The 72,089-nt window shown below is 41.8% G+C and overlaps 1 protein-coding gene across 1 annotated transcript; it reads right to left on the bottom strand.

Moving 5' to 3' along the window:
* Positions 1 to 36,331: 36,331 nt before the first annotated feature.
* Positions 36,332 to 47,380, bottom strand: CRYBB1 (crystallin beta B1). The gene is made up of 6 exons (XM_073629359.1): positions 47,277 to 47,380; positions 46,781 to 46,937; positions 44,670 to 44,788; positions 40,220 to 40,352; positions 37,755 to 37,897; positions 36,332 to 36,677 (listed from the first exon to the last, which is right to left on the bottom strand). Exons 2-6 carry the CDS (start codon positions 46,919 to 46,921, stop codon positions 36,491 to 36,493), a joined length of 723 nt encoding a protein of 240 aa, XP_073485460.1. The 5' UTR covers positions 46,922 to 46,937; positions 47,277 to 47,380; the 3' UTR covers positions 36,332 to 36,490.
* Positions 47,381 to 72,089: the final 24,709 nt, after the last annotated feature.

The raw sequence follows: 72,089 nt of genomic DNA, 5'->3' as shown, positions 1-72,089 counted from the left end.
GGCCGATCCGTCCATCCGCCATCCTAACTAAGGGAAACAGGCAGTGGAGCCTTGCAAATTCACTGCCAGTTTCCTACTGCACATGCGCGAGTCGCACGGCGCTTTGTGAATAGCCCCATTGTTTTCTGGGACACACACATGTCCCAGAAGGCAAGGGGGCAGCTCGCCGAAGAGGAGGAAGCGCCGCGGAATAAGAAGAGGCACATTAGGAAGACTACCTAGCAACAGGGGTTTCAGGTAAGTTAAAAAGAAAAAAATTCAAATTTAAAGAAAATTTTTTTTAGAATATTGATGCACTTTTTTATTTTAGAGTGGCCCTCCACTTTAAACTTTTTAGCCTAAAAGCAAAACACTATGTGTGGCTGAAAACTAACACTGCACATCACCCTGAACACACCATCCCCACCGTGAAACATGGTGGTTGCAGCATCATGTTGTAGGGATGCTTTTCTTCAGCAGGGACAGGGAAGCTGGTCAGAGTTGATGGGAAGATGGATGGAGCCAAATACAGGGCAATCTTAGAAGAAAACCTGTTAGAGTCTGCAAAAGACTTGAGACTGGGGCAGAGGGTCACCTTCCAGCAGAACAACGACCCTAAACATACAGCCAGAGCTACAATGGAATAGTTTAGATCAAAACATATTCATGTGTTAGAATGGCCCAGTCAAAGTCCAGACCTAAATCCAATTGAGACTCTGTGGCAAAACTTGAAAATTGCTGACGCTCTCCATCCAATCTGACAGAGCTTGAGCTATTTTGCAAAGAAGAATGGGCACAAATGTCACTCTTCATATGTGCAAAGCTGGTAGAGACATCGCCAAAAAACTTGCAGCTGTAATTGCAGTGAAAGGTGGTTCTACAAAGTATTGACTCGGGGGGCGGAATACAAATGTACGCCACACTTTTCACATATTTATTTGTAAAAAAAATTGAAAACCATTTATTATTTTCCTTCGACATCACAATTATGTGCCACTTTGTGTTGGTCTATCACATAAAATCCCAATAAAATACATTTACGTTTTTGGTTGTAACATGACAAAATGTGGAAATTTTCAAGGGGTATGAATACGTTTTCAAGGCACTGTAGATGACCTCAATATATTGATGCTGGTTAGAATGAATAGAGAGCTGAACATAAATGAGCACACAGCAGGTAAACACGAATACAGTCTGCTAAACAAAGTAATAGCTATACCAAAGTAACTTAGGATCAGGTTCTATACCACTAAGTGGAAATCAACACATGACTCAGCAAATTCAGCAATAAACAGTGCATAAAAATGTTAACTGCAATGTGAATAATAACACTACAGCTGAGTTAGAGTGAAGTCTGTTGGAATGACTAATGTATGATGTAGTGTTCACTGAGAGGTACCTCTTAAGTAAGAAGGGGCAAGGGTCTCTAGGTAGCAACTGTAAGGATAGTCATTAGTGCAGGCTCTTCAGCCGGCTAATGTTGAGGCCCAATAACACTTTTGGTGCACTTGAGAACGGTCAATAAGGTCTACAGGCAGCAATAGAGCTATAAAGGGCTCAGTCTCTAATGGTGGCAACAAATCATGGCTGCAAGATGCCCTTACCAAACCTGGTGACACAATAGCAGTGGTCCCTCTGGTTAGGTGTCTGCTCACTCTGGGTTGCCTTGGGCTACACCAGTCTAGTGGTGCCATCCCTCTGCACTCAGATCACAGCTCTAAACTCTTTGGTTTCCCCACGCAGCAATGGCTTTTCAACGACATCTCTGCAGGTCCCCACAACATGGTCTTCTTGCACTGCACTGAATCACCAGTGAAATTTTGCCAGGGCAAATCCTGCTCTCAGCAAGGGATTCTGGGTAATGTGTTCTGCTGCCTCACCATTTGCTTTGTACACCACTTCTCTGGGACTATATATTCCAGTGTCCATGGAGCTGTTGTATTCTCTCCCTTGCTGCTGATTGGTTCAGGTCTATGGCTGCCAAGCAGTGCTGGGACAAGGCCATTTGGTGCCCAGGGCGAAGATGGCAAACTGCGCCCCCCCCCCCCCCCCCCCCCCGTTTTTAATAAAGAATCAATGTCGTTTCAAAACAAGAATATACTTAAAACAATAGAATAGTTCAATTATGTTTAATGCGATAGAAACAGAGTTCACTCACACATTTTAATATGTATTTTTATTGGAGGCACTTTGAAATAATAATGCAACAAATGTGCTTGTAGAAAGGCCTGGTTAACTGTTTTTTCTGTCAAGGCCCATGTGAACATACTAAAGTTTTAAGTTTTGCATTATTTTGTGTGAGGTAGTGCCCCAATACCAAATATTCACATAAATAGAAAAAAGTGCAAAAATCAAAAAATTTCACAAACTTCTCAACCAACATACATGGCCTTCAGCAAAAAAGAAACCTTAATACAAAATACTAATATATAAAAGTGCAAAATCAAGGGATTACACTATTTTTCACTGAAACATATAACATTCAACTGTAATCTTTCCTAAAGGTAGACAGTGCCCGAATACAAAATATTCATATAAATATGAAACGTGCACAAAAACAACAACAAACAGACATATTTTAAACAACATACAGGGCCTTCAGCCAAAAAGAACCCCTTAGTACAAAATATTCATTTTAAAAAGTGCAAAATAGAAATCAAGGCAATAAATAAAAATTTCTGTAAACTTGCTGAAGACAGTTGCAAAAATGTCAAGTACAGTGGGGACGGAAAGTGTTCAGACCCCCTTAAATTTTTCACTCTGTTATATTGCAGCCATTTGCTAAAATCATTTAAGTTCATTTTTTTCTTCATTAATGTACACATAGCACCCCATATTGACAGAAAAACACAGAATTGTTGACATTTTTGCAGATTTATTAAAAAATATCACATGGTCCTAAGTATTCAGACCCTTTGCTGTGACACTCATATATTTAACTCAGGTGCTGTCCATTTTTTTCTAATCATCCTTCAGATGGTTCTACACCTTCATTTGAGTCCAGCTGTGTTGGATTATACTGACTGGACTTGATTAGGAAAGCCACACACCTGTCTATATAAGACCTTACAGCTCACAGTACATGTCAGAGCAAATGAGAATCATGAGGTCAAAGGAACTGCCTGAAGAGCTCAGAGACAGAATTGTGGCAAGGCACAGATCTAGCCAAGGTTACAAAAAAATTTCTGCTGCACTTAAGGTTCCTAAGAGCACAGTGTCCTGCATAATGAAGATGAAGTTACGCCGAGTAAATAGATACCTAACATGTCATGCTTCAAAATTGCACACGCTCGTGGAATGGCGCCAAACTTCGCTACTCAAAAATCCCCATAGGCGACGCTTTAACATTTTTTACTGCTTACATGTTTTGCGTTACAGAGGAGGTCTAGGGCTAAAATTATTGCTCTCGCTCTACCGATCGCAGCGATACCTCACATGTGTGGATTGAAGCCTGAAATAAAAAAAAATTGCGGGGTATTGCAGAGTACTGCGGGGTGTTGCAGAGTATTGCAGGTTATTGCAGAGTATTGCAGGGTATTGCGGGGTATTGCAAAGTATTGCAGGGTATTGCAGAGTATTGCGGGTATTGCAGAGTATTGCGGGGTATTGCAAAGTATTGTGGGGTATTGCAGAGTATTGCGGGTATTGCGGGGTATTGCAGAGTATTGTGGGGTATTGCAGGGTATTGCGGGGTATTGCGGGGTATTGCAGAGTATTGCGGGGTATTGCAGAGTATTGCACAGTATTGTGGGGTATTGCGGGGTATTGCAGAGTATTGCGGGGGTATTGCAGAGTATTGCAGAGTATTGCACAGTGTTGTGGGGTATTGCGGGGTTTTTCAGAGTATTGCGGGGTATTGCAGAGTATTGCACAGTGTTGTGGGGTATTGCGGGGTATTGCAGAGTATTGCGGGGTATTGCAGAGTATTTCAGGGTATTGCGGGTATTCAAGTTCAGTCAGAACACTGGCACACACTGCAATCTTCTACCTTAGCTTCCTTCCAAAATCCAGCAGCAGCTACACTAGAGCCAGCCAGGCAGGCAGCAGCTCCTCAGCTCCTCAGCTCTTCAGCTCTTCAGCTCTTCGGCTCCTTGAGGTAACAGCGGGCCGACACAACTCCCTGCGCTCCTCTGCGTCCTCCCACCTCGCCTCCTGCCATGAGTGACGTCACGGCGCTGGCAGGGACTACGGGACTCCTCCGTAGGTGAGTAAACTGTCACACAGTGAAGTTGTGCTGAGGGAAGGGAGGATGCAGGAGCGCACGAACTCGGCAATTTGTACAGTACCGCTGGGCGCTGCAAATGCACTGTAGTAGTTGTATTGTACACACTGGCGGGCGGCGGCCATGGCAGAACTTCACCTGCAGGCTGCGCCCCCCCCCCCTATAGCAAATGGTACCGCCCAGGGCACATGCCCCTTCCGCCCCTGCCTTGTACCGGCCCTGCTGCCAAGAGGAAGGGGGTAGGAGCAAGCCCTTTACACAGCAGAGAAGGAACTGAATGGTGCCACACTTTTGTCCCTCTTTGCAGTGGGGGGGGGGGGGGGGGGGGTTGGGTGGCAAGCAAGGAATCCTACTCAATTTAGTCTTCTCTGCCCATACCTCCACTCTGCAAAGACAGAGCTTCGTGCTTTCATCACTATATAGGGGGAAGGGGGTTGCAGGGAGTCCACACAGCCGGAGGCACCTTGTTACAACTGCTTGTGGAGAACCACCATGGAACACATGTGTAGGCAGATGCAGAAACCATCACCATTTACACGAGCGCTAAATTATTATTTTTTTTTTTTCAGTTGTGTCAAGTTGCATTGACAGACCTTCTTGTGGGCTGTGAATGCACAGTTCGAGCAGGGAGGAGGAGAAGCAGCAGCACACTGAGCTCGCCAGTGAAAAGCTGTGCATGGGGGGGCATGTCAGAACAAGTCTCATCATTGGAGGAGAGCAGGCTGAGTTCCTAGCATAGCTAGGGAACTGACCACGCTGTGTTCTCCCACTAATGCCCCGTACACACGGTCAGATTTTCCGCCGGAAAATGTGTGATAGGACCTTGTTGTCGGAAATTCCGACTGTGTGTGGGCTCCATCACACATTTTCCATCGGATTTTCCGACACACAAAGTTTGAGAGCAGGCTATAAAATTTTCCGACAACAAAATCCGTTGTCGGAATTTCCGATCGTGTGTACACAAATTCAACGCACGAAGTGCCACGCATGCTCAGAATAAATTAAGGGACGAAAGCTATTGGCTACTGCCCCGTTTATAGTCCCAACGTATGTGTTTTACGTCACCGCGTTCAAAATGATCGGATTTTCTGACAACTTTGTGTGACCGTGTGTATGCAAGACAAGTTTGAGCCAACATCCGTCGGAAAAAATCAATGGATTTTGTGGTCGGAATGTCCTATCAATGTCCGACCGTGTGTAGGGGGCATAAGTGTGGTCAGTTTTTAATAGGAAAGCAGAGCGACTTGCAGGATCACCAGGGATTTCACACAAAGGAAGCAATACAAAGAGAACAGGATACTTTCTCATACAAGTACATGGTACATTAGGCACACATCAGGAATATAAAGTGTTGGGGTAACAAACACTTTAATTTCGTGTTGTGCTTGCAGGGCCACCCATGCCTCAAATTTGTGAACTTGCTAAAAATTGAGCCTTAGGCTGGCAGTAGACTTTTTTTTTTCCTATCAATCAGTGGGTTTAACAAAAAAAAAACAAATATAACAAACTGAACTTCCATCCACACAAATGGGGTGAATGGAAGAGGAGGGACATTGTATTTTGACAGCCGGACATTCCACTGTTCAGCGGCTGTAGCATCTGATTGAAAAACGTTTTTCAGTGATTCTGTCAAATGGAAGCAGCCACACACTGATTGAAATTCGCCCTGTCCCTTCCGAACCGACCACATTTCTATCTGTCTGTGGCCATCTTTAAACAGCATGGGCACTAAGAAAAATAATCCTTCTGTTCTTTCTACTGAGTCTGTTAATTGGGTCTGGTAGAATACAGGGAACTCAGATAAAGGTAAACTTAATGACCTTTCTGATTTCAGGACAAATATACCGCTCACTAATTGCTACTTGGAATTGCTCTTTAATAAATTAAAGAGGGATGTTTACTAGCCTATAAAACAGTCTACATTTGTCTTTCCCTTATGTGACTGCAGTTAATTGATGTTTAGACGCTGGGGGTTGTGTGCACATCATTATATTTTGAAACACCCTTTTATATACAGTGCCTTGAAAAAGTATTCATACCCCTTGAAATTTTCCACATTTTGTCATGTTACAACCAAAAACGTAAATGTATTTTATTGGGATTTTATGTGATAGACCAACACAAAGTGGCACATAATTGTGAAGGAAAATGATAAAAGGTTTTCACATTTTTTTACAAATAAATATGTGAACAGTGTGGCGTGCATTTGTATTCAGCCCCCCTCAAAACTTTGTAGAACCACCTTTCACTGCAATTACAGCTGCAAGTGTTTTTGGGTATGTCTCTACCAGCTTTGCACATCTAGAGAGTGACATTCTTGTCCATTCTTCTTTGCAAAATAGCTCAAGCTCTGTCAGATTGGATGGAGAGCGTCTCCGAACAGAAATGTTCACATTTTGCCACAGATTCTCAATTGGATTTAGGTCTGGACTTTGACTGAGCCATTCTAACACATAAAGATGCTTTGATCTAAACCATTCCATTGTAGCTCTGGCTGTATGTTTAAGGTCGTTGTCCTGCTGGAAGGTGAACCTCCGCCCCAGTCGCAAGTCTTTTGCAGACTCTAATACCGCGTACACACGGCTGGACTTCCCGTCAGAAAAAGTCCGATGGGAGCTTTTGGTCGGACATTCCGACCGTGTGTATGCCCCATCTGACTTTTTCTGTCGGCATTTCCGATGTACTCAGATAAAGAACATGTTCTAAATCTTTCCGCTGGAAATGCCGACAGAGTTTAGCCCATTGGCAAGTCCGCTCGTGTGTACGCGGCATTACAGGTTTTCTTCTAAGTTGCCCTGTATTTGGCTCTATCCATCTTCCCATCATCTCTGACCAGTTTCTCTGTCCCTGCTGAAGAAAAGCATCCCCACAACATGATGCTGCCACCACCATTTTTTACGGTGGGGATGGTGTGTTCAGGGTTATGTGCAGTGTTATTTTTTCATCACATTTCTGCCTCGTACACACGATCAGACATTCCGACAACAAAACCGTGGATTTTTTTCCGACGCATGTTGGCTCAAACTTGTCTTGCATACACACGGTCACACAAATGTTGTCGGAAATTCCGATCGGCAAGAACGCGGTGACATACAACACGTACGACGACCCGAGAAAAATGAAGTTCAATAGCCAGTGCGGCTCTTCTGCTTGATTCCGAGCATGTGTGGACTTTTGTGCGTCGGAATTGTGTACACACGCTCGGAATTTCCGACAACAAAGTTTGATGTCAGAAAATTTGAGAACCTGCTCCCAAACATTTGTTGTCGGTAATTCCGTCAGCAAATGTCCGATGGAGCATTCACATGGTCGGAATTTCCGACAACAAGCTCACATCAAACATTTCCCGTCAGAAAATCCGACCTACAGTGTTTTGCTTTTTAGGCCAAAAAGTTAAATTTTGGTCTCATCTGACCAGAGCACCTTCTTCCACATGTTTGTTGTGTCCCCCACATGGCTTCTTGCAAACTGCAAACAGGACTTCTTATGGCTTTCTTCTTGCTACTCTTCTATAAAGGCCAGATTTATGGAGTGCACTACTAATAGTTGTCCTGTGGACAGATTCTCCCACCTGATCTGTGGATCTCTGCAACGCCTCCAGAGTTACCATGGGCCTCTTGACTGCTTCTCTGATTAATACTCTCCCTGCCTGGCCTGTCAGTTTAGGAGGACGGCCATGTCTTGGTAGGTTTGCAGTTGTGCCATACCCTTTCCATTTTCAGATGGTGGATTGAACAGTGCTATGTGAGATGTTCAAAGCTTGGGATATTTTTTTATAACCTAACCCTGCTTCAAACTTCTCCACAGCTTTATCCCTGACCTGTCTGATGTGTTCCTTGGCCCTCATGATGCTGTTTGTTCACTAAGGTTTTCTAACAAACCTCTGAGGGCTTCACAGAACAGCTGTATTTATACTGAGATTGAATTACACACAGGTGGATTCTATTTACTAATTAGGTGAATTCTGAAGGCAATTGGTTCCACTCGATTTTAGTTAGGGGTATCAGAGTAAAGGGGGCTAAATGCACGCCACACTTTTTAGATATTTATTTGTAAAAATTTTTGAAAACCATTTATCATTTTTTTTCCATTTCACGAATATGGGCCACTTTGTGATGGTCTAGCACATAAAATCCCAATAAAATACATTTACATTTTTGGTTATAACATGACAAAATGTGGAAAATTTCAACGGGTATGAATACTTTTTCAAGGCACTGTAGGCCATGCATTTTGTATAACTTTGTATACAGTCAGGCTGCATAAAAACTAAAGGATATGTGTGTGTTTTTAAAGTACTTTACTACTATATATATCTGCCCTGTGCTGACAGTAGGGATGAGCTTCGTGTTCGAGTCGAACCCATGTTCGACTCGAACATCGGCTGTTCGAACGTTCGCCGAATTGCGAACGATATGGCCGTTCGCGACAAATTCATGTGGCGCGTCACGGCCCATAATTCACTGCGGCATCGCAGTGCATTGCTGGCTGATGATTGGCCAAGCATGCACTATGACCCGCATGCTTGGCCAATCACAGCGGCGTCGGTAGAGAGAGCTGTAATTGGCCAAAGCCAATTACAGGGTGGCTTTGGCCAATTATGGCTCAGGGGGTTTAGAACACGCCCCACACTAGATAAGGCCGCCTGCACGGCAGACCTGTGTAGTGTGTTCCGGCGTGCTTAGATAGAGAGAGAGAGAGACAGTGTCATTTCATTTGAGTTAGCTAGATTAGGCAGGACAGTCAGTGAGTTAGCTGCACTTATAGTGTATTGTGTATATATATGCATCCCAGGTGTTGCATATATATACACTGTATTCAGTTTAGCTAGATCCATTCCTATTATCTTCCTACTCACAGGCAGGCTTGTCTTGTTACAGTATTTACAGCTACCTGAAGAAAATTGATGGTGTTCTTTTGATCCTATTAGTACCACAGTCAGGCAGATAGACCATTTACAGTTAGTGTAGTGCGTCCTCCTCACAGTGTTCAGTTAAAGCTACAAGTTAGTTTAGTGTGACCTCTGCACAGTGTTCAGCTAAAACTACAAGTTAGTGTAGTGCACAGTGTTCAGCTAAAGCTACAAGTTAGTGTAGTGCGTCCTGCTCACAGTATTCAGCTAAAACTACAAGTTAGTGTAGTGAGACCTCTGCACAGTGTTCAGCTAAAACTACAAGTTAGTGTAGTGAGACCTCTGCACAGTGTTCAGCTAAAGCTACAAGTTAGTGTCGTGAGACCTCTGCACAGTGTTCAGCTAAAGCTACAAGTTAGTGTAGTGCGTCCTGCTCACAGTTTTTAGTTAAAACTACAAGTTAGTGTAGTGAGACCTCTGCACAGTGTTCAGCTAAAACTACAAGTTAGTGTAGTGAGACCTCTGCACAGTGTTCAGCAAAAGCTACAAGTTAGTGTAGTGCGTCCTGCTCACAGTGTTCAGCTAAAACTACAAGTTAGTGTAGTGAGACCTCTGCACAGTGTTCAGCTAAAGCTACAAGTTAGTGTAGTGCGTCCTGCTCACAGTGTTCAGCTAAAACTACAAGTTAATGTAGTGCGACCTCTGCACAGTGTTCAGCTAAAGCTACAAGTTAGTGTAATGCGTCCTCCTCACAGTGTTCAGCTAAAGCTACAAGTTAGTGTAATGCGTCCTGCTCACCGTGTTCAGCTAAAACTACAAATTAGTGTAGTGCGACCTCTGCACAGTGTTCAGCTAAAGCTACAAGTTAGTGTAGTGCATCCTCCTCACAGTGTTCAGCTAAAACTACAAGTTAGTGTCTAGTGACCTCTGCACAGTGTTCAGCTAAAGCTACAAGTTAGTGTAGTGCGTCCTCCTCACAGTGTTCAGCTAAAGGTACAAGTTAGTGTAGTGCGTCCTCCTCACAGTGTTCAGCTAAAGCTACAAGTTAGTGTAGTGCGTCCTGCTCACAGTGTTCAGCTAAAACTACAAGTTAGTGTAGTGCGACCTCTGCACAGTGTTCAGCTAAAGCTACAAGTTAGTGTAGTGCGTCCTCTTCACAGTGTTCATATAAAGCTACAAGTTAGTGTAGTGCGTCCTGCTCACAGTGTTCAGCTAAAACTACAAGTTAGTGTAGTGCGACCTCTGCACAGTGTTCAGCTAAAGCTACAAGTTAGTGTAGTGCGTCCTCCTCACAGTGTTCAGCTAAAGCTACAAGTTAGTGTAGTGCGTCCTGCTCACAGTGTTCAGCTAAAACTACAAGTTAGTGTAGTGAGACCTCTGCACAGTGTTCAGCTAAAGCTACAAGTTAGTGTAGTGCGTCCTGCTCACAGTGTTCAACTAAAACTACAAGTTAGTGTCTAGCGACCTCTGCACAGTGTTCAGCTAAAGCTACAAGTTAGTGTAGTGTGTCCTGCTCACAGTGTTCAGCTAAAACTACAAGTTAGTGTAGTGCGACCTCTCCACAGTGTTCAGCTAAAACTACAAGTTAGTGTAGTGCGTCCTTCTCACAGTGTTCAGCTAAAATTACAAGTTAGTGTTGTGAGACCTCTGCACAGTGTTCAGCTAAAGTTACAAGTTAGTGTAGTGCGTCCTGCTCACAGTGTTCAGCTAAAACTACAAGTTAGTGTCTAGCGACCTCTGCACAGTGTTCAGCTAAAGCTACAAGTTAGTGTAGTGTGTCCTCCTCACAGTGTTCAGCTAAAGCTACAAGTTAGTGTAGTGCTTCCTGCTCACAGTGTTCAGCTAAAACTACAAGTTAGTGTAGTGCGACCTCTGCACAGTGTTCAGCTAAAGCTACAAGTTAGTGTAGTGCATCCTCCTCACAGTGTTCAGCTAAAGCTACAAGTTAGTGTAGTGCGTCCTGCTCACAGTGTTCAGCTAAAACTACAAGTTAGTGTAGTGCGACCTCTGCACAGTGTTCAGCTAAAGCTACAAGTTAGTGTAGTGCGTCCTCCTCACAGTGTTCAGCTAAAACTACAAGTTAGTGTAGTGAGACCTCTGCACAGTGTTCAGCTAAAGCTACAAGTTAGTGTAGTGCGTCCTGCTCACAGTGTTTAGCTAAAACTACAAGTTAGTGTCTAGCGACCTCTGCACAGTGTTCAGCTAAAGCCTCAAGTTAGTGTAGTGCGTCCTCCTCACAGTGTTCAGCTAAAGCTACAAGTTAGTGTAGTGCGTCCTGCTCACAGTGTTCAGCTAAAACTACAAGTTAGTGTAGTGCGACCCTGCACAGTGTTCAGCTAAAGCTACAAGTTAGTGTAGTGCGTCCTCTGAACAGTGTTCAGCTAAAGCTACAAGTTAGTGTAGTGCGTCCTCTGAACAGTGTTCAGCTAAACTTACAAGATATTTTTTTGCGAGCTCTGCACAGTGTTCAGCTAAAGCTATCTGTAGAAGGTTGGTGGTGTTTTCCTGATCCTATCACTACCGCAGGCAGATAAATAAGCTACAAGTTAGTGTAGTGCGAGCTCTGCACAGTGTTCACCTAAAGCTACCTGTAGAAGGTTGGTGGTGTTTTCCTGATCCTATCACTACTGCAGGCAGCTAAATAAGCTACAAGTTATTTTTTGCGAGCTCTGCACAGTGTTCAGCTAAAGCTACCTGTAGAAGGTTGGTGGTGTTCTCATACTACAGGCAGGCAGTTGACTTTGCTAGCTGCAGTATCAGTACATATATATATACATATATATCCCAGCTTAGTGCAGCTACAGGCCATTAGTATGTCTGGAAGGCCAACAAGGAGAGGCAGACAGTCACAAGCCAATAAAAGAGGGCAAGCAGGCTCTGTGTCCAGAGGCAACAGTGCTGGTCGTGGAGACGGTGCATCCTCATCAGCACGTGGCCGTGGGACACGCTTGGCCTTTTTTTCGGCAGCTGGCCATGTTGAGCCGCAACATGCGGAAGACTTGGTCGAGTGGATGACCAAGCCGTCCTCATCCTCCTCATCCTCTCTCACCCATGCGCAGGGTACTTTGTCTGGCAAAGCAGCGGCCTCTTCCCTCGGCTCAATGTCATCAGTAACTCCTTCCCTGGCCCCACCGTGTCCTCCTGAGGAGTCCCTCGAACTGTTTGACCACAGTGTTGGGTACATGCTCCAGGAGGATGCCCAGGGTTTGGAAGGCTCTGATGATGATACTGAGCTAGATGAAAGCAGTAACGTGAGCACAGACAGAGGGGGTGCCCAAGAAGGACAGCAATCTGGCAGTCATGCTCCCCCTGCTGCAGCATACTGCCAGGTTTGCTCCAGTGATGAGGAGGGAGGGGATGATGAGGTCACTGACTCAACGTGGGTGCCTGATAGGAGAGAGGAGGAGGAGGCGGCACATCACCAACGAGGCAGGATGCCCTCCAGGGGCCAGTCTAAGGGCAGCACACTGACTGCATCACACCCCACCTCCGCATGTGCAGGGCGCTGCAGTCTCTGCGCGTTATTCAAAAAGTTCTTTGGTGTGGGCCTTTTTCTCAAGCGTATCTTGCGTGGCCAAAACATCTCCCGCTTGGGCATCACATGCTTGACCAGACATATGTTGACCTGCCATGCAGTTCCTTGGCAAGCGTATTTAAAAGACCCCAAAGAACAAAGAGGACCTCTCCTTGCTCCTCATCAGCTGAGATCTCCAACCCCACTATACCTTCAGTCCTCTCTGAGACCTGCACTGAGAGGAATGAAGGTGTAGAATTAGGTGTGTCACAGCCAAGTACTTGTGGGCAATCTGCTTTCGGTACACCGACGTCAGATTGTACCAGGCAAATTTCCCTGCCCCAGCTGCTGCACCGCCGAAAGAAGTTCTCTCCCAGCCATCCACATGCCCATAGGTTGAATGCTAGCTTGGCAAAATTGCTAAAAAACTTCAACTGCTGCCTTTTCAGTTGGTAGACTCTGTCCCCTTCCGTGAGTTTGTGGAATGTGCGGTTCCTCAGTGGCAGGTACCCAAACGCCACTTTTTCACACGGAAGGTGATTCCGGCTCTCTACCGGCATGTGGAAGGCAACGTCTTGGCCTCGCTGGACAGGACGGTCAGCGGTTAGGTGCATATTACCGCTGACTCATGGTCCAGCAGGCATGGACAGGGACGTTACTTAAGTTTCACCGTGCATTGGGTGACTCTGCTGGCAGCTGGGAAGGATGCAGGACAAGGTGCAGTAGTGTTGGAGGTTGTTCCGCCACCACGCCTCCAAAATGCCACTACTAATGATTGTGACACACCTCTCTCCTCCACCCCCTTCTCTTCTTCTTCCTCCATGGCCTCTTCCTGTGCTTTGTCCTCGGAACCAGCGGTGCTTCGTAGCCGTTCAAGGGGCTACGCATGTATGCAGGCCAAAAGATGCCATGCGGTGCTTGAGCTGGTGTGCTTGGGGGACAGGAGCCACACTGGGGCAGAGGTTCTGTCAGCTCTGCAGGGGCAGGTTCAGAGATTGTTGACGCCACGCCAACTTAAGGCAGGAATGGTGGTTTGCGACAATGGCACCAACCTCCTCTCTGCCCTCCGACAGGGACAAATGACCCATGTGCCCTGTTTGGCTCACATCCTTAACTTGGTGGTGCAGCGGTTCTTGGGCAGGTACCCGGGCTTACAGGATGTCCTGAGGCAGGCCAGGAAAGTCTGTGTGCATTTCCGCCGGTCATATAATGCCAGTGCTCGGCTGGCAGACCTCCAAAAGGAGTTTAACCTGCCCAAGAACTGCCTAATCTGTGACATGCCCACCAGGTGGAACTCAACGTTGGCCATGCTGTAGCGGCTGCACACGCAGCAGAGGGCCATCAATGAGTACCTGTGCAACTATGGCACCAGGACAGGGTCAGGGGAGCTTGTTTTTTTTTCCCCACGCCAGTGGGCCATGATCAGGGATGCATGCACTGTCCTGTTACCATTTGAGGAGGCCACGAGGATGGTGAGCAGTGACAGTGCATGCATCAGTGACACTGTCCCCCTTGTCCACCTGTTGGAGCACACGCTGCTTGGAATAATGGACAGGGCACTTGAGGCAGAACAGAGGCAGGAAGAGGAGGACTTCCTTAGCTCTCAAGGCCCCCTTTATCCAGACAGTGTTCCTGCGTGCCCACCGATCACACAGGAAGAGGACGAGGAGGAGGAGGATTGTGTCAGTATGGAGGTGGAGCCTGGCACTCAGCATCAGCAGCAGTCTTTAAGGGATCAGTCCCAAGAAACCCATGGACTTGTACGTGGCTGGGAGGAGGTGGCTGCGGACCATGTCGTCCTTAGTGACCCAGAGGACTCCGGACTGAATGCCTCAGCAAACCTACGCTGCATGGCCTCCCTGATCCTGCAAAACCTGTGTAAGGATCCTCGTATTCGTGGTATCAAGGAGAAGGACCAATACTGGCTGGCAACCCTCCTTGATCCACGTTACAAGGGTAAGGTCGCGGACCTTATCTTGCCATCGCAGAGGGAGCAGAGGATGAAACATCTTCGGGAGGCCTTGCAGAAAGGTCTGTGCAACGCGTTCCCAGAGACTGGGAGGTTACAAACTCCTGTTTCTGGACAACGTGTTGCTGAGGCTTCGGTCAGTCAAAGAAGGAGCGGTGGAGAAGGTGGCCGTCTGACCGATGCGTTCAGACAATTTTTTGGTCCGCAGCCCCAAGGTATGATCGGTTCCAGCAACCATCGCCAGCGTCTGTTTTACATGGTGCAGGAATACCTAGGGGCAAGATCTGACTTGGACACCTTTCCCACCGAAAATCCTCTGGGTTACTGGGTCTTGAGGATGGATCACTGGCCAGAGCTTACATAGTATGCGATTGAGCTACTGGCCTGTCCTGCATCCAGCGTTCTTTCGGAACGCACATTCAGTGCTGCTGGAGGCTTTGTAACCGATCACAGGGTGCGTGTGTCCACCGACTCAGTCGATCGACTGACCTTCATAAAAATGAATCAGTCTTGGATCACCACCAGCTACCAAGCACCTGATGCTGATGTAATCGAATAATTTTTTTAGAAATCTCAGATCCCTTCAAAGACTGCCTATGCTGATGCTGAGTGACTATCCTGAGTAATTATCCATTTCCTCCTCAATGATCACGCTGATAGCTTGTAAGAACATTTTTGGTTCTGGGCACCACCACCAGTGCCTAAGGCCCAATTTTTCAGCCCCTGTTTAACAGGGGCGTGTAATTACAATTTTTGATGCGATACTGTGCAGCAGGGCTCGTTCCTGCGTTCCAACTAGAGTATCTGTGAGGGGTTGCAGTGTTGTGGCACCAGCACCAGTGCCTAAGGCCCAATTTTTCAGTCCCTGTTTAACAGGGGAGTGTAATTACAATTTTTGATGCAATACTTTGCAGCAGGGCTCGTTTCTGCGTTCCAACTTGAGTATCTGTGAGGGGTTGCAGTGTTGTGGCACCAGTGCCTAAGGCCCAATTTTTCAGCCCCTGTCCAACAGGGGCATGTAATTACAATTCTTGATCTAATATTTCACAGCAGGGCCCGTTTCTGCACCCACCAAGAGCGAGTGAGGACTTACAGTGTTGTGGCACTAGCACCACCACCACCAAAGGCCCAATTTTTCTGCCCCTGTTCAACAGGGGCATGTAATTACAATTCTTGATCTAATATTTCACAGCAAGGCCCTGTGAGGGCTTACAGTGTTGTGGCCACAACAACACCTAAGGTCCAAATTTCTGCTGAGTATATAGGGCAGGCCCCTACTTTCAAACATCCAACTTACAAACGACTCCTACTTGCAAACGGAAGGAGACAACAGGAAGTGAGATGAAATCTACCCCTAGGAAGGGAAATTCTCTCCTGTAAGAGTTATTATGGGAAAAAGGTGTCTCCACTGATGCTTTATCACCAAGGCTTGTTTCCACAACAACGCAAATTTTTCAAAATCCAATTGTCATTGGGACAGAAAGTGAGAAGAAATCTTCTGAACAGGGGCACAGACGGCAAAACAAATGTTACAGGGATGTTATACCTTCCCTATGCTATCCAAAAAGCTTAAAAATAGTTTTTTAAAAATGTACCTGTTCCAACTTACAAACAAATTCAACTTAAGAACGAACCTACAGACCCTATCTTGTTTGTAACCCGGGGACCCCCTGTATCTCCTAAACGTGCACCGTTTAGGAGATTTTCCACTTGCATGCAGTCGCTGAGGTCAGTGGCGCCTACGCTCTGAAGGTCCGGCATACCATATCGGACCTTCAGAGCTTCTTGCCGGAAACTGAGGGGTCCCGTGTGCATGCGCAGTAGTCATCACAGCTCTGGCCATTCACAGCACGAAGCTCGCGAACCCGGAAAAAAAGGCCGGGGGAACATGTCAGCCCTCTCAGCAGTGTCTGTGCGCTGCTGGAAGGACTTCTAAGGTAAGTACTTCATAATGTGGTAGTGTGCGATGCATACTAGCACATTATGCCATTGTCTTGCGGAGTTTTTTTTTTTTAATCGGTTTATTACTGCTTTAAAACACACACATACTATTTTAAGATAAATAGAAGAGTTCTGGACAGCTGTACACCGATAGAAGTTTCTTATGCCTTTATTTGTAAAACCGAGATCACAAAATATACAATATACAGGACACCAAAGCAGAGTGGTACAGAACAACAGCTTCACACTTATACCAAGTGCTTACTCATACTATTTACTGTTCATGCAGTCTGAATGCATAACAATTACAAAATACAGAGCTTCATTTGGACTTTTAATATACTTGTTTTTAATATAAAATTAGAACAAATTAAAGAGAACACCGGTTTTCATACATGTATTGGTAACATAAAGAGAAACTTCAAACCCAGTATAATTTTATTTTTTTTAAATCCCTCTCACTATTTTTAGTGTGGTATGCTAAATTAACTTACTTACACGCCCAGCAATTCCAGCAACCTACTACTTGATCCACTGCTCCATTGCTGCATGCCAGGACCCATACCGTTACCTTCTTTACTGATGTCAACAGGAGTCAGCTGTTTTTTTTGGGGGGTTCTTAAAGCTGGCACCCTGATGATGCAACATGGCGCATGTGCTCTGTGTTTAAATTAAAAAAATAATGGGAGGAAAAGACCAACCCTAATATCAACCAACATCCCAAAATACCAATACCAAAAGAAAATTGACCCCCAGGGATTTAATGTGTAAGCAGTGTGTAAGTGTATTAAAGAGTATAATATATCCAATTGTATTAATCCCATATAAGATCCAAAAATATAAAATAGCATAAAAACAATGCCTATAACATACAGATACCTGTATGACCTGTCCCCACATAGAGTGAAGAATCTAGTGAAAGACCCCCTAGGTTCTACAGAGTATGAAACCATGGGGTGGTAAACTGAAAGTGTTTCAAGGAAAAAGTGTCGTCCTCTTCTTCAGGGATTTATCACTGTCTCAAATCTATAAAGCAATCAAAATCAAATAAAGTAACAAACAAATATATACAAAGTACAGTACATAGCAGGACGCAATACACATGGCATACTCTACTTACAAATCATATAAATGATATTTAACCACTGGCCGACCGTGCACTGTATTTTTACTGCTACAGTGGGGGCTGGCTGCACAGAATCAAATATATATGTGCATTTCTGTAAAAAAAAAAAAAAATGAGGAGGAGTAAAATTTAGAAACTTGGGTGAACAGGGTGATGGTTTGCTTTAATTAAAAAAAAAAAAAGCTGATTTTCCTCATGTTATATAGTAGGCAAAATAATTATTTGATCCCCTGCAGATTTTGTAAGTTTGCCCACTCACAAAGAAATTAAGGGTCTATAATTTTTATCACAGGTGTATTTTAAATGATAGAGACAGAATGTTGCAGTTCAGTGAGTAAAATAAATATTTGATCCCCAAGGAAAACATGACTTAGTATTTGGTGGAGAAACCCTTGTTGGCAAGCACAGAGGTAAGACGTTTCTTGTGGTTGGTGACCAGGTTTCCACACATCTCAGGAGGGGTTTTGGTCCACTCTTCTTTACAGATCTTCTCTAAATCCTAAAGGTTTCTTGGCTGTCGCTTGGCAACTCAATGTTTCAGCTCCCTCCATAAATGTTCTATAGGATTAAGGTCTGGAGACTGGCCAGGCCACTCCATGACCTTAATGTGCTTCTTCTTGAGCCACTCCTTTGTTGCCTTGGTGGTATGTTTTGGGTCATTGTCATCCTTAATGACCTATCCATGACCCATCTTTGGTGTTCTGGCTGAGGAAAGAAGGTTCTCATCCAAGATTTTACAATACATGTCCCCATTCATTGACCCCTCAATGTGGCAAAGTGGATCTGTACCTTTAGCAGAGAAACAGTCCCAAACCATAATGTTTCCACCTTGGTGCTTGACTGTAGGGATGATGTTCTTAGGGTCATAATGAGCATTTTTTCTTCCTCCAAACACAGCCAGCCCCCTTCTCAAGAAGGCACATGCACAGTCATGCCAATGAACATCTAAATGATTCAGAGAAGGATTGGAAGAAAGTGCTGTGGTCAGATGAGACCAAAATTAAGCTCTTTGGCATTAACTTGACTTGCCGTATTTGGAGGAAAAAAAATGCTGACTATGACCCTAAGAACACCATCCCTACAGTCAACCATGGAGGTGGAAACATGATGCTTTGGAGCTGTTTCTCTGCTAAAGGTACAGGCCGACTTTGCCGCATTGAGGGGCCAATGGACGGGGCCATGTATTGTAAAATCTTGGATGAGAACCTTCTTCCCTCAGCCAGAACACTGAAGATGGGTTGTGAATGGGTCTTCCAGCATGACAATGACCCAAAACATCCCGCCAAGGCAACAAAGGAGTGGGTTAAGAAGAAGCACATTAGGGTAATTGAGTGGCCTAGTCAGTCTCAGTTTGCGCTGACAGGGAGAGCCAATCAGCGGCTCTGCCTGTCGGAGGGGGGGTCTGTGCTGATAATCAGCACATTGATTATCAGCACAGCCCCATCAAATGTGCCCATCACCTGTCAATCAGTGCCCAAAAGCTGACAGTCAGTGCCCCCTCAAAACAATCTCTCAGTGCCCACCACAGTGCCAATCAGTGCCCACCACAGTGGCAATCAGAGCCCACCACAGTGCCAAGCAGTGCCCATCACAGTGCCCATCAGTAACACCTGTCAGTACCTCATCATCAGTGCTGCCCATCAGTGCTATCTATTAGTGTCCATCAGTGCCATCTGTCAGTGCCAATCAGTACTGCCTATCAGTACCAATCAGTGCCACCTGTCAGCGCCCATCAGTCCTGCCGGTCAGTGCCCATCAGTGCCGCCGTTCAGTGCCCATCAGTGCCGCCTGTCAGTGCCCATCAGTGACACCTATTAGTGCCACCTATCAGTGCCCATCAGTGCTGCATATCCCTGCCGCCTATTGGTGCCCATCAGTGCTGCATTTCAGTGCCCATCAATTCTACATATCAGTGCCTCCTCATCAGTGCCCATCAGTGCCACCTTATCAGTGCCAACTCATCCGTGCCCATCAGTGCCACCTCATCAGTGCCCATCAGGGCAACCTCATCAGCGCCTGTCAGTGAAGGAGAAAACAAAATTTTATGACAAAAACTAAGAAAAATACATTTTTTTTTCAAAAATTTCAGTCTTTTTTAGTTTGTTTAGCAAAAATAAAACTTAATTTATAGCATTTGTTTTATGTGTTTTTTCAGGATTTTTGGTTGATATTCTGTCTCTATCATTTAAATAATAATTTTATGATATTCCATCAGTTCCAAGTGGCTGATGATGGCACTATTTTAAAGTGTGGTCCTATACGTGCATAAAGTAGGATCATAGTTATAACTTACTTTCAAATTCATCATAGCAAATGATAATGGGGTGCCAAAATATACAAAGAAAGATCATATTTAAATATGATCACACTATTCTGTACTTTCACTCAATAATACATTTTTCACATATTGAAGAACAGTCACTTTTATAGTTGTATCCTTCTACAAGAGAAATAACATTTTTGGCCCTTCTGCATTCAGAGATGTCCGATAATCAGAAAATCCAATGGTACCACAAGCACATCCGTCAGCTTTTTTTTACCCTGTTTTAGAGTTATTACATAAAGACAAGTTTAAAAGGAGCTTGTGGAAGAAAGAAAAAAATGTTTTTTCTAGCATGTAAATTATACTGTTCTTATTATACCGCCATCCTGCTGTTGTAGAAATAAATCTATATTATGTAACCAAGCCAGAGCATATGCTACCTTAAAGATATGGGTATAGCCTGGGCACAGATGAAAATCCAATGCAATAAACGTTAAAATGTTTCCTATAATTTATGCTAGCTGGCATGTAACCAACTATAACAAAGATTTTGGATTATATAAGGCAGGACCAGAAAGTAGGTTAGAGATTCTTGATTCCGTGCATAAGGGAAATGATGGTATTGAGCCAGGTTGCAGAGAAAATCATTTTACTGCTCTAGATTTTGACAGTAAAAACAAAGATAAAATCTATCCTAAAAAGGTACATAACAAAAAGTTATTTATTGATTGGAACAGACTGCTATGTCTATATGATCTTGTGAAATTGTATAGAGGATAACAAAAGTTATGTTGCACAATATGATATAAGCCAAGCTTTTTGGAAAAAAACTATGGACGTTTTGTATCAATTTTATTAAATTTTCTACATAAATCTTTAAGTTTATGTGTTAGATCTGTTTAGCTCTATGTCTACAGTATATCTGTATGGTGTGTGCAGAAAGCATATGTAATGGAAGAGTTTTCCCTTTTTTAAAGGCTAGCTGTACTTCTGCCGTCTCTTTAGGGTTCCCCAGTCCTGGAGAATAACTAGGAATCATGGGGTCCCTAGCAAAATGTTGGTGCCCCCCCAGCAAACTCTTTTTGTGGGAGCTGACAGTGCCAACAGGTGTCATTGATCTTAACATACAGTATGCCTACATCAAGGTTAGCTAGCAGTAGAACTGTCAGCATTGTCAGTACCCTACTAGGGACCAATGTGTTTTGATAAAAGGTATAGCTGTAGTAGCAATAATAATAAATACTGTATAATAGTAATAGTAAAAATACTCTGTATTACAAATTCTACAGTTTCGTTTTCCTTAACAGACTCCCTAATGCCCCCCTTCTTCCTTAGATTTTTTCATTAAAGGATTTTGGGCGAATTTAGTCTAGTTCTCAATGAAATTCGCAGTGTGTATGGCCAGCCACAGAGTTGGCCATGTCTTTCAGGGACTATGCTGATGAGATATATGTACTTGAATTCGGAGATGAGTATTTTTATAAAAGTATATTTCACCATTACATTGTTACGAAACACTTTCTAAAACAAGAAGCTGAAAAAGGGGAAATTGTCACTTCCCAGAAACTAATTCACAGGGAGGGCATCTAGTAAACCATTTTCCAAGCACTTGGATTGTAAAATATTACATTTGCTTAATGGGGCTTTGTATAGTTTACAAAACTGAGAATGCATTATGTGCAGAATACTATTCATCACCATCCCTTATCAGAATGTTGACCATTAAAACACATTTTCTTTATTTTGATATATGTCTAATTCACCTTTGAGCCTCCTGGCATGAAAAAAGCCAGCCCACCTGAGACTTGTTTTTCAGTCACAGGCAGATTCTTGTGTTTCCGGGGAGTAGGCCACTGAGCTCTGCCCCACGTAGCCACAGAGTAAAAAAAGTAGGTTGACAATTAACAAGATCTTTCAGACCCCCCCATTTGAATCCCAGTTTGAGTCCAAACCTTTTATTTAAGTTTGGCAAAGCAATAAAATAATTATTTTTATTATTGTCTGTGACCCCATTGGGGAGATTTTTTTCAAAGCAGTAAGGGGTTAGACTTTCTGACAGTTATTTATTTATTTATGTATTTGGTGTGCATTCTCAGTATTTCAGATTATAAAAAAGACCATAAGACCATGTATAATTATATATGACAGTTATTTTTATTGCTCTCTGTTTTGTGGTTGGGTGATTCCCCTTAATTTCCTATGTGCTCATTTGAACAAGAGATGAGGGAAAAATCTAGCCAAAGGAGAAGTACAGTCAAAGCTAATTTCTGTTTACGGAGCTCTGAGAACCGAGTGATCACCGAGTGATCTCATCTCAAATCTACTTAAAGCAGAAGTACTGCCAAGCTCAGCCCTGCTCACAGAGCTCTGGGAACCGAGTGATCAGCGGTGTTTGATCGATTGGTTCTCAGTCTTAGAGCCAGCGGAGGACAGATGCAGTATTGGCCCGATGCTTCATCCATCTAGGTAAGTATGATTCTTGGAAAAAAAAATCCTATACTTCTCTTTTAACAGCACCCAGACAGCAAAAAATGCCAGAAGACCCCTAAAACCTAATCTTCCCTTGCATGAACACTTAACCACTTTAATACCAGGCCTATTTTTCAAACTTGTTGTTTACAAGTTAGGCCTCATGCACACGGACGTTTTTACAGCCGCTTTTTTAAGCGTTTTTTGCAGCTTAAAAACGCCTGTCTATGTTAGTCTATGGCTTCATGCCCACCTAGGCTTTTTTGAGCGGCAAATGGCATAGGCATTTTTAAGCTGTAAAAAAACCCCAAAACTAGTGGGTTCTGAGAGACGTTTTTCAGCTGTAAAAACGCTCTCACGCTGATAACCGCTGATAAATGTCGATAAACGCTCAAAAACGTCGTTCACCAGCGTTTTAACGTTTTTGATCCATTGAAAATTTTGAAAAAATAGAAAAAAAAAAAAAGCTAAAAAACGCTAACGTGAAAAAACGCTAAAAAATCCTAATGAACGTTAAAAAACACTATTGCAAAAACATTGAAAAAAGCTGAAAAAAGTTGAAAAAAGTTAAAAAACTCACTGCAAAGCTACTGGCGTTTTCATAACGTTATTTTAACGTCCAGTGTGCATGAGGCCTCAAAATTATTATTTTTTTGCTAGAAAATCACTTAGAACCCCCCAAACATTACATATTTTTTTCTAACACCCTAGAGAATAAAGTGGCGGTCGTTGCAATACTTTCTGTCACACCGTATTTGCGCAGCAGTCTTACAAGCGCACTTTTTTGGGAAAAAATATACTTTTTTGAATTAAAAAAAAAAAGAAAAAAGTAAAGTTAGCCCAATTTTTTTTCTATTGTGAAAGACGATGTTACGCCGAGTAAATTGATACCCAACATGTCACACTTCAAAATTGCGCCCGCTCGTGGAATGGCAACAAACTTTTACCCTTAAAAATCCCCATATGCGACGTTTAATAAATTCTACAGGTTGCATGTTTTGAGTTACAGAGGAGGGCTGGAATCATTGCTCTCGCTCTAAGGATCGCGGTGATACCTCACATGTGTGGTTCGAACACCGTTTTCATATGCAGGCGCTACTCACGTATGCGTTCGCTTCTGCATGCGAGCTTGGCAGGACATGGCGCGTTTAAAAAAAAAAAATTCTTGTCTATTTTACCTATTTTTTTTTTTTTTTTACACTGTTCATTTGAAAAAAAATGTGTCACTTTTATTCCTATAACAAGGAATGTTAACCTCCCCTGTAATAGAAAAAAAACATGACAGGACCTCTTAAATATGAGACTTGGGGTCAAAAGACCTCAGATCTCATATTTACACTAGCATGCAATAAAAAATAAAATAAAAATGTAAAAATGTTTTTTTTTTTTTTAAAATGTTGCTTTAAGAGCTATGGGTGGAAGTGACGTTTTGCATTGGTATGGAGCTGGGTGGGGGCCACCTTCCCTTCACTCAGCTCCATACCACAGAGGACACAGGATCCGATCGCCTCCGCTGCTGCCAGCGGCTGAGGTAAGCGGTGGAGGGCACCGGAGTGCGGCAGGAGGGGGGGCCCCTCTCCCGCTGGCGATAAAAGTGATCTTGCGGTTAATCCGCCACAGAGACCACTTTTATCTGAAAGCGGACTGCCTGCTGAAGAAGAGGATACTGGAGTTATGGCAGCTAGCTGCTGCCATAACAACAATACTCCTCTTCAAAGTACTGCCGTATAATGACGGCAGCCGGTCCAGAAGTGGTTAAAGTATATATACAGTATCTCACAAAAGTGAGTACACCCCTCACATTTTTGTAAATATTTTATTCTATCTTTTCATGTGACAACACTGAAGAAACTACACTTTGCTACAATGTAAAGTAGTGAGTGTACAGCTTGTATAACAGTGTAAATTTGCTGTTCCCTCAAATTAACTCAACACACAGCCATTAATGTCTAAACCGCTGGCAACAAAAGTGAGTACACCCCTAAGTGAAATTGTCTAAACTGGGTCAAATTAGCCATTTTCTCTCCCCGGTGTCATGTGACTCATTAGTGTTACAAGGTCTCCAGTGTGAATGGTGAGCGGGTGTGTTAAATTTGGTGTTATCGCTCTCACTCGCTCATACTGGTCACTGGAAGTTCGACATTGCACCTCATGGCAAAGAACTGCCAGAAACCATGAATCAGACTGAGACAGAATTGCAGTTAAATCACACTTGTTTAATAATAATAAAAAAAGGTAAACAGAGTAAACGTAGTCAAAATGTAGCCAGAGTTCATTAACTGGAACGGATAGTCAGACAAGCCAAAACGTTAGGTAGCCAGAGATGAGCGTAGTAGAACAGCAGGCAGGATCAAGAGCCAGAAGAAATGTCAGCCAAGCAAGTCTTTAACAGGAACACAGGAGAGCGTCTCTAGAGATGTGACCAAGGCGAAGGCAGAGATCATCTGGACTGGACAGCTTAAGTAGGCAGGATGGACAAGCAGGATATCATCAACAGGTGAGTCACTGTGGAGAGATAGGAGCTGGCAATTAGCCGACAGCTGAGTGGCCAGCTTTGAGAAAGAAGGGCTGAACCCAGCCCTGACAAGAACTCTCTGAGGATCTGAAAAAAAGAATTGTTGCTCTACATAAAGATGGCCTAAGCTATAAGTAGATTTCCAAGACCCTGAAACTGAGCTGCAGGACGGTGGCCAAGACCATACAGCGGTTTAACAGGACAGGTTCCACTCAGAACAGGCCTCGCCTGGTCGACCAGAGAAGTTGAGTGCACGTGCTCAGCGTCATATCTAGAGGTTGTCTTTGGGAAATAGATATATGACTGCTGCCAGCATTTCTGCAAAGACTGAAGGGGTGGGGGGTCAGCCTGTCAGTGCTCAGACCATATGCCGCACAATGCATCAAATTGGTCTGCATGGCTGTCGTCCCAGAAGAAAGCCTCTTCTAAAGATGATGCACAAGAAAGCCAGCAAACAGTTTGCTGAAGACAAGCAGACTAAGGACATGGATTACTGAAAACAGTGTATCTTGCCTACAGTCAAACATGGTGGTGGGAGTGTCATGGTCTGGGGCTGCATGAGTGCTGTCGGCACTGGGGAGCTACAGTTCATTGAGGGAACCATGAATGCCAACATGTACTGTAACATACTGAAGCAGAGCATTATCCTCTCCCTTCGGAGACTGGGCCGCAGGGCAGTATTCCAACATAATAACGACCCCAAACACACCTCCAAGATGACCACTGCCTTGCTAAAGAAACCGAGGGTAATGGTAATGAACCGTCCAAGCATGTCTCCAGACCTAAATCCTATTGAGCATCTGTGGGGCATCCTCAAACGGAAGGTGGAGGAGCGCAAGGTCTCTAACATCCACCAGCTCCAAGATATCGTCATGGAGGAGTAAAAGAGGACTCCAGTGGCAACCTATGAAGCTCTGGTGAACTCCATGCCCAAGAGGGCTAAGGCAGTGCTGGAAAATAATGGTGTCCACACAAAATATTAACACTTTGGGCCCAATTTGGACATTTTCACTTGGGGGGTGTACTCACTTTTGTTGCCAGCGGTTTAGACATTAATGGCTGTGTGTTGAGTTATTTTGAGGAGACAGCTGATTTACACTGTTATACAAGCTGTACACTCACTACTTTACATTGTAGCAAAGTGTAATTTCTTCAGTGTTGTCACATGAAAAGATATAATAAAATATTTACAAAAATGTGAGGGGGTGTACTCACTTTTGTGAGATACTGTATATCCAAAACTTTTTTTCTAGTTTTGGATAGAGTGGGAAAGGATTAAAACACCTGTCATATCATCAGGATCATCAAAAAATTCACTGATTATGAGATTCCTGGCGATCCTGCCTTTTTCTTATTACACGTTTCGACCATTCCAGCAAGGATTTACAAACAATCGATTGTACGTCACCTCCTGAATGCTGCCAAGTCATGTATTCTCCTCATTTGGAAACTCTCACACCCACCATCAATTGTTGGCTTCATAAAGTGGAAGAAATAAATAATATGGAAGACTTAATACACACGGCATAACACAAATATGAAAAATACACCAAGACTTGGAGATTATGGGATATATGTTTGACCTCTCTGAAGAGGGGAAAGCTCTATTCGGAACATAACTTTTCTCCAAATTAAACCTCTTTTCTCTGGCTGCCTTGTTGCAACGTACCATCTCAAACCTCCCCCTCCTTTTTTTTTTGTTTCACCCCCCTCCCAACTTGCCCCTTAGACATTAATGACTGTGTGTTGAGTTATTTTGAGGGGACAGCAAATTTACACTGTTATACAAGCTGTATACTCACTACTTTACATTGTAGCAAAGCGTCATTTCTTCAGTGTTGTCACATGAAAATATATAATAAAATATTTACAAAAATGTGGGGGGTGTACTCACTTTTGTGAGATACTGTATATATACTTTAACCATTTCCGGAGCGCGGTACTCTGAAGAGGAATATTGTTGTTATGGCAGCAGCTAGCTGCCATAACACCAGTATCCTCTTCTTCAGCAGGCGGTCCGCTTTCAAATAAAAGTGGTCTCTGCGGCGGATTAACCACAAGATCACTTTTATCGCCAGCGGGAGAGGGGCCCCCTCTGGCCGCGCTCCGGTGCCCTCCACCGCTTACCTCAGCTGCTGGCAGCAGCGGAGGCGATCGGATCCTGTGTCCTCTGTGGTATGGAGCTGAGTGAGGGGAAGGTGGCCCCCTCCCAGCTCCATACCAATGAAAAACGTCACTTCCACCCATAGCTCTTAAAGCAATATTTACTCTGGTAAGCCGCCTCACTAACCGGTGGTGGTTCTATTGTCTGTGTCTTCACTTCAACACTGATGTCACGTGGAATTCCACTTCTGGTTAGAAAATCTGTTTTCACCGTTTATCCAAGGACTGTTATATTTATGTTTTAAAAATCTTTATATGATGGCACGTGGACTTTAGTTTGGGTATGAATTTCATATCACTTTTCACATTTTTTTTTGTGGTCATTTCACTGTGTATATTAGTTTGTATATATATATATATATATATATATATACAGATTTTTATCATCGTGAATTTTTGAGCGCTGCACAAAATTTTACCGTTCACATATCCTTGGAATGTCCCATTAACCCTAAATGTGAATCCTGTGTCACATTTACCTATATTCTCACAGTGACAGGGTCTCTCACTATCACAGAGTATAGCTTTACTTTAACACTTAAAGCCCAATGGAACCATCTTATATTATTACTGTAATGAGGTTAGACTGTGTGAACAGTAATAAATATGGGCTTATTTTTTTTCAGCTACTATTTTTGCACCAGGTATTAAGATATCCTGTTCTAGCAACATGCTGGAGAGCCAGACCACTGCTTAACACAGAATGCACTGATCTATGTCTACAGGGTTCGAACACACCTTGCCCAGTGCTCCAATCGGCAGTGCTCATGCTCCTTTATATTGTTCAATAAACGGCCCTCTAACCCTAATCTTAATGCTTAAAGTGTTAACACCTTTTATTTTTTTCTGAAAAGTTGAACTAACATCCTACACCCCAGTCCCCACTGCACTTACCTCCATAGCTGATATACTTTAACTTAACAAAATGTTCAAGAGAAAAGTAACAACAATCCAGAGTAACCTGTTCACAGTACATGGCACAAATACTGTCAACAAAAAGGTTGTACCTAAATCAAATGAATATTTACTCAGCTTTGCGTAGTGATCCTGTTGCTGGCAAATTATTAGAAGAGACAAGTTCCCTAGTGTGACGAGTTCCATAGTTCTCCCGCCTTGACTACTGCAACTCCGCTTCCACTAGCTCAAAGTATAAAAATTAAAATACTAACCAAAATATATACAAAGCCATTCACACCAATGCTCCCAGCTACATCATCAACTTCATCTCGAGATATTGGTCAAATCATCCACTCCGCTCCTCCCAAGACATTTTGCTCTCTATCTCCCTTGTTACCTCCTCCCATGCTTTCCTTTAGGACTTCTCCAGAACTTCTCACATCCTCTGGAACTCCATACCCAGTATGTCTAGGTAGCTCCTACCCTTTCTGCCTTTAGGCGATCCTTGAAAACTCATTTATTCAGGGAAGCCTACCCTACCTCCATCTGAAAATTGTACATTGGCCAAGTCCATCAGATCACCCCCCCCCCCCAAAAGCTATTACCTTTTGTGCCACCTACCACTCTCTTTAGATCATAAACTCCATGAGCAGGGCCCTCCTATTCCTTCTGCATTGAACTGCAGACATGACTTTCTTCCTTTACGTTGTAAATCTTTACGCAAACTGTTGCTGCTATATAGATACGGAATAATAATAATAAATATAGTGTGACCATTGCTCTGCACTTATGCTACCCCCTAAACCCCTCCCAACCCTAACTCTAACACTTAAAGGAGAATTACAGCCAAAGCTCACAGGAGTGCAGCCTGTTCTGCGCTCCTGTGACTCGTTTTCAGCAGACAGTGGGCTGAGACCTCTGTTTGTTGACGTCACAGAATCAGCCCTGCTTGGGGAAGATCACGACAATGAAGTTGGGATGAGCCCACATGTCTGGACCGATGACCGGCTCTACCTGTCATCGAGCCACTGAGAGCCTGAGCCGGCCATTCCCACCCCCCTCCACAGCCCAGCACTCCAGTGAGTGAGGAGGGGGCAGAGCAGAGAGCTGCTGACTGACAGTCTCCAGCTCTCTGCTGATGGAGCTGTGAGAACCAAGCGATCAGCAGTGTTCAATTACTCGATTTTCAGTGTTAGAGGTACCGAAGGACAGATGCAGCTTCAGTACGATGTGACCTCCACCTAGGTAGGTATGATTCTTAAAAAAAACCTAAAAAACCCATTCATCTTTTTTAAACAGATAGGCAGAGGTCTATAGTCCAGCAGACAGGGCTGACAACGATGGTTGAGATTTCAGTGCAGCAAAGGCACTGCGTTGTCAGCTGAAACAGGAAGGTGGGGAAATAATACATTTCTAGTAAACAGAGAGATATTATGCGGTACTGGCAGAATTTCAAAGTAATAAAATATTGGGAAAGTTGAATGTATTGACCTGATGAACTGAACTTTTAATTTTTAATTTGTTGTCTTCCTTAGTCTTTTGCATTCACCAATTCACAAGTGAGTCCCACCACCTTCCACAATATCTGGCTTTTAAAGTGGTGCACTGCTGTTTTGAGTGCACTTATCTTGTGACTGTACATTTTTATTACTTTTCATAAAAATATTTGTGTTATACAGTAAAACACTATGCCAGTTTTTTTCTTTTAAGTGAAGGAGCCAGTGGAGATTGTGATTGGTGTTGATTCATACAGGAACCAGTGGTGAAATCTCCAAGAGGGAGAGATTGTAGAATCCCTGAAAATAAGCCCTTTAAACGGGAAGGTGCAGTTGACCTATTGCTGCAATAATAGGTCCATATGTTCAGGTGAGAGCATATTATAAATGGTGGTGGGACTCAGTTGTGAATTGGTTTATGCAAAGGACTAAGGAAGACGGCATATTCACATTGTTTGGATAAGGCAATATTCAAATGATTCAGCCGACTGACATTTTTGCATGATTTGCACTCATCAATGTGGTGTCATGGACAATAAGTGTTCTTTGTGGTTTAATATTATATGAAAGTGCACGATACTAGTACTTTAAATATGCATTAGTGTGATATGTTTTATTTGATATCATTTTGTGGTAATAGTTTATAAGCATCTTTATAAAGCACATTTTTATTTAAATGTGTAGTGAATTTATTATCACAGAGTAAGACTAAGAGGCACATTCGTGTTGCGCTACACTTTTTTTTTGCATTTGTGTTAGATAAGACGGTAATCAAAGTCTATGGGTACCTACAGACACTTTTTAGCTATAAAATTACACTTTCCAGATTGTTATTACCTCTCTTAAATTTACCAATATAATAGATTTTCTGTGTCAGAAACATACAGCAGTATACTAAAATAAAAGGTACAGACTGCGGTTTCTTCTCGCTTTGAGGATTGCACAATCGTCTATACATATTCTGGAGATGTTAAGTCAGTTTATTGCAGAGTGCAGGAAGTAGCTCTGCAAGCTTTCATCCTTTTCTCCTTCTGTAAAATTTAGTAAGTGGTAAATTTGAAATGGTAAAGAATAATTTGAGGCCTCATGCACACTGGACGTTTTTAACAAGGCTGTTAGGAGCATCTGATGTTTTTTTTTTTTTAAGTTTAGATGCAGAGGCGTTTAGGTGCAGAAGAAAAACCCCACAGCCAGGAGCAGCAGCACTTTGGCAGAAAAAACAATTGACGAATGTAAACGTGTCCAAACACGTGTTAATGCTAGGCATGTTTAGCGCTTGAGCATTAATTCATTTCAATGGCCAGAATTTTTATAATTATAATAATTATTGTTCTGGCCAATGAAATTAAACACCTAAGCGCTTGACGCACCTAAACACACCTTAACATGTTTACAAGTGTCAAGCATTTTTCTGCCAAAATGCTGCTGCCAGGAGGAAAATTGTTTAGGAAAGCTAGCAAAAAAGTCCAAAAAAAAATATATATATAGATATATCTATATAGATATATAGATATATCTATATCTATATATCTATATAGATATAGATATCTCTATATCTATATAGATATCTATATCTATATAGATATATATATATATATATTTCTGCACATTTGTACACCAAATAGAGTACATTAACCACTTCAGCCCCGGACCATTTGGCTGGCCAAAGATCAGAGCACTTTTTGCGATTCGGCACTGCGTTGCTTTAACTGACAATTGCGCGGTCGTGCGACGTGGCTCCCAAACAAAATTGATGTCCTTTTTTCCCTACAAAGAGAGCTTTCTTTTGGTGGTATTTGATCACCTCTGCGTTTTTTATTTTTTGCGCTATAAACAAAAAAAGAGCGACAATTTTGGAAAAAATGCAATTTTTTTACTTTTTGCTACAATAAATATCCCCAAAAAATATATAAAAAAACATTTTTTTTTCCTCAGTTTAGGCCGATACGTATTCTTCTACATATTTTTGGTAAAAAAATCGCAATAAGCATTTATTGATTGGTTTGCACAAAAGTTATAGCGTCTACAAAATAGGGGATAGTTTTATGGCATTTTTTTAATTTTTAATTTTTTTTATTAGTAATGGCGGTGATCAGCAAATTTTATCGTGACTGCGACATTATGGTGGACAGATCGGACACTTTCAACGCTATTTTGGGACCATTCACATTTATACAGCTATCAATGCGATTAAAAATGCATTGATTACTGTGTCTATGTGACTGGCAGTGAAGGGGTTAACCAGGAGGGGGCGCTGAATGGGTTAAGTGTGTCCTAGGGATGTGTTCTAACTGTAGGGGGGATGGGCTACGTGTGTCACGACACTGATCACTGCTTCCGATTACAGGGAGCGGTGATCAGTGTCCTGTCACTAGGAAGAATGGGGAAATGCTTGTTTACATCAGCATTTCCCCGTTCTTCTTCTCCGTGAGACGATCGTGGGTATCCCCGCGGACATCGAGTCCGCAGGAACCCGCGATCACACTCACGGAGCTTGCGGCGGGCTCAAGCACGCTCACAATGCTGCGACTTAAAGGGCAACGTATAGGTACGTTAATATGCCTGTCCGTGCCATTCTGCCGACATATATCAGCGTGAGCTGGTCGGCAAGTGGTTAAAGGGGTACTTAACCTATGCTCCTAAAAAAAAATATTCCTAATTACCACTTACCTTTAATGATCTTTTATAAAGAAAAAACATACAAACCCTGCAAATCCTGCGTTGTCCTCTTCTCCCCCACTGCTCTTCCACTGCACATATCGTTCCACTTTCCATCTTCACTGTCTTCACAAAGAAGAAACTGGGTTCTTGCAGCCAGCCATTTGATGATGTGACGCCAGGTCCTTCCTTCTCCTATGCTATCTGTAAGCTTGCAGCCCCCTGGGATATACGTGATGTCAGTATCCCAGGAAGTTCAAGAGGAGGCTTTACAGCATTCTCCTCTGGGAAAAATAGTAGCAGGAGGTGGGTTAGCCAGAAAAAAAGCAAATGATGTGCTTTTTTTAATTGTGGAGGGGGAGGGTTAGACTGCTGCAAAGTTTTATTTTAGTGCGTGATCTGCTTTATGAGTATTTGTAGACATTTTTTTTAGTTTTAGAGTAAGATAGGGTTAAAACCCCTGCCAGTTTATTTTTGCTGTTTGCATCCTCTTGGGGGAGATTTCCCTCCACTTCTTGCCCCAGAGTTACAACAGAAAAGAAGTAAAAAGTCTACAGAGTGAGGGAATTCCCTTTTTAGACAGTTGTCACTGGAACAGGTTGTAGGCAGGTAAGGTGGTAGTGTGGTTGTTGGTCACGTCCTCCATGTTTTCCTATTAACTCATTGGATGCCAAGTGTGGATCACATGAAGGGCCTACTCCATGTGGGTTCTTCTGGGCTACGTTAAGCACTTTGTTACAGGGTCACTCTACCACACACCTGGGGTACCTTTGTCGTCTTCATCAATGCCCTGGGAAAAGGCTGAGGCCGCCGTGGGGGAATACTTGACCTTAAGGCGGGCCTCTACTCTCAGAGATGAATGTATACACCATGTACACTGGCACTGCAATTGTTCTTCAGTTAAATCTCGTTTTCCTGTGACAGTTTACACCATCTTTGTAATCTGCATTTAGGAGGTACACGCTGAGCCAATATCCACTTGTCCAGCGTTTTCCACTACTATTACCAAGTAGTGGAGTGGGCCCCGCTGTGCAGTCCCAGAGAGCCCCACACATGCACTCAACTTAACTCTTGGGCTTGCATACCTCTATACAGGATGGGGAAGCTCTGTGGTGCAATCTGCTCCTGTTGCTATGGGAGACAAACCACTAACAGAAGGATCGGCAACAACATCTCCCCTCGCTGCTAGAGAACCACCTATAGCAGGTACACACTACCGACAGGCTGCTGGTTACACTTCCATTGCTTTAGGTAACCACTTATGTCTTCACATTACGTCAATTTGCACTCATGTTTTCATACCCCAATGTGTTAAGACCCGCTTATTAACTTTGTGTGCTGATTACATTTTTTTTTCTAAGTTTTTTTTTTGTTCGTTTATTTAGCAAAAAGTAAAAAAAAATACCACGAAAAGAAAGCTCTATTTGTGTGAAAAAAAATGAAGAAAATTTAATTTGGGTACAATGTTTCATGATCGCGCAATTGTCATTCAAAGTGCGACAGCACTGAAAGCTGAAAATTGGCCTGGGCAGGAAGGGGCTATAAGTGCCCGGTTTTGAAGTGGTTAAAAAAAAAGTTTTGCCAATACATACACTTTAAATAGTTAAGTAGGCATGACAGTATGTGTACTGTCTATACATATACATATATAAATGCAATGGCCATAGACAATATTTTCAGAATCATAGCTGTTCTTGAAAGAGATCAGAAAGACTTGCTGACAAAGCTTTTATCTATTATTTAAAAATAAAACTGCTAAAGTTGCAGAATCTGACCTACTCACAAAAAAACTGACACCCTTAAGAAATTTGATGTGCAGCTGTCTATATGTTATTCAGATTACACCTTCTTTTGTTACCTAGTTGTCAATATCAAAACTAACCTCACAGTAAATTGTTTATCTAATATCTACTTTACTCTACATTCTTTTATATGGGAAATATTAACAAGCAACGCAAACACAGTGCAAAGCACTACCTGTGACAATAAGGAGGGCCTGACAACTCCAAAACTGAGTGGGGAGAATGGGGAAGTCATACTTAATGCAGCATTGTCCTTATTCATCCAAAATGTGCAGGTCGAGAACAAAAACAACTCGATTTAAACCTCATTCTGTGGTAGGCTTTCATGGCATTGACATAAAGCTAGATCAACTAGAAGGAATGCAGCAGTATTGACAAATCCCACTAAAAAAGTTCAGTTAGAAGCAATTTATTAAACCCCCTTAAGCAGAGACTCATAACTGTAAATGGCTGTCATAAATTGGTCTTAAAACAGTGTAGAACTAATACTCATCTCTAAAGCCTAGTACACACTACTAGTTTCCTATCTAAAAAAACTGGCAGCTCAGGTTGGAGCCACTGTACTTAGGCTAACATGCTACGATGTTAGTACAGCGATCTCCCCTGCTGAGCTATTGTGTTCTGACAGGGGGACGGCCCTCCCACCAGAACACGTCGGACGGGCTGAGAGCACTGATTGGGAGGTGGTCGGCAGACCTTTTTTGGTCATAAGCCTTCGACAGACGCCGGCCAATCCCCTTTTTTTGTGAGGATCCACCATTAACATCTATATCAGACCCTCATTTAGGATAAGGGTTTAGTATAGCTGAAGGGAATCCCCAGCTGCTTTGTTTCCAAACAGAACAAAGTGTCTGGGAGCTGTAATAGGTTGCTTACATTACACAGTGTCAGGGCATCCCCCTGGCATGTTATTTGATGTAATTTAGCATTTTTTATGTTTCACTTTAAGCATTACTAAAAAGCACTGCTCCCCGACTAACTGAATTTTATATATATAAAAAAAAATTCTTTGGTACACGTCCCCTAGGGCAGTGTCCAGAATCCCCATGCCATCTGTTTGACAATTTCTAGCATGTTAGCCTACAAACTGACCATTACTGTTTTCTTACATTTGGCTCCCATTGACCCTAATGGGGTTCAGATTTGGCACCCCAACTTTAGTAATGTTTGCCAAACCCTGCTTGAATCAAAACCAGGGGTGTTTGGCTCATCACTAAACATTCCCGTATTTATCAGTGTGTAACACGCGCTGGCGTGTAACACGCACCCCAAGTTTAGGAGGGAATTTTAAGGAAAAAAACTTTTAGGAGGGAAGTTTAAGGAAAAAACTTACATTTAAATGCCCATCAATGCAGCCTCATCAGTGCAGCCTTGCCCAGTGTCCATCTGCAGCCTTGCCAGTGCCTTTGCAGCCTTGCCCAGTGCCTCTGCAGCCTTGCCCAGTGCCTTTGCAGCCTTGCCCAGTGCCTCTGCAGCCTTGCCCAGTGCCTTCGCAGCCTTGCCCAGTGCCTTTGCAGCCTTGCCCAGTGCCTCTGCAGCCTTGCTCAGTGCCTTTGCAGCCTTGCCCAGTGCCTCTGCAGCTTTGCCCAGTGTCTCTGCAGCCTTGCCCAGTGTCTCTGCATCCTTGCCCAGTGTCTTTGCAGCCTTGCCCAGTGCCTCTGCAGCCTTGCCAGTCTCTTTGCAGCCGCTTATTATTTAAAATTGGCGCCGATCTCCGCTGACTGTGAGCGGAGAGAAGCGAGCGCCGACGAGATACACAAAGCCGAGTGAACTCGGCTAGTTTCGGCTCCTCTCGCAGTCCCGCCCATCTCCACTGATTGCGAGAGTAGAGGAATGAGCGGCGCCGACAAACACATAGCCGAGTGTAATCGGCTAGTTTCGGCTCCTTTCGCAGTCCCGCCCCTGACTGTGAGTAGAGACGAGAATAGCCGAGTACACTCGGCTATGTGTATATCGCTGGCGCTCGCTACACTCCGCTCACAATCAGTGGGGATCGGCGTATAACACGCACCCACGATTTCCCCGATTTTAAGGGGAAAAACGTGCGTGTTATACGCCAATAAATACGGTAACTTTAAAGCATAGAAAGTATAATTTACGGACACAGCTAGATAACAGAGGGAAAGTGTCACGTGATACCTGGCCATGCCCAGCTATTAACCCATTGTAGTTCAGAAATAGGAATGAGTGAAGAAGATGTAGAATTTGTTTCTGTAAACATATGATTGTCCTTTGGGCATTAAGTTACAAATCTCTACACTATCCCTAGGATATGTCATTCTCTACAAGAGAAGAATATGAAATTAAAATGACATTATTTTCTACTTTATAAAATTTAATAAGATTGGTTTATATAGGTTGTGAAGAAATGCCTTGTGTATGCTGAAATGTTTTCTCATATGGCCCAGCTTCTTTTACTGCAACATGTGATATTTGATTCAGTTTCCAAGTACACCAGTCAAATGTTCTACCTCAGAAATTGTGTTTATTTGCATCATAAAGTACATCCAGTAAATATTTAATATACAACAAATGAGTTGACAGAGTAGATTTAAAAAATGTAGTGAGGTTAATTTTCCATGGAGGATTCCTGAAGGTTCTCTGTCAAGCTAGGGACATTTTATTTACTTGGTGGTGGTGGCAGTAGTGGGGATAAGAAAGCATCCTTTCTGGTGCCATTGCATGTCTCTAATACGACGGATAGACTGGATCTGGGGCTGGAAGGCACTCCATTCGTTCCAATGTTTATAATCACAGTTTTCAAATAGGTATTGGTAGCCTCTGTAACCAGGATACTGATATCCGACCCATCTATAAAGACGAAAGGTAAAGTGTTACACAGTATAGGAAGCTTATAAACACTATACTTTATAAAAGTAGTATATTAGTCATTTAAGTGTTTTTTGCTATCTAATCACACAAATGGTGTGGTGTAGATGCTGCGCTAGATCCTCTTCGTTCCTACTTTGTCTTCTTGCAGTATTCTGCTTCTAGTAAGCAGCCTCTTCTGGTAGAGGAGGAGCCCTGTGCCATACTGGTAAGTTTAATTCAGAAGGTGAAGAAGACGAGTTGAACAGTTGGTTGGAACAGTGGATCAGAACAATGGGCTTGTTTATAAATGCAGCTTCTACTTCCTCTAATCATAAACCCTTATGCCCTGTACACACGAGCAGACTTTTCGACAGGACTGGTCCGACGGACCGAATCCGGCGGACAATCCGGCCGTGTGTGGGCTTCATCGGACCTTCAGCAGACTGTTTCTGTCGAAAATCTGACGGACTTTAGATTTGGAACATGTTTCAAATCTTTACATCGGAACTCCGCCGGACCCAGTTCCTCTTGCAAAATCAGCTCGTCTGTATGCTAGACCGACGGACGAAAACCGACGCTAGGGCAACTATTGGCTACTAGCTATGAACTTCCTTATTTTAGTCCGGTCGTATGTCATCACGTACGAATCCATCGGACTTTGGTGTGATTGTGTGTAGGCAAGTCCGTTCATTTGAAAGTCCTTTAGAAGTCCGTCAAAAGTCCGTCGAAAGTCCATCGGAAAGACTGTCGGACCTTTGTTGCCGAAAAGTCCGCCCGTGTGTACAGGGCATTAGGGTTTTTTATAAGACACAACAAAGTTCAGATTTAGAATAGGTGAGAAGTCTATGCAATCAAGTTACTTCTTCAATTTTAGCTATATATCGAATGCAATTAGGTAATTCCTAATAACAAATAATGATTTTTGGCCTACATTGCATGTGTGTCTTGACAAAAAGTTCTAGCTCTATGCATTGTTGTGGGTTTACTGTCCAGCATTATCTATGTTATTGCCCTAGGACCTAGTCCATGAATGGAATTTATCATTGGTCTGATTCAACATAAGTATACATGACTTACGTTCCACTGGGTACTCTTACGCTTCCCACGCGGTCACAGAATCCATAGGCCCACAGGCTGGGCACGTCATCCTCAGTGATTTCCATCTTGTTGCCCTTGAAGTCGGCGGATTCAAACAGGGTGATTTTATGTTCCTGGCTATCCTGTAGATATCCAGACAAAGGTATAGAAAATGTATTTACCAAGCAAACCAAGCTACCAAAACAATTATTTGGGCTTATTTAGTAATTTATTGTAAAGAAGAGTGTAGTGCAGGTTTCAGCTTTATACAGTTTATTAAAATCTTTTATTAGCCACTGTTAGCTGCTGACATCAACTAACTTTGCATAGTGTTACTGTATCACAGAACTACCATAACCTCTATGGAATTTTAGGAAAATAGTAACCCTGTTTGTAAAAGAAAAAAAATATGAACTGTTTGTGGAATCACCCTAGCTCAAGCAATCATAAACATTAAAAAAAATGAGTGTGGTGTGTGTCATGTTAAAACTAACACTAGTAGGGGTAGACATAAATACAGTATGGGTATACTTTAAAATGGGTGAACACAGACAACAAATCTGGTTTAGGATATCAAGTAATTTGCATATTAACAGCCATCCATCTGTATATACTGTAAGGAAACTGTTTTCCATTACAAATTCGATAAAGTTTTTATCTAGATTTGAGTTCTCCTTTAATCCCTTATTATTTGATAACGAATGTTGGGAAGCTTGAAGTATAAAAATTCTAGTTTTCTTCAAGTTTGTGCCTAATTTACTTTTTTTTTCTTAAATTATACTAATGTGACACTTGTTGGGAGATAGTCAAAGTGTTCTTAATTTTGTTCTGTTTCCACAACCTGTTGTCTGTTCATATTCCAGAATTGTTACAGACTTTAAAGGGCCTTGAAAATAAATACATTTTCTTTTTCCTAAACCATAGGATGGCCCTTCATCTGGCTAATATCCAGTGATTTTCTACTCATTTGATTCTGTACATAGCCCTCCTCTGATGAACCAGTGACGGGGCAGCTGGATTGAGGCTGGGATATTGTCCAACAGAGGGCTGTTAAAACAACTGTAGACATAGACACACTACCAGTATAAACTTGCTTTTCTGATGCTAAATCAAACTGATCCTAGAATGCCGTCCTTTATCTCGGACTACAGCAGTTCACAAAGCAGAAAGAACAGCATAAGCTAAAATTCTCAAAAACCTCAGAGTCACAGAACTTTGGCCAAAGAAAATCATTTAACATTGAAAGTAGCACATGAATACTGTATAAATGCTGCTTACGGGTTGAATTTTATTCTTAGCCTTTAGAGGTTTGGACGGCTTCCCTTTGTTTATATAAGGATTTATGGTATTTCTCCTTAAAACCTGTAAGTCAATCCTTAAATGGTTTTTAAGTGCATAGGTTCACGTACTGTGGCCAAAAACTTCTAAAAGCTGCATGCTCTTCAGCATTCATTACAAGGGTTTTAGTTCCCTAAGACCAAAGTAAAAAGACGTAGGTTTACTGCAAACAGCAGCATTCATGCGAAAAGTGCAAAACCCATTGTAAGCAATCAGATTAAGAGGTTCATGTTGCATATCACTAATATTAGTATATCATTTTCATATCCTTCACAGTTGTAGCAGTTTAAATATCTTTTAGGTGTTATATCTCTACAAGCATGAATTACACTATAATAAGGTCTTTATACAGGAAAAGTTTAGCCCATTGCACCAGCTTTTAGTATCCACATTTACTCTTCATAAAAAGTAAAGCTTTTCTATGATGTTATCTTTAATTTCCTTATTTTGAAATTTCTTAAACTGATTATTGCTGTGTATGCCTGTAATTTATGTGCACTTTAGGGTTATCTAATGCAAAGAAGATATATTGCAAAGAGCAGTAACTCCTGCCATCCAATTAAGATGACCTGTTAATCAGAATGGTTGCAGTGGGTTATTGCACTTTACACATGACTATTGCTGACTGCACAATTTTTTATTAAAAATCCCATAAATCTGCTGGGCTGTTCTGTGGAGTAAAACATACCTGGTTTATGTAGTATCTAGTATTTAGTGAACTAGTTTATAGGATTTTTAACAGGTACTGAATATCTAACAACTAAAGTGCATTTTATTTGACATTGTAAGGCAAAGTGACCAAATTATTAACTTCATACATATTAACAAGTTTTGTTCCTTTGCTTGTACAGGCTCATAATGTGCTTATTTTTTCAATGGGAAACAGGCAAAGAGCTGACCATTATTCATCTGTTTTGTTTGTTTTATATTTTTCTACTTAAACATACATTGCTGTGCCCTATTGACCCCCTCAATCCCTTAAACAGACATGTTGATGATTTCATGATTTCCCTTTAATTCCAAATCTGTAAAAATGGTACTTGTATTTTATACATTTCAAATAATAAAAAAAGGGGTACCCTGTTTTTCTCTCTTATATTTTCAAAGCAGAAGTCGATGAACCTTACCATTCGGATGGGGCGTAGGGACACGAAGCAGTCGCTCCTATAGCTGCTAGACCAGGTATCCCAACGAGGATACTCGCCCTTCTCCAAGATAAACATCTCGCCACGGAGGTTGGACTGCTCATAAGCAATCCAGCTGAGAAGATGTGCACGGGGTGGCCACAAATCACAATGTAGTATCAGCAGGAAAATGTAGGCAATGTCATCACAAAACACACACACAGACAATGACAAACACATGGAGAAAAGTGAAAATAATGAAAATGTAGTTCACTTGTGGTACACTGCGTTTATATATGCATACTCTCAAATCTGACATGCAAACTGCTTGTGTGCACATGGATTGGGGGATTTCCTAGAGTAATACATTTCTCACTTATCCAAGGAAACCTGTGAATTCCCAATATTGTGCAGGGAAATTTCCTTTGTACATGATTGAAGAATTAAAGTGATTGTAAACCCTCCAATACAACTTTACCTCTCTGTAATCTAGATCGCTGCCTGTGAAAGTGTACTTGCTGTGTTCGTTTCTATTGAAATCATCCTGAAAGTTTGAGTGACGTCAGGCGCGATTGCCCACTAGGTATTTTCATTAACGGCATACCGTTTCTATCTCTCCTGGATGCGGGGACATTAGTATTGATGAGCTTCCTCTCTGAATGGCACAGAGGGAAGTCTCGCGATGCTGCTGTGATCATCTCCCGCTTCTCCCCCTTGTGACCGCGCTACGATGCATGCGCGAGATTTCCAAAGGGTAAGGGCGGAATTGACGTCCATTATAGATTCCCTAAACAGTACAAGCAATGGCGCAGCCGATACCCGGAAGTGGATATATAATAAAGAGGATAAAAAAGGTATTTCCCGGCCTCGTTTTATGCCGGTTTAAATGTATTCAAATTTGCTATAGTATTTATATGTAGAAAAAAATAAGAAAAATTGCACGGGGTTAACTTCCTCTTTAAAGCTAATACAGTTCCCCTGAGATAATTAAAAATACTCCTTTAGTACTTTTCCAGAGCCTCTCTCATCCTATGGAACTCCTTACCCCAATCTGTCCTATTATCTCCTACTCTATTAGCTTTTAGACAACCCCTGAAAACCCTCCTTTTCAGAGAAACCTATCCTACCCATGCCTAACTGTATTTTCCTTTTCTCCATCAGCTCACCCCCCTCATCCCCCACAGTTATTACCTTTTGTATCACTTGACCCTCCCTTCTAGATTGTAAGCTCTAACGAGCAGGACCCTCTGATTCCTCCTGTATTAAATTGTATTGTTACTGTACTGTCTGCCCTCATGTTGTAAAGCGCTGCGCAAACTGTTGGTGCTATATAAATCCTGTATAATAATAATAATAGTAACACAGTAAACTATCCCTGTGGATTAAGTAAAGCAAAGATCGGTTTGAGCACAGAGACCAGTCAGGTTTTTGCAGAGCCATTTGAAAGATAGCACCTGAATGTTTACTGTAGATCATTGTGTGTAGGATACATTTATAATATCAAATATATATTCTTTTATAATTAAGCGCAAGCTTTCAAAATCAAGGGGTGTATAAACATTGTAATCAAATTCAAGTGAAGTCAGTATTATCAAGTCAGTTAAGTGCTTTGTTAATAAAATGATTTAAAATTGCAACTATACTCATTAAGCAGCTGTATCACTTTTCTTATTCTCATTTTATAATTTAACTTTGATGGATTAAATGTAAGTTGTTACCTACAAGAAAAAAAATTCTTAAAACATGTTAACTTACAGTATTCCTTTTTATTTCACCCTTCAAAATGTGTGATTCTGAACAATTGGAATCCATTTTAAAAGATAATAGAGACTGCTTACCTGATAAAATGAATATTGATTAAGCTGTGTTTACTTTGAATACCCAATTATGTGAGGAAACCCCCCAAAAACACTGGATTGTTAAAAGCACACAATTATATGATTGCGGTGAGCACTGTTTTACTTTATTCACTAAGCTAGGTTCACATTCATTTTGCAAAGTGGATATTAAATTTGACAAGTGATCAGGCTGTATTCCTTTAGTAAATCAACCCTATTGATTACTCAAACTGAAAGTATAGAAACAGAGTACAAAGAGAGACTCTACAAACAAGTCTCTTCAAATGCTTAACAATAGTTTAAAATATTCTAGTGCAAAACACCGAGAGCAGCATGTTAAGTTTGATAATATAGAATATTGTTTCTATTTCACCTTTCCATTCTTGAAAAACATACGGTATTTATTAATAGTGACTCAGAGAGTGGATATTAAATATAAATATAATTGTACTGATCAAATCACATTGCCTTTTGGGCAGATATAGTAAAATTTCCAATAATTCTTTACTATATTGATTAAAATAGCCTAATCCAATAAACACCCATAACATTTTGATTAGAAAATATATTATATCAAATAAGTTCTATGAGTGCTTCCTTTGTAGCACTTTTGTAATACTTCTAATATGAATGTGATATGTGATGGGAGTGATTTATCAAGGTGCACTGATGCAGTGAACAGTCCTCGCATACTTTGATGAATCACTATCTTGGCCAATAAATCAAATATATTCTATATACATTTCAATATATTTTACTGTGTATAAACACACCAATGTAATCATTCTTGTGTGGGAAGACGAAGGAGTTTATTGCTGCGTACATTTTTCACTTATTTCCAAGTGTCATATTCATGGGCCAGACTGTTCCTCATAAATCAGCAAATGACATCCTGCACTGCACTGTCACTTCCAATTTTTCTCTTTTGTGAGCATTAGCCTCTGGCACTAGCTATGATCATAAGATACCTATGATATGTTACCAGTGAACCACCAGATGGAAGTAATAACTAAAGACCAGCAAAAATGTGGCTCCTTAGCATTAATCTATTCCATATTTACCTAAAAAGTATAGAAAAAAAGAACCTCCAGTTTTGTTCCATAAATCCCCAGTAAAAGAGATTGCTTCACAATTGCTGTTATTGTATGCTATTTTTTTAAATAATAGCAAGCATAATATACAATTTGACTTTTTTGAGCCAGCCTCAAATTTATGATTTTATGACAAAACCCATCACTGTACAATGAGTGGAGAGGAGCAGTGAACAATCGTGTTATCTATTCCTACCTCCTGCTTTTTGTAGTATACTGTGAGAACTGGAGGGTATTTCTAATATTTTCAGCATAAAACAAAGACAGGAGGCACTAAGTCAATGCATGATCATCTGTTCCCCCTAACCTAATGATGAGGAAATGAGGAGAGAGTAACAGGCTGTATGGATGATTCATTTTGGCCCGAAGAGGCTATCTACTCTTTGCAGATTGCTATTCAAATAAAATTTGCAAAAAAAATCAACTTTCTGAAATGTAATATTAAGACCACAAATAATTGTTCGTTTATAAAATATTTTCTTGCTTATGTATTTTAAATAGGAAATAATATTGGTTTTCAAGGCCTGTACTGTACACAATTTGACAACGGATTAAAAAGACAATTGAAGCCTAAAGATTGTTTGGAGTAACAAGTCAATGATATAATAGTATGAACATTCCTAAAAAAAAATAGTAATCGTTTATGATACCTTGAGGTAACAATAAATTAAAATTACTATAAGATTAGGATTAAAAGACTATAATTTTGTAAAATTTGATCCTATTTAATAAATATCCAAACTTAAAGGGTTACTAAAGTCATATTTTTTTTAATAACAAACATGTTATATGCAACTGCCCTGCTGCAAGTGGCCCTGAATCTCCTCTTCTGGAGTCCCTGGTGGCTAGCTTGGCTCCTCCTATTCTTCTTAAGGTCCACCATAGCCAGATGCTTGCTATGGGGAGAAGAGTGGTCTGCGAGCTCTCGACCAATGGCTCCTGCTGCTTCTCGAATGCTGTGTTAAATGGGAGTAAAGGGAGAATAGATGCAGCCATGCACAGCGCTGATCCTTTCTCCCCTCTCTTACTCTTCACACGGGGGGGGCACAGGGAAATTGAAAATGTTTTTTATCTTAATTCAAACAATGCATTAAGGTAAAAAGGGTTTTAGGTTTAGTAACACTTAAAGAGACCTCGGGAAGATTTACTAAAACTGGAGCATTCAGAATCTGGTGCAGCTGTGCATGGTAGCCAATCAGCTTCTATTTTCAGCTTTGACAATAAAACCTGGAAGCTGATTGGTTTATATGCAGACCTGCACCAGATTTTGCACTCTCCAGTTTTAATAAATCCCTCCCACTGAATGCTAAAGATTCTATCGGTAACTTGAACTTGAAAGACAGAGGTACTTAAAGATTATAAATGTATTTTCTAACGCAGTATTTGATTAACCCTTAAAAAGTTTGTGACAGTGTCATTTTAACTGCTTACAGGTAATTCAAAATACAGGATAAATGATCATCACATATTGTTTGAAGAATGCATTGCCAAATAAAAATGTCAGCTGGAGCTTTTAGCACTTACGGTCCAGAGTCGACAATAACACTGCGTACTCTGTCGAATCCCCTCTCCCCAAGGTTCACACACTCATTCAGGAGTTCCATGTGCCTTCCCTGAAAGTTTTCCTGCTCGAAGATGATTATCTGCAAGAACAAATGGTCTAGGTTAAAAAAAAAAAGCAGCGTAAGAAACAATTTCTGCTTTATTTAAATAATTAGTTTGTTAATATAGGGATTTATGACTGTCTTGAATTGTGTAGATATTCTTTAAAGCTGTGTTGCACTTTAAATCTGCCTAAGGTTTAACACCAGCCAAAATGATCTAAAACAAAATTTTGAATTGAGTAGGGAAGGGTTCGAAAATCTGTCAGGTTTCTGTTGCTATCTGTGTCCATATTGTTGAGGGCTGACCTCTCTATTTGTCGGTGACTATTGTCAACAAGGGAGAAAGGGAAAGGGAATCCAAAATGTAACAGTAATGAAACAAGAATAGAAGTAATATTGTCTGATGTTGTGTCTTTGGTGACAGGAAGCTCTGAAAAAAACTCTTTAATGGGCATACAGACAGCAAAAAAAATCCTAAACGTGTCCACCCACTTAACAACAGGAAAGAGTCCATCCTCATGTATCTGAACCACCACCCTACACACACCCCTCTCAGCTGTTAACTGTATAAGAGGAGAATGATCTTATTTCCTCTGAAGATATGCATCAGATAAAAAACATGTATTTTGGATCATACGTGCTGATATAACTATAACTGATATATTTATGATAATATGTTATTAGTACATCAATTTTATCTGTTAACTCTATATATATATATATACTATATATAGCAGTGTTTTTCAGGGGACACATTACAAGAATAGTGGCTGATCCTTTTAAACCTTTTAAAGGATGGATATTAGTCAAATTATTATTATTATTATACAGGATTTATATAGCGCCAACAGTTTGCGCAGCACTTTACAACATGGGGGCAGACAGTACACTTACAATACAAATTAATACAGGAGGGATCAGAGGGTCCTGCTCGTTAGAGCTTACAATCCAGAAGGGAAATGACAAAGTTTATATATATATATAGATCTATATATATATATATATAGATATATATATATATATATATCTATATATATATATATATATTATTATTATATATTAACATCATTGGCACACTTGCACCAAGCCTAGTATATAGGTAATTTTTATTCTCTGTTAAAACTGTGCTGTTAGCTTTAGTGCTGTAACAGATGTCCCCCATAGTTTAATGCAAAGAAGCGACAAGATTTCCAAGGATTAATTCCTAAAATAACAACCATAGTTTGCTAGCTTGTTTGGTTATGCTAATATGCAATGACATTCCAAGGTAAGGGCTGCAGGGAAAGCAGCCTAAGGCCTAAAACTGTTGATCATTGCCATTCATACTTGGGGTTGGTGGAGGTGAAGAGTTTGCTATATAGTCTTTTTTTTTTTTCTTTGTATTACTGAAATAAGCATCATTGAAGTTATGAGTATTACACTTACTACTTAAAACAAATAGGGCAAGTAAGGCAGTTGCTTTAATGTAAAAATAGATTTGGTATTACTGAAACAGATATTAAGCATTTTGATTTCATGATTTAGTTTGTGGATAATTATTTATATAAGAACATTTTATCCCACAAAGTTTTAATCGGGTAGCTAAGTTATTAATAATGATACATTTTTCTAAACATCAGGATTAGCTTTTCCCTCTTCATTATGCCGATGTTTGGCTCTGCATGCCTACTAGGAAGGGTGTTTGCTGCCTGACTCTTTTCAGTAATTTATAAAATGGTGTACACCATCATTTTCTACTCATTTTTCCAGAGTTCTGAACCACCTATAGATTTAGAAATATTTAGGTAGATTAGCTAAAAAAGTGAGACCACCTTGACTATGTAGGATCCCACCAAGACCTATGATTTGGTTCATTGTTTGTTACTGATTGAGTTCCCATATTTTCTGTTAATGTTACATTGATTAGCCCCAAGTCAACTACATATTATTATTTCTAAAGCCATATTTTAGTGTACTGATGTAATGGCACCCAACCAGCATGTATGAGAAATGCCATTTGAATATATTTCAGAATATTAGTAAAAGACTTACCTTGAAGGATCCCACACTAGCTTCACCTGTTTTTGTGGGCTTGGTAATGGGAAGAGGAACTGGAGCAGGGGTACCCTTTTCCTTGACATCAGTTCCCTGGCTGGCAGCAGCAGCAGCAGCAGCTTTAGGTGTCTGAGACATGGTTGCTGTTTATGTTCTAAAATATAAAGAAATATTGGACTTTCAGCAAAACAGTTGTCCTTGTGGATTAAAAATTATCATTAACAAATATAATTAGCAAGTATTTTGTAAAAATAAGTTACATACTAGCCAATATATAACATATGTGTCACTATTTTTATGAATATTTTATATCAAATGAATTCTATATTATACGATGAATCAGTAATGACTTTGTGATAGAATAGAAGGCCTGGACTTCTACTCGGAGCCTTATATGCACAAAAAATTGTGTGGAATGTTCATGAAGCAAGTTGTGTCCATCTATTCCTGACACTTCAAGTTTTTCATGTGATTGGTAATAACTGCGACTCACCTCTTGAAGCTGTTCCTTGCTGGAGCTACCAGGCTTGATACTGGAGGTACAGTATGGCCCAGGATTTATACCCTGGCAAAGGGAGACTGGGAATAGTAAAGGACAATAGAACTCATAGCTCATCAGTATCTGCCTAGGAAGCTGCTGGTCATCACATATTTCAATGCATCCATTCATCTGGAAGCAACTCCCTATTCATAGCAGCTGAACCAAGCATTTATATTGTTGAGCTGAAGTGTGCTAAATAACTGAGGCTGAAAGACCTAACATGATATTTCAGGTCCTATAGAATTCTACGTAGAATGCTCAAAATTATGCAAAACCTACAAATCAAAGAATAGTTACCGAAAACATCAATCATAATTTTTTTTATAAATACAAATACAAATATAAATCATCATATCAATAATTTCTTATGGTATAATAATCATCATGTAATATGTTTATTGCTTTTGTTACAGTTATGACGTGTGAAATAAATCCCGTCGTGTCATTTTGCAATGTTCCACCCTCATCAATATGACTCTACTAGGCAATGGATTTATACTGTAGGGTATAAAACAACTGTAGATTTATTTAACGGGCGGCACAGTGGTGTAGTGGGTAGCACTCTCACCTAGCAGTAAGAAGGGTCGCTGGTTCGAATCCCAACCACGACACTACCTGCCTGGAGTCTGCGTGGGTTTCCTCCGGGTACTCCAGTTTCCTCCCACACTCCAAAGACATGCTGGTAGGTTAATTGGATCCTGTCTAAATTGGCCCTAGTATGTATGAATGTGAGTTAGGGACCTTAGATTGTAAGCTCCTTGAGGGTAGGGACTGATGTGAATGTACAATGTATATGTAAAGCGCTGCGTAAATTGACGGCGCTATATAAGTACCTGAAATAAAAAAAAATAAAAAATAAACCTTAATTTAGCACAGGTTTAATTAAGTAACTGCTAAGCTATGCAGCATCTACTCTGGAATGTCTGTTCTTGCCTTGCCAACCCTTCTTATTTTGCCTTACAGATCCCCAGTAAACAGCTAGTACTTCCTGGTATGAGAGTATAAACTTCGCCCTGCAACCTACAATTCAGTGCTTACTGCTCAAGCAGCCAATCATTAGGCTCAAACCCTATCACATGGGGAGCAGGAAACAAGCAGTCAGTTACTAGGCTCAAACACTGTTCTTGCCAGGGCGGCAGGGTAGAACATGCTTAACTATGTGCAAATATTGGCTTTCAGAACTTCAATGTAAGTCTTGCATCAAATATTTCTATTTAAAATCCAAATTAACTTTCATAGTATTACTTAAACTGTATAAATAAGTTCCAAATGGAAATTAGTTCTAGGACAAAGTGGTATTCTTAGGGTCCATTGACACTAGCCTCTGCATTAGAATGCAATGGCTGGTGTGCGTTGCTGTGCCAGTAGTGCTGATGTGGCAGTGATCCCAGTGGCAATACCACACTGTTCACTGTTTTTTTAATTAACTTTATTGAAATGTCACACAGTGACTTTTTACAAAGTTCTATTGGATGGCGTGCAGTGACTGCGCTGTACTGCACTCAGCACTTTTTTTCAGCACACACCACCCACGCACCAACACAATGCAGTGGTGTGAACCGGCCACTGCGGTTTGCCTTATCTTGCAGTGGAGGTGTGGTGGGAATGCGCTGGAATAACCCAATGTGACCCACCACACCTGGTATGAATCTCCCCTTAGACCTCATTCAGATGATTGAGCAGGTGGTTGAGCCCCCTGAATGTCCACCTTAACAGGGTCATGAAGCCATTCAGAGATCATACTAAGCAAAGCATTATGGTTGTTGCAAACATTGAACAGCATATTACATTTAGTGAGCAATATCGCCTCTGGAATCTACCCATTTAAGTGAATAGGGCCCCACCACAACTGCTCTGCAACCGTGTGCAATGCATGTGGTTGCAGCATAGTGGGTCAGCATTTCTGGGTTAATACAGGTGGTGAGGAGGTGACAAATCACAGTGGTTCACTTTTCAGAGGGGTGGCAAGTTCTGCTGCCCATGAGAACTAGTGCTTAGATTCTACTATTAAATTAGCAGAAATAGTATTTGAAAGTATTTGTTTCCTGAAAGAGTGGTAAAACAGTTGAGTCTACTAAAAGCAAATGCAAAAGAAAACTCAACAGTAGCTAAACAAAAGCAAGACTATAATGAAATGGTATTCTTACATCTATCTACCATTAATATTGTATGTGTTGATAGTTATATTAGTTTTATTTTTGTCTCCACCTATTTCTAAGGTTACAAAGCTTTCACCCATCATACCTGTTTATTACTTTCATACCCAGACATCTTAAAATCAATATTGCAACCTTGACATGCGCATATATTTTTGTTATCAGACTTATTATATATTGACAAGGTATATTGATTTGCCTCATCAGCTATAAAATTCCAATATCTAATTATTCTGACAGTTTTTTTTAAGAAGGTTTCATAATAGATTGAAATAATGACTCTAAACTGGATGGAACATATTAACCACCAGTACTTTGATCTTGAAAATGCCTTTGTAAAAACCAAAAGCACAAGAACAGGAAGTACAGTACTAATAAAAATGTCACTCTTCTCTGGTTGACTTTATTAATCATAAAGAAGCACAATGGCATGCAGGTTAGCACTGATGCCTTGCTGTTCTGGGTTACTTTTTTACCCGCCAGGGATACTATTGACATTTATTTTTTCCCTTCCTTTTCAGGCGACATGGTTTACTTCTAAAATCCAGGAAGCATACTAGTAGAGTATCTTGATTTGAAATAAATTGGCTTAAACATATTCGTGTCTTTATGACTGGGGTAGACACAGTACACTGTAGCCTTCTCTGATGTGAATGATTGTGTGTTCTTGGTAAAGTACTGCTCAATATGTTGTTGTTTATAATTGCATTTGAAAACTGGACTACTGTATAAAGTTCTCATTTCAAGGGTGGGGTTTAAAAAATGGTGCGCATTTCATCTAGCCTGCAAATCTGACCTTATTTGAAACAATACATCCAAAGGGATTTTTTTCCTTTGCCCTGATTAGGTCTTGCATTAAAATATACAGTGCCTTGGAAAAGTATTCATACCCCTTGAAATTTTCCACATTTTGTCATGTTACAACCAAAAACATAAATGTATTTTATTGGGATTTTATGTGATAGACCAACACAAAGTGACACGTATTTGTGAAGTAGAAGGAAAATGAAAAATGTTTTTTTTAATTATTTTTACAAATAAATATCTGAACAGTGGCATGCATTTGTATTCAGCCCCCCTGAGTCAATACTTTGTATAACTAATGCCCTGTACACACGAGCGGAAATTCCACCAGCAAATGTCCGATGAGAGCTTTTGGTCCCAAAATGCGACCGTGTGTATGCTCCATCTGACTTTTGCTGGCGGAATTCCAGCCAGCAAAAGATTGGGAGCACGTTCTCACGTTTCATGTGACCGTGTGTATGCAAGCCATCAAAAAACCATCCAAGATTTTTCTGACCGAAATTCCACTTGTGTGTACGCGGCATAAGTCTTTTTGGGGATGTCTCTACCAGTTTTGCACATCTAGAGAGTGAAATTTTTGCCTATTCTTCTTTGCGAAATAGCTCAAACTCTGTGAGATTTGACGGAGAGCGTCTGTGAACAGCAATTTTCAAGCCTTGCCACAGATTCTCAATTGGATTAAGGTCCTCCGCCCCAGTCTCAAGTCTTTTGCAGACTCTAACAGGTTTTCTTCTAAGATTGCCCTGTATTTGGCTCCATCCATCTTCCCATCAACTCTGACCAGCTTCCCTGTCCCTGCTGAAGAAAAGCATCCCCACAACATGATGCTGCCATCACCATGTTTCACAGTGGGGCTGGTGTGTTCAGGGTTATGTGCAGTGTTAGTTTTCCGCCACACATAGTGTTTTGCTTTTAGGCCAAAAATGGGCCAGAAGCATCAGTGGGGGATCGAGCTGCTCTGTGCAAAAATGATTGCCTGAGCAGTTAAGTATGATATGTTTGACATTAAAAAAAAAAAAAAAAAACCTCACAAAAACCAATGAGTTTAATGCAAGCTTGTGGATTTGTCTCTTATTTACATCTGACAGTTATATAGAGCTCCGGGAGTACAGCTGTCTATACCCCTGGGGCTCTGACAGGACAGACACTGCTCTCTCATACAGCAGCATCTTTCCCCACCCCTCCCCTCTGCTGTTCATTCACAAAAGGCTTTGTATTTTGTGAATAATTTCACATAATACAATGCGCTCTGTGACTGGGCAGAAGGAGGGGTGGGCACAATGACTGCATCTGAATCTGTAGCTGCAGTAGCTTAGACTAGAAGGTCGAAGCGTCGGAAGTATAGCGAGAACTATGTTCCTGGCACTCAGTAAAAATACAAATTGTAAATTAAAGAGATAAGTCCATGAAGTGGCATGTATGTAGTTGGACTTAACCCCTAGTAATTGAGTATAGAATATAGTAGAATATTTTCCAAAAAAGCTAAATTGCTGGAGTTCATTTTTAAATGATTTAGATGGTAACAGCATATACTTTCATTTTATAACATCAGCGCTATTTATTTTTGATGATCCAATGAAAGCCTGTCTTTCCACAACTTCCTGATTTCCCTGCATGTTTTGCAGCTTCTCCTCTGCTGTTTCCTTTCCATTTCCAAGGACTACATATCCCATGGTACCTTAATGCTTGCAATCAGTGATTCTTGTACTGACTCTGCCTCCTGAAACTCCTCCTCTCATCACCTCTGTAGTTCAGAAAGGCAGGCACTGTGAAATGTGTGGCACAGCAGTGCATACTCCCAGGGCAACGAGAATACTGGCTACAGAATTCAAGGAAGTAAATGTGTGGAGATCTTCCCAAAGTAAGTTAGCAAATGTCATCATTCAGATTACTAGGAGTTGACAAGAAATAATAAAAATTCAAAGTGGAAATGAATATATTATTTTACAATTTGACAATTTGAAAATAGATATGTTTCAATGTATGTGTTGTGTCCCACCTACACATATTCTATTGCTATGTTTGTATTATATTACTGATGCTCTCATGTAGGCTGATATCTAGTGGTAGTTCAGTGTCGCTATAACCTGTTTATATTCACATTTGGTATCTCTCTCTGTTCCTCCCTCATGTCTAGTGCTTGTTATTACAGTCCTAGCTAGCTGCTCCCTTTCTCTTTTAGCTTCCCTCAGTCAGTGTTATACATTTCAGAGACAAGGTGAGGAAGCTGTTGTCTTCTTCATTTCCAAAGACTGAGGAAACATCCTTTGTATTGTACTGTACGGAATTAACACGGCATTGGATTCAACTTATATGCCTTAGGCCTGGTTCACACCTATGTATTTTTTAGTGCATTTTCAGTTTTGCAAAAACACACTACAGTCCATTTAACATGATTTCCTATGGGTCACATCTATGCATTTTATTGAAAGAGCCAGGGACTTTTTTTATGGTTTTTGGTTCCATAGACTTCAATGGATCAAAAACATGTATTGAAAAACTCAAAATACACCTGGAATATGCAAACTGCAACCTGCATAGGTGTGAACCACGCATTATTGAAGATTTAAAGCCCAACTCCAGGAAAGAGGAAAATGATCCCTTTCAGTGGGCTGTGCTCACGCTGCACAGGTTAACATATCATTTTGTCTAAGGGAGAGGAGAAGAGGTTTTACTTACCTGATCCTCCACACTCTCTGACAGTAGATTGTCCCTCGCCATCATCACATCCAATGCAGGGCTAAGGATCCTGCATTCGGCATGATGACGTCTGGACCTTAGACCACTGGAGCATGGGGGAGAAGATGCTGCGGCAACTGGTGTGACAGCACAGAGGAGTGGAGGATCGGATATGCAAATATTCTTTTCTGTGTCTCCTAGACCTAAATGAGCAATTAAACCCTACAGTGCAGGCGCAGCTACACTGCGAGGGACAATTTTAAAGTGTCCTGGCATTGGGCTTAATCTTTCTGTGGATTGTGCCAAGTCAGCACATGGCCACATTGTACGGACAGAAATCTAAAAGAGGACAATGCATGAAGTGGAATATAAAACAGAGCAGTATGTATGAATTGGACTACTAATAAAGCATTATGTACATAAGTATTCTTGCAAACGTATCACGTACGTATATGTAAATAGCCGGGCTGAACCGGAAAGCCCACATAGCAGTTACAGTACAAATTGTTCACTTACCAAACAAGTCTACCCAGAAATCTGGATTCATCCTGCCAGGTCATGTCATGCAATCTCTGTTGTTTGTAACAGAGCCAATATTTATAAGGATGCACCTTAATATAAGAATCAACAAAAATCCAGTTAAAATAGTATAATATCTCCATAAATCTGTTCTTAAAGATTTACATTAAAAAGTTGGACAGTAGTTCAAACATATTAGAATAAAGTTTACTAATAACAGGACACTGCTCTGATGTATGTATGAATATGCAATCTATCTGGTTCTGCCCACAGCATGCAGTTTATGTGAATGTGACTTATCTAAAAGGGGGAATTGCATATGCTGCTAAGCAGTCACTACATTTTACTATTTGTAATTCATAAACCAGTTCCATCTTAATAACTGTCAAACACAGTTTCAACATTTTCAGACACTCTTTCATTCAAACACAATAATGATTGCAAAATTTTTTACTCTTATCATTACATACAGTCTGGTATAATGTAACTAAAAAATAATTATAGTTTATGTTTTTTTTTTTTTTTTTTTTAAATTGCCTTTAAACTACCTTTGATGCTTTAATTTGTCATTGTAGGTAAAACTAAAATGCAGAGCACTGGTAAACAAGTCAATCTAGATTATGAATTCAATTTATTGTGGTTGTGATTTTGCCTTTCGCTTCTAAACAATATTGAACTACTTGCTTTCTGGCTGCTACAAGTAAGACATCTGTGTATTGTATTCCTTAATATAATCAACAGAAAACAAACTGCACCTCCAACAGCAAAGTGCATATTAGCTGAGCTCTCTAAATGGCACAAATACTTCTTTGTTAACTGCCATTATCTTAATAATTTCCAAAAAGAAGTGGTGAAAAGATCACACGCAAATTGCAATCTTATACTGACAATTTCCATTAATGTCAGCATAGTATTTTGTATCACTTATACTCTATTCCATCCACATCACTATGCAAGCAGTTCATGATCTATTTGAAGAAGGAGCAGTGATGGGTTATACCCTTTGTCGGGCTCAATTGCCTCTCAAGGTCACAGACAGTACAAAAATAAGAACAACTGACTCTGTTCTAACCCTTCCATACTCTGGTGTATATGAAATAGATGAAAAAAATATATACCACATTTTTTTTAAAGTGTATGTAAACCTTAAAACCCAACTCTGAACAAAAATCTCCCTACCATCCCTCTCTAACCCATCCTACCAAGTGAATTATATTCACCTGAGTGCCCCCATTCAGGTTTCTCACTATCACTGTTCCCTTCTGCGGGGATTGCTAGTCCAGTGGCACAAATTAACCCTTGATGTTCAATCCCCTTCACTGCTCCCTGCCAATGTTAGTGGTCTTCTGGATCACAAGAGGACCTTTTCAGTGGACAGCCAATGGTAATGTGAACGTAACGTAATGTGAACAACTAGACTCTGGTAGGAAGTTAACATAGAGAAGAAGATCCCCACTCTGGATGATCACATGACTATAAGTGACAAAAAGGGTTTAAAATGTTTTTTTTCCATCCCTGCCATCAGTAAAAGGGGGTAGGAGGCAGGGGAGGGGGATTCATTTTAACCTGGAGTTGCATTTAACAAAGAACTTATCTATTTTCTTCCACTTTTGGTCTGTAAATATATTATTTAATGTGTTCTGTTAGATCTACAAGTACAAGAAATACCTGTTGATCATGTTGGAAACCTTGTGAGCATCTAGACGTGGTAAAGGTGGCTTGCTGAAGTTCAAACCAAGCATCAGAATGGGGAAGAAAGGGAATTTAAAGGGATTGTAAAGTCAGAAGGTTTTTTATCTGAATGCATTCTTTGCATTCAGATAAAAAGTCTTCTGTGTGCAGCAGCCCCCCCTCAGCCCCCCTAATACTTACCTGAGCCTCATCTCTTTCCAGCAATGTAGATGAGTTCCTCGGTCGTCCGGGACTTTCCCTCCTGATTGGTTGAGACACAGCAGCGGTGCCACTGGCTCCAGCTTCTGTCAATCAAAGTCAGTTTGACAATCAGGAGAGAGAGGGGACGGGGCCAAACTGCAGCTCCGTGTCTGAATGCAAGCTGCTTACTGTGTCTGAATGCAAGCTGCTTACTGTGGGAGCACTCAACAGGAGGGAGGGGCCAGCAGCAGTGAAGAGGAACCCGAGAAGAGGCGGATCAGGGCTGTCTGTGCAAATCCACTGCACAGGGCAGGTAAGTATAACATGTTTGTTATTTAAAAAAAAAAAAAACTAGACTTTACAATCACTTTAAGTGACTCTGAATGCGCCATGATTGTTGGTGCCAGATGGGCAGTTTTTAAAAACTGCTGATCTACTGGGATTTTCACGCACAACCATCTCTAGGGTTTACAGAGAAAGGTCAGAAAAAGAGAAAATATCCAGTGAGTGGCAGTTGTGTGGAAGAAAATGCACTGTTGATGAGATGATAGAAAGGCAACAGTAACTCAAATAACCACTTGTTACAACCAAGGTGTGCAGAATACCATCTCTGAATGCACAACACATCAAACCTTGAAGCAAATGGGCTACAACAACAAAAGACCACATCGGGTGCCACTCCTGTCAGCTAAGAACAGGAAACCGAGGCTAGAATTTGCACAGGCTCAAAATTGGACAATAGAAGTTGGGGAAAACATTACCTGGTTTGATGAGTCTCTATTTCAGCTGATTCAGATGGTAGGGTCAGAATTTGGCATAAACAACATGAAAGCATGGATCCATCTTGCCTTGTATCAGCGGTTCAGGCTGGTGATGGTGGTATAATGATGTGGGGGATATTTTCTTGGCACACTTTGGGCCCCTTAGTACCAACTGAGCATTGTTTAAATGCCACAGCCTACCTGAGTATTGTTGATGACCATGTCCATCCCTTTATGACTATAGTTTTCACATTTTCTGATGGCTACCTTCCAGCAGGATAGTGCCATGTCACAAAGCTCAAATCATCTCAAACTGGTTTCTCGAACATGACAATGAGTTCACTATACTCTAATGACCTCCACAGTCACCAGATCTCAATCCAACAGAGCACCTTTGGAATGTGGTGGAACAGGAGATTTGTATCATGGATGTGCAGCCAACAAATCTGCAGCAACTGTGTGATGCTATCATGTCAATATGGACCAAAATATCAGAGGAATGTTTCCAACTCCTTGTTTAATTAGGGCAGTTCTGGAGGCAAAAATGGGTCCAACCTGGTACTAGTAATATGCACCTAATAAAGTAGCCAGTGTATGTATATATATATATATATATATATATATATATATATATATATATATATATACTGTATATATATATATATATATATATATATATATATATATATATATATATATATATATTGTAAGATTTGGGTGATCAGACTCAAGCGGTAGGTGCGCTTTCAATGGGTGCGACAGTCCAAAACTGTATTTGTAAGGGCCTGGTAGCCCACCTTTATTTAAAAGTTCACAAAAGACATCAGTGGCTCACGCAGAGGGTTCCACCATTACTGTATCTTGCACAATCAAAATACTTCAGCCTCCTAGCTTACTCTTTTGCCACACGGCTGCTTCAGGCCTCCAGCCTAGGCCTTAGGTCTGCTCCTCAGACCAAAAGAGTTTCTTATGCTGTGTACACACGACCGGACTTTTCGACAGCAAAGATCCGACGGAATGAATCTGTCGGACAATTCAGTCGTGTGTGGGTTTCATCGGACCTTATCTGTCGAAAAATCTGACGGACTTTAGAAATAGAATATGTTTCAAATCTTTCCGATGGACTCGAGTCCTATCGTAAAATCCATTTGTCTGTGTGCTAGTCCGACGGACCAAAAACGAAGCAAGGGCAGCTATTGGCTTCTGGCTATGAACTTCCCTATTCTAGTCCGGTCGTACGTCATCACGTTAGAAATGATCGGACTTTGGTGGGATCGTGTGTAGGCAAGTCCGTTTCATTGGAACTCTGTCGGAACACCGTTGAAAAGTCCTTCGGAGTTCAGTCCGTTGAAAAGTCCGCTTGTGTGTAAGCGGCATTAGAGTCAAGCTCTCTCCTAGCTTACTCCCAATCAGCTCCTTGCTGCTCTGTCACAAACTACATCTTCCTCCTGCAGACATGCATGCTCTAGCTGCCCCATGCAGCCTCTGACTCCTGCAGAGGAATGGGAGTCCACCTGCCTCCCATGCACAGACCTCCTGTCTGTTGGGCGGGGCCCTGAGCCATAGTCAGGTAACAACTAAATAGCCCAGCAAACAGCTGTGGAATCAGCGTGCCTATCTCTCCAAAATCTGGTGTAAACCAGCATTCTTCCAGGTAGCACAGGGTCCCACTGCCACAATATATATATATATATATATATATATATATATATATATATATATATATATATATATATATATATATATATATATATATATTTATATATATATATATATATATATATATATATATACAGCGGGTAAAATAAGCTTGAACACGTTTTTCGCTATAAATACATCTGTAAAGGTGCTATTGACATGAAATTTTCACCGCATGTTGGTAACAACCCATGCAAACCATGGGGGCTCAAGTGGTTAATGATTGTATTCAGCTGATATAATTTTATAACATTTTTAAATGTGTATAAAAAAAGGATGAGTCTATGTTGCTTTTAAGAATTGGTCATGTATTTTTTCCAGAGCTGGTCTGACAATGAGAATATCTGGTTGGAGCAGCAGCATAACCAAAGGCAAAGCAGCACATGCTTCAGCTATGGGACCCAAGGCCAGGAAGGGGTCCCCACTAGGGAAGTTTTCTGATGTCTGCATCTAGGCAGGTACAGTCTACTTTCTCCACTGCAGGTGGCGTTCTTCCACAGCAGCACTGCATTTGGAGAGGAAGTCAAAAGGAACATGGTTCCTCTATGGTTTCATGGGTTACCGGGGAAGCGATCCAATTAGATGCTACCACCCTATGTGACTCTAGCAGCCATCTTGAGTCAGACAGAGCCTATTTAAGGCCCTGGCTCCCAGGTTTGGCATGCATTTTGTGAGTTGGTAGAGTAGAGATATGTTCCTTGCCTAGTAGGGACCGAACTAGTGGCAGGGAAAGGTTCCTGATGAGGAGGGAAAGCGTAAGGCTCGCAACTTCTCTGGACATTTTCCTGCTTGGACACAAGATGGCCAGGTTGCATTCTGTCCCTCTCAATAGGCACTGCCAGTTTATCTGAATCCTGCTCTCTACTTACTATTGGAACTGTGAGTGTTCCTAGCTGGGCTGCCTTCCCACCGGGTTATTTGTGAACTGTCACAAGTCCTTTCATCACACTGAGACTATGTGTATCATTGCCACTGCACCGTGGTTACATGGGTGAGGTCCTGTGGGGTTGGGAGTAGGGGGTGACAGGAGTGATGTTCTGCAGGGCTGGAAGAGGGGTGACAGGAGTGATGTTATGCAGAGCTGAGAGTGGGGTGACAGGAGTGATGTTCTACAGGGCTGTTAGTAGGGTGGGAGTAGGGGGCGACAGGAGTAATGTTCTGCAGGGCTTGGAGCAGGGTGACAGGAGTGATGATCTGCAGGGCTGGGAGAGGGGTGACAGGAGTGATTTTCTGCAGGAATGGGACAGGGGTGACAGGAGTGATGTTCTCCAAGAATGAAAGAGGGGTGACAGGAGTGATGTTCTGCAGGGCTTGGAGCAGGGTGATAGGAGTGATGTCCTGCGGGGCTTGGAGCAGGGTGACAGAAGTGATGATCTGCAGGGCTGGAAGAGGGGTGACAGGAGCGATGCTCTGCAGGGTTGGGAGAGGGAAGACAGGTGTTTTTATTTTCTTTTGGGAATGAGTAGTATGGAATGCTAATGTAACCTGTACTTGAGTGGAAAGTGGTGGCTAAACTTTAACATAAAAAGACATATTAAAGCAAAAAAAAATGGCCTTTAAACAAAATATAAGGCAGAAGGGTCATTGACTGCATTCCAGCACTACAAGGAATGCAATAGGAAATAGTGGAGGAGAGCAAAAAAAAAAATCCCCCAATTTAAAAAAAAAACTGTAAAAAAGTGAAATCAGGGCACATTGGCCCCATAAAGAATGATCTGGGGAAGTTGGTTACAAATGGTAAGGAGAAGACAACTGTACTAAATACTTTCCTCTCCTCAGTTTTTACACAGGAAAAGGAGGGGTCTAGTAACCAGGACTGTATTATTAGTAACACATCAAATAATGTACCCCTGTGGCTAAAAGAAGCCAGTGCCCAAAAAAGACTTGAAAAGCTTATTCAATAAACAGAATTTGAAAGAAAAAAAGAAAAGCCTAATGCAAATGAATCACCAGGACCAGATGGCTTACACCCGAGAGTCCTCAAACAACTCGGTCAGGTTATAGCTAGGCTGTTCCTAATTTTTATGGACAGCTTAAAGGAGTTGTAAAGGCAGAAGGTTTTTTTTAATCTTAATGCACTCTATGCATTACGATAAAAACCTTCTGTGTGTAGCAGCCTCTCCCCCCCCAATTACTTACCCAAGCCCCATCTCTCTCCATCAAATGTCCACGAATGTCTAAGCTGTCCGGGACTCTCCTCCTGATTGGCTAAGACACAGCAGCGGCACCATTGGCTCCTGCGGCTGTCAATCAACATCAGTCAGTCAATCAGGGGAGAGAGGGGGCGGGGCCGAGTCAGGACTCCGTGTCTGAATGGACACACTGAGCTGTGACTCGGTTCCAGTGCCCCCATAGGAAGCTGCTGATTGTGGGGGCACTCAATAGGAGGGAGGGGCCAGGAGCAGCAAAGAGGGACCCGGAAAGAGGAGGATCTGGGCTGCTCTGTGCAAAACCAACTGCACAGAGGAGGTAAGTATAACATGTTTGTTACTTTACAATCACTTTAATGATGGGAATGGTACCAGCTGATTGGCAAAAGGCCAATGTGATACCAATAGTTAAAAAAAGGGCAGAGATTTGTGCCTCAAATGGTCACACTCATCCGCAGATCCCTTTAATACTATTTATTGTAGGTGGAGTTAAGGGAGCTGAAGTTGCAGGTGATCGACAATCCCTACTGTACCATTATAGGCTTATTTGGGGTGTAGTGTCTGACAGGCTCAATATACCCAACCATCATGAATTCACTCCCCTATGGTATCATATTACACTCCCTGAGTTTCGCTTGATCCCAGACCCAGAAGTATGGAGCATTAGGGGAATGTATTATTTAACCCACCTTCTGACAAACGGTAACCTTAAAACATTCGATAGGCTAAAGGCAGACCGAGAATTGCCAAATTATTTGTTTTTTAGATACCTACAAATTCGACATGCCTTTCAAACTCAATTCCCTTCTGTAACTCCTCAACTTGACGCTAACCCTCTCATTGAAGTAGTAAAAAGCTCAGACTCCAAAACACTGATTTCTGTTTTCTATAACATGCTACTCCTCCCTTCTTCTTCCAAATTAGCCTATGAGCTCAAATCGAGGTGGGAGAGAGATGTTGGCGCATTGGAGGGAATGGAGCGATGCTTTAGATGCTTGTAAGATAGTGTCACTCAAACTATCTGATCACCTTACTCAAATATATATACTACATCGCTCTTATCTGACCCCTCTTAGGATAGCCAGGTACAAAAGAGACCACAGTACTATGTGTCCAGTGTGGTCCAGTGATGTGGGGTCGTTCTACCACCTGCTGTGGAATTGCCCAAGAATACTAGAATTCTGGACACATGTAGTCCAAATTTCTGCACGATACTTCCCCCTTAACATTGCACCCTAAACCATGTCTACTGGGAATATTTCCTGAACCAGAAATAGACGAATTTACTAAGATATTTCTGCATGAAACCCTATTTCCTGCTAGGAAAATTATTACCAGACAATGGATGAGTAATACACCACCTGAATTTAATACCTGTATATTAGACATCAACAGTAATTTACCATACAATACATTCTTGTGCATTCATAGAGGTTGCCCATCTAAATTCAATAAAATATGGGATAGGTGGCTTCAAGCCCCTGAAACTTGTACTAAATCAGACGTTCCATCTGTAACAGTTTTTTTTTTTAATTCTTCACCACTGTCGCAAGTAGTAATGAGGTACCCGTATTTATGTATGTTTACTTTACAAGGTGAATGCATAATACGCAATGTCTTCTTTCTTTTTTATGTTGACTTGTGTCTTGTAATATCTTGCTCCTATAAGGGATGTAAGATTTTGATATTCATTCACTTTATTGTCAATGTGTATGTTTGTATCCCTTAACTTGTACAACTTTTTAATAAAAGTTACTGTTTAAAAAAGAAAAAAAGGGCAGATATAGGGAGAGATATACTCCTGGAAACTACAGGGCAGTCAGTCTAACATCAATAGTATGTAAACTTTTGGAGGGGGATGATAAAGGATTATATACAAATAATTCGCTGATGAAAACCATATCATTAGTAGTAATCAGCATGGATTTATGTAAGGTCATACTTGCCAAAACAAATCTGTTAACATTCTACGAGGAAGTGCACTATCATGTAGATAAGGTAAGGCCTGTGGACGTGCTATATCTGGATTTTGCAAAAGCATTCAATACAGTTCCACACTTACCTAAAAAATAGAGGTCTGTAGGCATGGAGCACAAGGTGTGTACTTGAATAGAAAACTAGTTACAGAGGCGTGTCCAAAGGATGTTGATAAATAGCGTGTACTCAGACTGGTGTGGAGTAGAAAGTGGGGTACCACAAGGCTCTGTTCTGTCACCAATTCTGTTTAATTTATTCATAAATTATATAGAGGTTGGTATAAATAGTTCAATCTCTGTGTTTGCTGATGATACGAAGCTAAGCAGGGCAATGACTTCACTGCAGGATATTGAAACTTTACAAGAAGACCTCAATAAAATAGAGGGGTGGGCAAATACATGGCAAATGACGTTTAATATTGAAAAATGTAAAGTCATGCACTTGGGGGCTAAGAATATGAAAGCAATTTACTCACTAGGGAGAACCTTTAGGGGAATCCAGGAAGAAAAAATATCTGGGGGTCCTAGTAGATCACAGGCTCAGCAATGACATGCAATGTCAAGCAAAGCAAGCAGAATATTAGCATGCATAAAAAAGGGTATGTTGGGCACGGGCCGCCCCCCCCCCGCCCCCCCAGTGACGTCAGTCACGTCTTTGCGCGGCTGGTCTCTCACACAGAGACAACCGCTCCGATCTAATTTCGCTCTCCTCCTCTGACAGGAAGAGGGAGGGGGGATGGGCTTCGGCACTCGGCAGGTCGAGGCGGCGACCAGCAGAGAGCCGCCTACGGACAAGGAAGAGGAGGAGGACTGGCGCTTCAGCGCCCCCACCTCTGTGGCGCCTGGGTGCACTGCACCCCGTGCACCCCGTCCAGGATCGTCCCTGGGTATGTACTCAAGAGATAAAACAATAATCATGGCACTTTATAAAACTCTGGTTCTCGCTGCATCTTGAGTAAGCCATCTAGTTTTGGTTGCCAATCCTCAGGACGGATATGTTGGAGATGGAGATTAGCAAAATAATTTTAAATCGTGTAGGAAGGATCAATATGCTCTAATGGTATACACAAATTACAATTCTATTGGTAAAAGTCCAAATGAGACAAGTCCTTGAAAGTCCAGAGAATTGATAAAGAAGTGGAAACTTTGAAATGCTTTACCTAATTTGTCCATGGCATCCCTGCCTCCCGTTGACATCACTTCCGCTGGTTACCAATGCCTGCAGTCTGCTTCCTGCTGCTCCCCCACAAGCACACCAGACACAGGAGTACTCTACCCTCCGGGACTTGGATTGATGACCTTGGGAAGCCCATTTACAAAGGCCATGGGCCTCTTAATATGCCTACTTATTTTATCCTTTATGTAAATTGCCATTTGGCTTTTAATAAATCAATTTGTTCTACCTGTCACACATAGTCCGGTGCCCCCTTGTGCTCCCTTTTGCTGGAAATGGAGAAAGTCCAGAGAAACAAAGCTAATAATGGGACTGAAGGACCTCAGTTACGAGAAATAGCTACAAACATTAAACTTATCTTGCCTGGAGAAGAGACACTTGAGAGGAGATATGATAGCGATACACAAATATCTTAATGGTGATTCTAGCATAGGGAGTAAGCTATTCAGTCTCAGGGAGTGTAAGAAGCCATGGGGCCACTCAATAAAATTGGAGGAGAAGCGGTTTAACCTTAAACTGTTTAGAGGGTTTTTCACTGTCAGAGCGGTAAGGATGTAACTCCCTTCTACAATTGGTGGTGTCAGCGGGAAGTATAGATAGTTTAAAAATACTCTTAGATAGGCATCTTGGCAAGCACAGTATACACGTATATGGGAAATGTTTTTTTGACATGAACACACCTACCCACACAGGTTGAACTGGATGGACTGATGTGTTTATTCAACCTTACCAACTATGTAACTATGTCTCCTCAACATAGGGACCTTGAAAGGGAGTGAAGCTTTACCCTCTTTACATGGTAAAGTCATGTGGTCTGGTGTAGTTCAGGTAAGGGGGCTGCACTCACACTGACCCCCATTCCTTTCCTGGTCACCGAGGGTCCATATACACCAGTGGGTGCATGTCATGGTGCACATAATGCAGGCGTGCTAGTGTCCTTAGAGTTTTACAATACAGTGCTTGATTTTTTATTTATTTTTTAATTACCTTTTTTGCACTGATACATTTTCTTTTAAGCAATATCTTGCAAATTTGCCTCGAATAAGGCCAGAAAAAACAACACATTCACCTTCTATAGACTTCAATAGGGTTTGGCACTATGTTTGGGGATTTGCAAACGTCCTGCTAGGTTCGGCAAATGTCCAGCCAAGCTGGGCCAATGTAAGTATAGAAAAAGATAATTTATGGAGTTCTGCTTTAAGTTGCCAGATTTACTGTTATGGGAACCTTTAGGACAAAGTAAGGCTTTTCAGGTTTTTATTTAATATATAATGCATTTTTATCAAACGGTATGGCAGTTATAATACTTTTTAAGTACTATGTATCATTATCTAAGATTGCATTTAGTTTGGGGCTTGTGTAGTGAAGCGAAAGCAGCAGCTTATTGAGCCATATGAAATATACATGTATTAGTCTAATTGCATCAGTGAGCTCCATATACGTCTGATTACAACAACCTTGTTGCCTAAAACACACTAGAAGTCTCATGAGAGACGCAATGTCAGACAGGAAAATGCGTCCCCTGTGAAATCTATTTAATTACGTCAAGTGAAATGTTAGAGCAAAGATCCTGCAGTCATCTTCTTTGCAGAAGAGTCCCTCAAAAGCTTTCTATCAATTAGCTACATTTATTTATTATTTAAATGGTTCATTAATTTTGCATTATGCTCAGTATGTAAATGCACATCTTTTTATAGCTGCAAAATTGACTTGTATTTTTTTCTCATGCTTGTCTACAATGTTTTCGATGCTTCAAAAGGTCAAAAAAGGATATATAGAATAGAAAGGTTTTTTCGCCTAATATGGAACATGGACACCTGGCTTGTGCTTCTTTATTGATAATAGGGAAAATCCAGACTAGACATCTGGAAATTCAGTATTTTCTAGTTAGACTAATGAAAATAAAAGAGCAGCTGTAGGGAGATTTGTGTTGTGCATTTGATCAAAAGTAGTACAGTTTGGTCATCGATTTCCACAAAAAACACCTTGGCAAACGTTTAGGGCAACAAAATTGAAAAGATCAAAGTGGTGGTAGAACCTGTTCATGATCTAATTTACTCATCTAATTACTCATCTTCAGTGGCGGCTGGTGGTCAAAATTTTGGGGGTGGGGGGGCAGACCTGGCCCCCTTACTTGCACTAGCACCCCCCTGCGGCTCTCGATCAATCCAATCGCACTACACACTCCCCCCTGGTGCTCGATAGGCTGCGATCCTCTGGCACTAACACCACCACCCCACCCCGCGCGCACGATCCATGACCTTACCTTACTGGAAGAGGTGCGGGGAGGAGGACGAGGTGGCGATGCTCTAGGGCTCCTAGGTGAGACTGCTGCTGCCAGGGCCCTTGCTTCTCCTCCGGGCCCAACAGGAGGTGGGTCCTAAGACTCCTGGCCAATTGGCTCTCAGGACTGGCTTCCTGATTGGCTGGGAGGAAAAGCAGAAAGACATTAGCGAATATTAATTGGCTAATGTCCCTTTTTGAAGCCAATTAGAGCCTCCAGCTTTAATCATGTGACTAAAAAAACCCCCCACATTGAAATCCATGCGTCTGGCACCCTGCATGGAGATTAGGGGCTGGGCGCATGCATGGGGGGGGGTGGCGCCCCTGCGCCCCTAATGGATGGGCCGCCACTGCTCATCTTTCTCATATAAGCCCACATGGATAAAGCAAGACAGAATAGCTGCATAAAAATAAGTGGCAATTTCTACAGCACATTCAAGGGGCTCCAAGAGTTGCATTGATGTCCAGCCCTGGTGTCAGTGCGAAGCTTTATTGTTTTTCTTGGCTGAGCAAAATGTGGTCATATATACAAATGCATGCTGTAGGGATGATATGCAAGTGCTGCGTTTTGTTCTCAGTTTGATTTACAGAGAACTCATTTGCTTACAACCCATCCCTTAGGAGTTCTATTGTTTATAATGTCTCTGTCGATTTAACCCTTCAGCTATTGCATTGATAAAAAAGATGAGCAATTAAACTTATTTTTACCTGCAATGCCTCTAGAAAGTGTAAAATGGATGTCCTATGTTTCTGCATTGAGGGGTATGCAACAAAGTTTCTTTCTACAAGCACTGTGCTTTATACAAACTTAAAGGGGTTGTAAAGGTTCAGGGTTTTTAAAAAACAAACATGTCATACTTACCTCTGCTGTGCAGTTGGTTTTGCACAGAGTGGCCCAGATCCTCCTCTTCTGGGGTCCCTCAGCGGCATTCCTGGCTTCTCCTCTTCTCTAGTGCCCCGCCGAAGAAGCGGTCTCCTTCGGGGACACCCATGCAGGCGCGCTCCCGTGTCCTGCTTCTGTTTCTGTTGACACAGAAAGCAGGACTCGGCCCCGCCCCCCAGCGCCCGCGTCATTGGATTTGATTGACAGCAGTGGGAGCCAATGGCTGCGCTGCTATCAATCTATCCAATCAGGACACGAGACACCCGCCAGAGCTGGTGTGCTTGTTCCCGTCCTGGGAAACACAGGGCTCAGGTAAGTATAACGGGGGCTTAATGCATAGAATGCATTTTCACCTTAATGCATAGAAAGCACTAAGGTGAAAAAACACGAGGGTTTACAACCCCTTTAAAGTGTTACTAAAGGTAATTTTTTTTAAGTAAAGTAATAAACATGTTATACTCACCTACTCTGTGCAATGATATTGCACAGAGTGGCCCCGATCCAGCTCTTCTAGGGTCTCCCACCTGCGATCTTGGCTCCTACTCTTCTTCATGTGCCTTCATAGCAAGTAGCTTGCTATGGCAGCACACAGTGCATGCTCGCTCCCAAACTGTAGGTGTCTATGGAGCCACACTTCACAGACAAACACAGTGGGGCTTAGCCCCACCCCTGCTTCCTCCTCACTGCATTTGATTGACAGCAGCAGGAGAGTCCCTGTGTGAAGAGAAAGAGAGAAGAGATGTAGCCCTGCACAGTGCTGGATGTCTTCTCCCCTCTCTTTCACTTTAAACAGGAAAGGGGGAGGACAGAAAGCCTTAAAACATTTTTACCTTAACCACTTGTCTACTGGGCACGTACAGTATACCCCCTTCTTGCCCAGGCCAATTTTCAGCTTTCAGCGCTGTCACACTTTGAATGGCAATTGTGCGGTCATGCAACACTGTACCTAACAATTTTTTTTTTTTCCCCACACAAATAGAGAGTTTTCTTTTGGCGGTATTTAATCACCACTGGGTTCATATTTTGCTAAATAAACAAATAAACACAGAAAATTAGTTTGTTATAAAATTTAGCAAACAGGTAATTTTTCTCCTTCACTGATGTGCGCTGATGAGGCTGCACTGATGGGCACTGATAAGCTGCACTTATGGGCACTAAAGTGGTGGCACTGATGGGCATTGATGGGCACTGATAGGCTGCACTGATGAGGCGACACTAGTGGGTACTGATGAGGAGACAACGATAAGGCTGCACTGATAGGTGGTTTTGATGGGCACTAAAAGGTGGCACTGATTGGCACTGATGGGTGGCACTGATGGGCACTGGTAGACGGCACTGATGGGTGACACTGATGAGGAGGCACTGATAGGTGACACTGATGAGGAGGCACTGATGGGCACTGATTGGCAGCACTGATGAGCACTGATTGGCAGAACTGGTGGGCACTGATTGGCAGACCTGTAGACCTGTGGGCACTGATGGGACTGCACTGATTATCAGTGTACATGTCCCTTTTAGAGAAGCTGGTTATTGGCTCCCTTCTCCTCTTCTCATACTGTCAGCATGAGGAAAGGAGTGCTAATAAACATCTTCTGTTTACATCTGTGATCAGCTGTGATTGGACACAGCTGATCACGTGGTAAAGAGCCGCTGATTGGCTCTTTACCTCAATCTGTGATCAGCAATGTCCTCCGGACACAGTGGGCACGATCACGGCACGCTGTCATGTGACAGTGTCCCAGAACTAGCTGGACACGCTGTAGCCATCATTTGGCTATAGCGCGGTCAGCAAGTGGTTAATGTAGGGAATGCATTAAGCCCTTCTTTTGAGCTACAGAGTAGTGATATTATGTGTTGCCCTCTTTTGGGGGTGTTATGAGAAATAGTCCTCCCCAACCAGGAAATTGTACTAAACCTGTGGACAAATAAGAGAACCAGAACCTTTGCTAAGTGGAAAAGTGGGTATAATAATGATAATAAAGTTTGCAGTGCCTCTCCCCAGACAGGGCCTCTGTGAACAAAGGGGATTCCCTTCTTGGGAAATTAATCAGTAATCTGATCAAAGTAATTGGGAGAAGCCAGCATATAACATTAAAGTGTTACTAAACCCAGTAATTTGAAAATAATTGATCTGCCCCCCCCCCCCCCCCCCCCAGTGCCCACAGCTTATAAATCTTCTTTTTACTTTAAAATATTACCACTATATACCTTTTTGGCTGATCCGTATATCGCGGTCAGTGATAAACTGCAGAGTTTCTCCAGTGCTGAGAGTTCAGGTAGGTGGAGATTTCCACTTCAGCCTGTATACACGCCCACATGTCAATATCATGTGACCTGGCTAGCTCTGAGAACAAGTAATTATTCTCTCCAGCATAAAAGACACAACTGAGCCAGTGTTGGCTTTCCTGTCTGTGTTAGCTGGCCTTCCCCAGATAGACAGTGCAGGAGGGGAAGGATCTGTGCAACAGCCTTTTTATACAATGCAGAGGATTAACCCCTTAAGTTCCACAGTGAGTATAACAAGCATGCTATGCTGCATATACAGACAGATTTTACCATTGTGGGTTTAGTAACACTTTAACCATAGGCATATAGAAACACAACAGTATGGGAATAATACAAGCTTTATATAGGAATAGATTAATAGCAGTACATACATCCAATGTACAAAGAGGTAATAGCAACAAAGGGCCTGTGAGGAGTCCTGGTGGAATTGTGGTATATATTGTTGTTAATATAGACACCTCCAGATGAATGTTGGTTTCAGCTCCTCCTTCTCTCTCCGTCTCTCTCCTTCCTTCCTCTGGGGTTTCTAACCCAGCCACATAGAGACAGGAAATGATATACATAAATAACTCTGTGACATTAAACACCACAGCCGCTTACAAATTCAGACAATAGAAGGCAGCAGAACCCCTACATATGTATTGACATCCAAACAGGACTATAGTTTTTGTAGTGCTCACAGAACATTTTTCCCCAGTTGAAGTGCTTGTTGCTCCGTTCCCTGCTTTGACAGACATTGCAGGGAGGAAGGGGAGCCAAGGAAGATGTTTATTGCTTGCTGCTGCAGAAGGGACTGAGCTGGCCTCTAGCAATGAGACAGGGAATGAATTTCTATTGGTCACACCATGGCTGTAGAGAGGAGCTCACCCACAGAGAGTTACGGAGAGGCCAGGGAGGAGAGGGCTAGTGGAGGTGATGTGTGTCTGGGGGGGCTCAGTAAACACAGGGAGAGGGCTTAGGAGCTGGATAGTCACGTGGCTGCTGTACGGCATCTGAGGGTCTGCTAGGGATCTCCAAGGATATGTTTAGCTGTTCCTGTGCTACTGCAGCAGTGTGATGCTGGCTGCTGTGCCGACTGGAAACTATATCACTGTACAGGACTTCAAACTTTGCACTGTACTACTGTTCCAGTTCCTGTTCCTGCTAGAGAATGAATTGATTAACTAAAACTGGAGAGAGCAACATTTGGTGCAGCTCTGCATAGAAACCAAGCAGCTTCCAGGTTTTTATGTCAAAGCCTAAAGTAGAACTCTGGGCAAAATAATTTTTTTCTCTGTGCAGTGCGTTTACAGCCCTACTCACTGCTCATTTTGTTCTAGGGGAGAGGACAGGGGAGATATATCTACCTGACCCACCGATCCTCCCTGCACAAGATTGATCACTGCGGCTCCTGTCCCCTATCCTCTCGTCCACCGCACTCCACTGATCTTGAGAATGGACTGTTCCTGATGTCAGCACACTTAGAACACAATCCATAGACAGAAACAGTCCACCGCTGGACCATGGGGAGAGTTTTCCCAAGGGAGGGAGAGAGGCTCAGCAGATCAGGTGAGTATAACCTTTCTGCTCATCCCTAGACTAAACGAGCAGTTGACCCATGCAGTGCGGGCACAGCCACACTGCATGGGAAAAAAAAATTTGCTCGGAGTTGGGCTTTAATTGACCAAGCTAAAGTTAGCAGCTAATTGGCTACCATGCACAGCTGCACTAGATTTTGTACTCTATAGTTTTAGTAACTCAACCCCACATGTGTAGTGCACATCATACTGAGTTAACCCCTTCCTTGGTGGATTTTAGAGACATTTTGGCTCAAAGGATTTACATTTTTTACATTTTTGTGACTTTATTTTGCTCCTCAAAAATCTCTTGGACATTAGTGCTACTATGGAACTTTTGTCTTTATCCCAAAGTCTGGCTGGCTGCTTTGGTTAAGAGGAGGTTCACTATGAAAAAAACAAAATAAAAGTCAGCCCCTACATATCCTGAGGCTGCTGACTTTTAATAGAAGGTCACTTACCTGTCCAGGGATCCAATCCCAATCTCACTTAGGCTAGTTTTTCACTAGCCTTTGTGTTCCCAGCACAGCATCCTAACTGTGGGCAGCCAGGTATGCTGCTTTTGGATTCACAAAAGGCTGCCCACTGCATATGCATGAGCCACACTGCACTTTGTGAATGTTACCGCAGTCTTCTGGGACCTGTGATGTTTCCAAGAAGACTGCCAGGAGGGAAGGGGTGAGGAGAACTTAAGCGATCCAAGCGGAAGTGGGAATCTGTCAAATCTAGGTACCTGCTCCTCGCTCAAAAAAAAGACATGCCTAATGTGATCCAAAAAAACTTTTTATGAAAAATATTTCAAGTGATAATGGAAGTTCATCGATGCAAAAAATGGTGAAACTTAGTGATTTCTTAAATGTTGATCAAATGTGTAAACATGGCACCCAATGTGATCCTCCACCAGTCGTACTAAACAAATTCACCGGATTGAGTAGCTGGTAAAATTATAAACCAACGTGATAACAAAAAACTTGCCACCGCCCTATTTATAAACCATCATCTGCGCCTTTAAGAAATCAATGCTTTAATCAACAACGCTGTTTAGGCTGCAAGTTGTCCCATAAAAACCCCTAAATTATAAACCATCGTCTGCGCCTTTAACCAACCAATGCTTTAATCAACAACGCTGTTTAGGCTGCAAGCTGTCCTCTCCAGATCTCGTAACCACGACCCACATGTATATAGAATGGAAGAAGGAAGCTCCAATAGCGTGATACCGTTTTAAAAGACTTAATTAAAACAAATGATAAAAAATCCATTCACATTTCATAAGTGCCAGACCCGACACTAGGGAGTAAACGCATCTATATATTCCCAATCGTCTCCGGCCGCTGAACTCAAATGCGAGGCGCGAGTACGATCCTGGTTAGCGTGTTGACGTCAGCATCCTTGCTCCTCCCTACACGTTTCATCATAAGACGTCTTCCCGGAGCGGGAGTAAAGGATCACACTGGGTCGCATGTTTACACATTTGATCGACATTTAAGAAATCACTAAGTTTCATAATTTTTTGCATCAATGAACTTTCATTATCACTTGAAATATTTTTCATAAAAAGTTTTTTTGGATTACTATAATCATGGACTATTTTTTAAATGTTTTTATATCATACGTCACATATTGTTCTTAATTTTGAGCACTTTTGCACTTTATTTTGTACTGTATTGCATTATTTGCACTTTATTGAGGATTTCTTTAGGTTTGTGATCATGGTTATTTATTACACTATTAGGGATAGATATTAACATAGAGAGTGTCTAATAGGAATTTTTAGACCAGCGCTGCCTTTCTTTCTTCCTTCTCACAATTTTTGGTTTTCAAAAATCAGGGCGGCTGCAATCTGTAGTTTATTGAATCCTTGCATCCCAGTTCCCATCTAGTATCTTTGGTGTTGTTTTTCATTTTTTTAAAGCTTTCTTTTGTAATGCTAGAAAATGGCCCATAGTCAATATTCAAACTTCATAAAGT

This window comes from Aquarana catesbeiana, linkage group LG01, assembly GCF_042186555.1.
Source record: "Aquarana catesbeiana isolate 2022-GZ linkage group LG01, ASM4218655v1, whole genome shotgun sequence".
Lineage (NCBI taxonomy): Eukaryota > Metazoa > Chordata > Amphibia > Anura > Ranidae > Aquarana > Aquarana catesbeiana.
Note: the sequence above shows the minus strand (reverse complement) of the source record. Positions and strands in the feature narration are given on the sequence as shown.

What these genes read in the sequence shown, in the direction of transcription:
- CRYBB1 (XM_073629359.1), bottom strand. Translation starts at nt 46,921, where the DNA reads ATGTCTCAGACACCTAAAGCTGCTGCTGCTGCTGCTGCCAGCCAGGGA. An exon ending in CTAGTGTGGGATCCTTCAAG is followed by an intron (nt 44,789 to 46,780) that starts GTAAGTCTTTTA and finishes TTGTTCTTGCAG; the next exon opens with ATAATCATCTTCGAGCAGGA. An exon ending in CCCTACGCCCCATCCGAATG is followed by an intron (nt 37,898 to 40,219) that starts GTAAGGTTCATC and finishes GGATATCTACAG; the next exon opens with GATAGCCAGGAACATAAAAT.